Raw genomic sequence first — 72,089 nt, 5'->3', positions numbered from 1 at the left:
TCTCATGAGTCTGGGTCTAGAGGTACCTTAACATGGATGGATTTTGACAAACTTTATCTTGTTGGATAGCGGATGAATAGGCCAACATGCTGACAAATCGGCAAGGCGTCAGACTTGAAACTTTTGGAGTGAGCCCCAGATGTAGGTACATGATGCCCCCAGTTTCGTTTTTGTGCAGTAAGTCCCATAGCAAGGGCTGTCAGCGCCAGCCGACATGGCTCTCATGAGTCTGGGTCTAGAGGTACCTTAACATGGATGGATTTTGACAAACTTTATCTTGTTGGATAGCGGATGAATAGGCCAACATGCTGACAAATCGGCAAGGCGTCAGACTTGAAACTTTTGGAGTGAGCCCCAGATGTAGGTACATGATGCCCCCAGTTTCGTTTTTGTGCAGTAAGTCCCATAGCAAGGGCTGTCAGCGCCAGCCGACATGGCTCTCATGAGTCTGGGTCTAGAGGTACCTTAACATGGATGGATTTTGACAAACTTTATCTTGTTGGATAGCGGATGAATAGGCCAACATGCTGACAAATCGGCAAGGCGTCAGACTTGAAACTTTTGGAGTGAGCCCCAGATGTAGGTACATGATGCCCCCAGTTTCGTTTTTGTGCAGTAAGTCCCATAGCAAGGGCTGTCAGCGCCAGCCGACATGGCTCTCATGAGTCTGGGTCTAGAGGTACCTTAACATGGATGGATTTTGACAAACTTTATCTTGTTGGATAGCGGATGAATAGGCCAACATGCTGACAAATCGGCAAGGCGTCAGACTTGAAACTTTTGGAGTGAGCCCCAGATGTAGGTACATGATGCCCCCAGTTTCGTTTTTGTGCAGTAAGTCCCATAGCAAGGGCTGTCAGCGCCAGCCGACATGGCTCTCATGAGTCTGGGTCTAGAGGTACCTTAACATGGATGGATTTTGACAAACTTTATCTTGTTGGATAGCGGATGAATAGGCCAACATGCTGACAAATCGGCAAGGCGTCAGACTTGAAACTTTTGGAGTGAGCCCCAGATGTAGGTACATGATGCCCCCAGTTTCGTTTTTGTGCAGTAAGTCCCATAGCAAGGGCTGTCAGCGCCAGCCGACATGGCTCTCATGAGTCTGGGTCTAGAGGTACCTTAACATGGATGGATTTTGACAAACTTTATCTTGTTGGATAGCGGATGAATAGGCCAACATGCTGACAAATCGGCAAGGCGTCAGACTTGAAACTTTTGGAGTGAGCCCCAGATGTAGGTACATGATGCCCCCAGTTTCGTTTTTGTGCAGTAAGTCCCATAGCAAGGGCTGTCAGCGCCAGCCGACATGGCTCTCATGAGTCTGGGTCTAGAGGTACCTTAACATGGATGGATTTTGACAAACTTTATCTTGTTGGATAGCGGATGAATAGGCCAACATGCTGACAAATCGGCAAGGCGTCAGACTTGAAACTTTTGGAGTGAGCCCCAGATGTAGGTACATGATGCCCCCAGTTTCGTTTTTGTGCAGTAAGTCCCATAGCAAGGGCTGTCAGCGCCAGCCGACATGGCTCTCATGAGTCTGGGTCTAGAGGTACCTTAACATGGATGGATTTTGACAAACTTTATCTTGTTGGATAGCGGATGAATAGGCCAACATGCTGACAAATCGGCAAGGCGTCAGACTTGAAACTTTTGGAGTGAGCCCCAGATGTAGGTACATGATGCCCCCAGTTTCGTTTTTGTGCAGTAAGTCCCATAGCAAGGGCTGTCAGCGCCAGCCGACATGGCTCTCATGAGTCTGGGTCTAGAGGTACCTTAACATGGATGGATTTTGACAAACTTTATCTTGTTGGATAGCGGATGAATAGGCCAACATGCTGACAAATCGGCAAGGCGTCAGACTTGAAACTTTTGGAGTGAGCCCCAGATGTAGGTACATGATGCCCCCAGTTTCGTTTTTGTGCAGTAAGTCCCATAGCAAGGGCTGTCAGCGCCAGCCGACATGGCTCTCATGAGTCTGGGTCTAGAGGTACCTTAACATGGATGGATTTTGACAAACTTTATCTTGTTGGATAGCGGATGAATAGGCCAACATGCTGACAAATCGGCAAGGCGTCAGACTTGAAACTTTTGGAGTGAGCCCCAGATGTAGGTACATGATGCCCCCAGTTTCGTTTTTGTGCAGTAAGTCCCATAGCAAGGGCTGTCAGCGCCAGCCGACATGGCTCTCATGAGTCTGGGTCTAGAGGTACCTTAACATGGATGGATTTTGACAAACTTTATCTTGTTGGATAGCGGATGAATAGGCCAACATGCTGACAAATCGGCAAGGCGTCAGACTTGAAACTTTTGGAGTGAGCCCCAGATGTAGGTACATGATGCCCCCAGTTTCGTTTTTGTGCAGTAAGTCCCATAGCAAGGGCTGTCAGCGCCAGCCGACATGGCTCTCATGAGTCTGGGTCTAGAGGTACCTTAACATGGATGGATTTTGACAAACTTTATCTTGTTGGATAGCGGATGAATAGGCCAACATGCTGACAAATCGGCAAGGCGTCAGACTTGAAACTTTTGGAGTGAGCCCCAGATGTAGGTACATGATGCCCCCAGTTTCGTTTTTGTGCAGTAAGTCCCATAGCAAGGGCTGTCAGCGCCTGCCGACATGGCTCTCATGAGTCTGGGTCTAGAGGTACCTTAACATGGATGGATTTTGACAAACTTTATCTTGTTGGATAGCGGATGAATAGGCCAACATGCTGACAAATCGGCAAGGCGTCAGACTTGAAACTTTTGGAGTGAGCCCCAGATGTAGGTACATGATGCCCCCAGTTTCGTTTTTGTGCAGTAAGTCCCATAGCAAGGGCTGTCAGCGCCAGCCGACATGGCTCTCATGAGTCTGGGTCTAGAGGTACCTTAACATGGATGGATTTTGACAAACTTTATCTTGTTGGATAGCGGATGAATAGGCCAACATGCTGACAAATCGGCAAGGCGTCAGACTTGAAACTTTTGGAGTGAGCCCCAGATGTAGGTACATGATGCCCCCAGTTTCGTTTTTGTGCAGTAAGTCCCATAGCAAGGGCTGTCAGCGCCAGCCGACATGGCTCTCATGAGTCTGGGTCTAGAGGTACCTTAACATGGATGGATTTTGACAAACTTTATCTTGTTGGATAGCGGATGAATAGGCCAACATGCTGACAAATCGGCAAGGCGTCAGACTTGAAACTTTTGGAGTGAGCCCCAGATGTAGGTACATGATGCCCCCAGTTTCGTTTTTGTGCAGTAAGTCCCATAGCAAGGGCTGTCAGCGCCAGCCGACATGGCTCTCATGAGTCTGGGTCTAGAGGTACCTTAACATGGATGGATTTTGACAAACTTTATCTTGTTGGATAGCGGATGAATAGGCCAACATGCTGACAAATCGGCAAGGCGTCAGACTTGAAACTTTTGGAGTGAGCCCCAGATGTAGGTACATGATGCCCCCAGTTTCGTTTTTGTGCAGTAAGTCCCATAGCAAGGGCTGTCAGCGCCAGCCGACATGGCTCTCATGAGTCTGGGTCTAGAGGTACCTTAACATGGATGGATTTTGACAAACTTTATCTTGTTGGATAGCGGATGAATAGGCCAACATGCTGACAAATCGGCAAGGCGTCAGACTTGAAACTTTTGGAGTGAGCCCCAGATGTAGGTACATGATGCCCCCAGTTTCGTTTTTGTGCAGTAAGTCCCATAGCAAGGGCTGTCAGCGCCAGCCGACATGGCTCTCATGAGTCTGGGTCTAGAGGTACCTTAACATGGATGGATTTTGACAAACTTTATCTTGTTGGATAGCGGATGAATAGGCCAACATGCTGACAAATCGGCAAGGCGTCAGACTTGAAACTTTTGGAGTGAGCCCCAGATGTAGGTACATGATGCCCCCAGTTTCGTTTTTGTGCAGTAAGTCCCATAGCAAGGGCTGTCAGCGCCAGCCGACATGGCTCTCATGAGTCTGGGTCTAGAGGTACCTTAACATGGATGGATTTTGACAAACTTTATCTTGTTGGATAGCGGATGAATAGGCCAACATGCTGACAAATCGGCAAGGCGTCAGACTTGAAACTTTTGGAGTGAGCCCCAGATGTAGGTACATGATGCCCCCAGTTTCGTTTTTGTGCAGTAAGTCCCATAGCAAGGGCTGTCAGCGCCTGCCGACATGGCTCTCATGAGTCTGGGTCTAGAGGTACCTTAACATGGATGGATTTTGACAAACTTTATCTTGTTGGATAGCGGATGAATAGGCCAACATGCTGACAAATCGGCAAGGCGTCAGACTTGAAACTTTTGGAGTGAGCCCCAGATGTAGGTACATGATGCCCCCAGTTTCGTTTTTGTGCAGTAAGTCCCATAGCAAGGGCTGTCAGCGCCAGCCGACATGGCTCTCATGAGTCTGGGTCTAGAGGTACCTTAACATGGATGGATTTTGACAAACTTTATCTTGTTGGATAGCGGATGAATAGGCCAACATGCTGACAAATCGGCAAGGCGTCAGACTTGAAACTTTTGGAGTGAGCCCCAGATGTAGGTACATGATGCCCCCAGTTTCGTTTTTGTGCAGTAAGTCCCATAGCAAGGGCTGTCAGCGCCTGCCGACATGGCTCTCATGAGTCTGGGTCTAGAGGTACCTTAACATGGATGGATTTTGACAAACTTTATCTTGTTGGATAGCGGATGAATAGGCCAACATGCTGACAAATCGGCAAGGCGTCAGACTTGAAACTTTTGGAGTGAGCCCCAGATGTAGGTACATGATGCCCCCAGTTTCGTTTTTGTGCAGTAAGTCCCATAGCAAGGGCTGTCAGCGCCAGCCGACATGGCTCTCATGAGTCTGGGTCTAGAGGTACCTTAACATGGATGGATTTTGACAAACTTTATCTTGTTGGATAGCGGATGAATAGGCCAACATGCTGACAAATCGGCAAGGCGTCAGACTTGAAACTTTTGGAGTGAGCCCAGATGTAGGTACATGATGCCCCCAGTTTCGTTTTTGTGCAGTAAGTCCCATAGCAAGGGCTGTCAGCGCCAGCCGACATGGCTCTCATGAGTCTGGGTCTAGAGGTACCTTAACATGGATGGATTTTGACAAACTTATCTTGTTGGATAGCGGATGAATAGGCCAACATGCTGACAAATCGGCAAGGCGTCAGACTTGAAACTTTTGGAGTGAGCCCCAGATGTAGGTACATGATGCCCCCAGTTTCGTTTTTGTGCAGTAAGTCCCATAGCAAGGGCTGTCAGCGCCAGCCGACATGGCTCTCATGAGTCTGGGTCTAGAGGTACCTTAACATGGATGGATTTTGACAAACTTTATCTTGTTGGATAGCGGATGAATAGGCCAACATGCTACAAATCGGCAAGGCGTCAGACTTGAAACTTTTGGAGTGAGCCCCAGATGTAGGTACATGATGCCCCCAGTTTCGTTTTTGTGCAGTAAGTCCCATAGCAAGGGCTGTCAGCGCCAGCCGACATGGCTCTCATGAGTCTGGGTCTAGAGGTACCTTAACATGGATGGATTTTGACAAACTTTATCTTGTTGGATAGCGGATGAATAGGCCAACATGCTGACAAATCGGCAAGGCGTCAGACTTGAAACTTTTGGAGTGAGCCCCAGATGTAGGTACATGATGCCCCCAGTTTCGTTTTTGTGCAGTAAGTCCCATAGCAAGGGCTGTCAGCGCCAGCCGACATGGCTCTCATGAGTCTGGGTCTAGAGGTACCTTAACATGGATGGATTTTGACAAACTTATCTTGTTGGATAGCGGATGAATAGGCCAACATGCTGACAAATCGGCAAGGCGTCAGACTTGAAACTTTTGGAGTGAGCCCCAGATGTAGGTACATGATGCCCCCAGTTTCGTTTTTGTGCAGTAAGTCCCATAGCAAGGGCTGTCAGCGCCTGCCGACATGGCTCTCATGAGTCTGGGTCTAGAGGTACCTTAACATGGATGGATTTTGACAAACTTTATCTTGTTGGATAGCGGATGAATAGGCCAACATGCTGACAAATCGGCAAGGCGTCAGACTTGAAACTTTTGGAGTGAGCCCCAGATGTAGGTACATGATGCCCCCAGTTTCGTTTTTGTGCAGTAAGTCCCATAGCAAGGGCTGTCAGCGCCTGCCGACATGGCTCTCATGAGTCTGGGTCTAGAGGTACCTTAACATGGATGGATTTTGACAAACTTTATCTTGTTGGATAGCGGATGAATAGGCCAACATGCTGACAAATCGGCAAGGCGTCAGACTTGAAACTTTTGGAGTGAGCCCCAGATGTAGGTACATGATGCCCCCAGTTTCGTTTTTGTGCAGTAAGTCCCATAGCAAGGGCTGTCAGCGCCAGCCGACATGGCTCTCATGAGTCTGGGTCTAGAGGTACCTTAACATGGATGGATTTTGACAAACTTTATCTTGTTGGATAGCGGATGAATAGGCCAACATGCTGACAAATCGGCAAGGCGTCAGACTTGAAACTTTTGGAGTGAGCCCCAGATGTAGGTACATGATGCCCCCAGTTTCGTTTTTGTGCAGTAAGTCCCATAGCAAGGGCTGTCAGCGCCTGCCGACATGGCTCTCATGAGTCTGGGTCTAGAGGTACCTTAACATGGATGGATTTTGACAAACTTTATCTTGTTGGATAGCGGATGAATAGGCCAACATGCTGACAAATCGGCAAGGCGTCAGACTTGAAACTTTTGGAGTGAGCCCCAGATGTAGGTACATGATGCCCCCAGTTTCGTTTTTGTGCAGTAAGTCCCATAGCAAGGGCTGTCAGCGCCAGCCGACATGGCTCTCATGAGTCTGGGTCTAGAGGTACCTTAACATGGATGGATTTTGACAAACTTTATCTTGTTGGATAGCGGATGAATAGGCCAACATGCTGACAAATCGGCAAGGCGTCAGACTTGAAACTTTTGGAGTGAGCCCCAGATGTAGGTACATGATGCCCCCAGTTTCGTTTTTGTGCAGTAAGTCCCATAGCAAGGGCTGTCAGCGCCAGCCGACATGGCTCTCATGAGTCTGGGTCTAGAGGTACCTTAACATGGATGGATTTTGACAAACTTTATCTTGTTGGATAGCGGATGAATAGGCCAACATGCTGACAAATCGGCAAGGCGTCAGACTTGAAACTTTTGGAGTGAGCCCCAGATGTAGGTACATGATGCCCCCAGTTTCGTTTTTGTGCAGTAAGTCCCATAGCAAGGGCTGTCAGCGCCTGCCGACATGGCTCTCATGAGTCTGGGTCTAGAGGTACCTTAACATGGATGGATTTTGACAAACTTTATCTTGTTGGATAGCGGATGAATAGGCCAACATGCTGACAAATCGGCAAGGCGTCAGACTTGAAACTTTTGGAGTGAGCCCCAGATGTAGGTACATGATGCCCCCAGTTTCGTTTTTGTGCAGTAAGTCCCATAGCAAGGGCTGTCAGCGCCAGCCGACATGGCTCTCATGAGTCTGGGTCTAGAGGTACCTTAACATGGATGGATTTTGACAAACTTTATCTTGTTGGATAGCGGATGAATAGGCCAACATGCTAACAAATCGGCAAGGCGTCAGACTTGAAACTTTTGGAGTGAGCCCCAGATGTAGGTACATGATGCCCCCAGTTTCGTTTTTGTGCAGTAAGTCCCATAGCAAGGGCTGTCAGCGCCAGCCGACATGGCTCTCATGAGTCTGGGTCTAGAGGTACCTTAACATGGATGGATTTTGACAAACTTGATCTTGTTGGATAGCGGATGAATAGGCCAACATGCTGACAAATCGGCAAGGCGTCAGACTTGAAACTTTTGGAGTGAGCCCCAGATGTAGGTACATGATGCCCCCAGTTTCGTTTTTGTGCAGTAAGTCCCATAGCAAGGGCTGTCAGCGCCTGCCGACATGGCTCTCATGAGTCTGGGTCTAGAGGTACCTTAACATGGATGGATTTTGACAAACTTTATCTTGTTGGATAGCGGATGAATAGGCCAACATGCTGACAAATCGGCAAGGCGTCAGACTTGAAACTTTTGGAGTGAGCCCCAGATGTAGGTACATGATGCCCCCAGTTTCGTTTTTGTGCAGTAAGTCCCATAGCAAGGGCTGTCAGCGCCTGCCGACATGGCTCTCATGAGTCTGGGTCTAGAGGTACCTTAACATGGATGGATTTTGACAAACTTTATCTTGTTGGATAGCGGATGAATAGGCCAACATGCTGACAAATCGGCAAGGCGTCAGACTTGAAACTTTTGGAGTGAGCCCCAGATGTAGGTACATGATGCCCCCAGTTTCGTTTTTGTGCAGTAAGTCCCATAGCAAGGGCTGTCAGCGCCAGCCGACATGGCTCTCATGAGTCTGGGTCTAGAGGTACCTTAACATGGATGGATTTTGACAAACTTTATCTTGTTGGATAGCGGATGAATAGGCCAACATGCTGACAAATCGGCAAGGCGTCAGACTTGAAACTTTTGGAGTGAGCCCCAGATGTAGGTACATGATGCCCCCAGTTTCGTTTTTGTGCAGTAAGTCCCATAGCAAGGGCTGTCAGCGCCTGCCGACATGGCTCTCATGAGTCTGGGTCTAGAGGTACCTTAACATGGATGGATTTTGACAAACTTTATCTTGTTGGATAGCGGATGAATAGGCCAACATGCTGACAAATCGGCAAGGCGTCAGACTTGAAACTTTTGGAGTGAGCCCCAGATGTAGGTACATGATGCCCCCAGTTTCGTTTTTGTGCAGTAAGTCCCATAGCAAGGGCTGTCAGCGCCAGCCGACATGGCTCTCATGAGTCTGGGTCTAGAGGTACCTTAACATGGATGGATTTTGACAAACTTTATCTTGTTGGATAGCGGATGAATAGGCCAACATGCTGACAAATCGGCAAGGCGTCAGACTTGAAACTTTTGGAGTGAGCCCCAGATGTAGGTACATGATGCCCCAGTTTCGTTTTTGTGCAGTAAGTCCCATAGCAAGGGCTGTCAGCGCCAGCCGACATGGCTCTCATGAGTCTGGGTCTAGAGGTACCTTAACATGGATGGATTTTGACAAACTTGATCTTGTTGGATAGCGGATGAATAGGCCAACATGCTGACAAATCGGCAAGGCGTCAGACTTGAAACTTTTGGAGTGAGCCCCAGATGTAGGTACATGATGCCCCCAGTTTCGTTTTTGTGCAGTAAGTCCCATAGCAAGGGCTGTCAGCGCCTGCCGACATGGCTCTCATGAGTCTGGGTCTAGAGGTACCTTAACATGGATGGATTTTGACAAACTTTATCTTGTTGGATAGCGGATGAATAGGCCAACATGCTAACAAATCGGCAAGGCGTCAGACTTGAAACTTTTGGAGTGAGCCCCAGATGTAGGTACATGATGCCCCCAGTTTCGTTTTTGTGCAGTAAGTCCCATAGCAAGGGCTGTCAGCGCCAGCCGACATGGCTCTCATGAGTCTGGGTCTAGAGGTACCTTAACATGGATGGATTTTGACAAACTTTATCTTGTTGGATAGCGGATGAATAGGCCAACATGCTGACAAATCGGCAAGGCGTCAGACTTGAAACTTTTGGAGTGAGCCCCAGATGTAGGTACATGATGCCCCCAGTTTCGTTTTTGTGCAGTAAGTCCCATAGCAAGGGCTGTCAGCGCCAGCCGACATGGCTCTCATGAGTCTGGGTCTAGAGGTACCTTAACATGGATGGATTTTGACAAACTTATCTTGTTGGATAGCGGATGAATAGGCCAACATGCTGACAAATCGGCAAGGCGTCAGACTTGAAACTTTTGGAGTGAGCCCCAGATGTAGGTACATGATGCCCCCAGTTTCGTTTTTGTGCAGTAAGTCCCATAGCAAGGGCTGTCAGCGCCTGCCGACATGGCTCTCATGAGTCTGGGTCTAGAGGTACCTTAACATGGATGGATTTTGACAAACTTTATCTTGTTGGATAGCGGATGAATAGGCCAACATGCTGACAAATCGGCAAGGCGTCAGACTTGAAACTTTTGGAGTGAGCCCCAGATGTAGGTACATGATGCCCCCAGTTTCGTTTTTGTGCAGTAAGTCCCATAGCAAGGGCTGTCAGCGCCTGCCGACATGGCTCTCATGAGTCTGGGTCTAGAGGTACCTTAACATGGATGGATTTTGACAAACTTTATCTTGTTGGATAGCGGATGAATAGGCCAACATGCTGACAAATCGGCAAGGCGTCAGACTTGAAACTTTTGGAGTGAGCCCCAGATGTAGGTACATGATGCCCCCAGTTTCGTTTTTGTGCAGTAAGTCCCATAGCAAGGGCTGTCAGCGCCAGCCGACATGGCTCTCATGAGTCTGGGTCTAGAGGTACCTTAACATGGATGGATTTTGACAAACTTTATCTTGTTGGATAGCGGATGAATAGGCCAACATGCTGACAAATCGGCAAGGCGTCAGACTTGAAACTTTTGGAGTGAGCCCCAGATGTAGGTACATGATGCCCCCAGTTTCGTTTTTGTGCAGTAAGTCCCATAGCAAGGGCTGTCAGCGCCTGCCGACATGGCTCTCATGAGTCTGGGTCTAGAGGTACCTTAACATGGATGGATTTTGACAAACTTTATCTTGTTGGATAGCGGATGAATAGGCCAACATGCTGACAAATCGGCAAGGCGTCAGACTTGAAACTTTTGGAGTGAGCCCCAGATGTAGGTACATGATGCCCCCAGTTTCGTTTTTGTGCAGTAAGTCCCATAGCAAGGGCTGTCAGCGCCAGCCGACATGGCTCTCATGAGTCTGGGTCTAGAGGTACCTTAACATGGATGGATTTTGACAAACTTTATCTTGTTGGATAGCGGATGAATAGGCCAACATGCTGACAAATCGGCAAGGCGTCAGACTTGAAACTTTTGGAGTGAGCCCCAGATGTAGGTACATGATGCCCCCAGTTTCGTTTTTGTGCAGTAAGTCCCATAGCAAGGGCTGTCAGCGCCAGCCGACATGGCTCTCATGAGTCTGGGTCTAGAGGTACCTTAACATGGATGGATTTGACAAACTTTATCTTGTTGGATAGCGGATGAATAGGCCAACATGCTGACAAATCGGCAAGGCGTCAGACTTGAAACTTTTGGAGTGAGCCCCAGATGTAGGTACATGATGCCCCCAGTTACGTTTTTGTGCAGTAAGTCCCATAGCAAGGGCTGTCAGCGCCTGCCGACATGGCTCTCATGAGTCTGGGTCTAGAGGTACCTTAACATGGATGGATTTTGACAAACTTTATCTTGTTGGATAGCGGATGAATAGGCCAACATGCTGACAAATCGGCAAGGCGTCAGACTTGAAACTTTTGGAGTGAGCCCCAGATGTAGGTACATGATGCCCCCAGTTTCGTTTTTGTGCAGTAAGTCCCATAGCAAGGGCTGTCAGCGCCAGCCGACATGGCTCTCATGAGTCTGGGTCTAGAGGTACCTTAACATGGATGGATTTTGACAAACTTTATCTTGTTGGATAGCGGATGAATAGGCCAACATGCTAACAAATCGGCAAGGCGTCAGACTTGAAACTTTTGGAGTGAGCCCCAGATGTAGGTACATGATGCCCCCAGTTTCGTTTTTGTGCAGTAAGTCCCATAGCAAGGGCTGTCAGCGCCAGCCGACATGGCTCTCATGAGTCTGGGTCTAGAGGTACCTTAACATGGATGGATTTTGACAAACTTGATCTTGTTGGATAGCGGATGAATAGGCCAACATGCTGACAAATCGGCAAGGCGTCAGACTTGAAACTTTTGGAGTGAGCCCCAGATGTAGGTACATGATGCCCCCAGTTTCGTTTTTGTGCAGTAAGTCCCATAGCAAGGGCTGTCAGCGCCTGCCGACATGGCTCTCATGAGTATGGGTCTAGAGGTACCTTAACATGGATGGATTTTGACAAACTTTATCTTGTTGGATAGCGGATGAATAGGCCAACATGCTGACAAATCGGCAAGGCGTCAGACTTGAAACTTTTGGAGTGAGCCCCAGATGTAGGTACATGATGCCCCCAGTTTCGTTTTTGTGCAGTAAGTCCCATAGCAAGGGCTGTCAGCGCCTGCCGACATGGCTCTCATGAGTCTGGGTCTAGAGGTACCTTAACATGGATGGATTTTGACAAACTTGATCTTGTTGGATAGCGGATGAATAGGCCAACATGCTGACAAATCGGCAAGGCGTCAGACTTGAAACTTTTGGAGTGAGCCCCAGATGTAGGTACATGATGCCCCCAGTTTCGTTTTTGTGCAGTAAGTCCCATAGCAAGGGCTGTCAGCGCCTGCCGACATGGCTCTCATGAGTATGGGTCTAGAGGTACCTTAACATGGATGGATTTTGACAAACTTTATCTTGTTGGATAGCGGATGAATAGGCCAACATGCTGACAAATCGGCAAGGCGTCAGACTTGAAACTTTTGGAGTGAGCCCCAGATGTAGGTACATGATGCCCCCAGTTTCGTTTTTGTGCAGTAAGTCCCATAGCAAGGGCTGTCAGCGCCTGCCGACATGGCTCTCATGAGTCTGGGTCTAGAGGTACCTTAACATGGATGGATATTGACAAACTTGATCTTGTTGGATAGCGGATGAATAGGCCAACATGCTGACAAATCGGCAAGGCGTCAGACTTGAAACTTTTGGAGTGAGCCCCAGATGTAGGTACATGATGCCCCCAGTTACGTTTTTGTGCAGTAAGTCCCATAGCAAGGGCTGTCAGCGCCTGCCGACATGGCTCTCATGAGTCTGGGTCTAGAGGTACCTTAACATGGATGGATTTTGACAAACTTTATCTTGTTGGATAGCGGATGAATAGGCCAACATGCTAACAAATCGGCAAGGCGTCAGACTTGAAACTTTTGGAGTGAGCCCCAGATGTAGGTACATGATGCCCCCAGTTTCGTTTTTGTGCAGTAAGTCCCATAGCAAGGGCTGTCAGCGCCAGCCGACATGGCTCTCATGAGTCTGGGTCTAGAGGTACCTTAACATGGATGGATTTTGACAAACTTTATCTTGTTGGATAGCGGATGAATAGGCCAACATGCTAACAAATCGGCAAGGCGTCAGACTTGAAACTTTTGGAGTGAGCCCCAGATGTAGGTACATGATGCCCCCAGTTTCGTTTTTGTGCAGTAAGTCCCATAGCAAGGGCTGTCAGCGCCAGCCGACATGGCTCTCATGAGTCTGGGTCTAGAGGTACCTTAACATGGATGGATTTTGACAAACTTGATCTTGTTGGATAGCGGATGAATAGGCCAACATGCTGACAAATCGGCAAGGCGTCAGACTTGAAACTTTTGGAGTGAGCCCCAGATGTAGGTACATGATGCCCCCAGTTTCGTTTTTGTGCAGTAAGTCCCATAGCAAGGGCTGTCAGCGCCTGCCGACATGGCTCTCATGAGTATGGGTCTAGAGGTACCTTAACATGGATGGATTTTGACAAACTTTATCTTGTTGGATAGCGGATGAATAGGCCAACATGCTGACAAATCGGCAAGGCGTCAGACTTGAAACTTTTGGAGTGAGCCCCAGATGTAGGTACATGATGCCCCCAGTTTCGTTTTTGTGCAGTAAGTCCCATAGCAAGGGCTGTCAGCGCCTGCCGACATGGCTCTCATGAGTCTGGGTCTAGAGGTACCTTAACATGGATGGATTTTGACAAACTTTATCTTGTTGGATAGCGGATGAATAGGCCAACATGCTGACAAATCGGCAAGGCGTCAGACTTGAAACTTTTGGAGTGAGCCCCAGATGTAGGTACATGATGCCCCCAGTTTCGTTTTTGTGCAGTAAGTCCCATAGCAAGGGCTGTCAGCGCCAGCCGACATGGCTCTCATGAGTCTGGGTCTAGAGGTACCTTAACATGGATGGATTTTGACAAACTTTATCTTGTTGGATAGCGGATGAATAGGCCAACATGCTGACAAATCGGCAAGGCGTCAGACTTGAAACTTTTGGAGTGAGCCCCAGATGTAGGTACATGATGCCCCCAGTTTCGTTTTTGTGCAGTAAGTCCCATAGCAAGGGCTGTCAGCGCCTGCCGACATGGCTCTCATGAGTCTGGGTCTAGAGGTACCTTAACATGGATGGATTTTGACAAACTTTATCTTGTTGGATAGCGGATGAATAGGCCAACATGCTGACAAATCGGCAAGGCGTCAGACTTGAAACTTTTGGAGTGAGCCCCAGATGTAGGTACATGATGCCCCCAGTTTCGTTTTTGTGCAGTAAGTCCCATAGCAAGGGCTGTCAGCGCCAGCCGACATGGCTCTCATGAGTCTGGGTCTAGAGGTACCTTAACATGGATGGATTTTGACAAACTTTATCTTGTTGGATAGCGGATGAATAGGCCAACATGCTGACAAATCGGCAAGGCGTCAGACTTGAAACTTTTGGAGTGAGCCCCAGATGTAGGTACATGATGCCCCCAGTTTCGTTTTTGTGCAGTAAGTCCCATAGCAAGGGCTGTCAGCGCCAGCCGACATGGCTCTCATGAGTCTGGGTCTAGAGGTACCTTAACATGGATGGATATTGACAAACTTGATCTTGTTGGATAGCGGATGAATAGGCCAACATGCTGACAAATCGGCAAGGCGTCAGACTTGAAACTTTTGGAGTGAGCCCCAGATGTAGGTACATGATGCCCCCAGTTTCGTTTTTGTGCAGTAAGTCCCATAGCAAGGGCTGTCAGCGCCTGCCGACATGGCTCTCATGAGTCTGGGTCTAGAGGTACCTTAACATGGATGGATTTTGACAAACTTTATCTTGTTGGATAGCGGATGAATAGGCCAACATGCTGACAAATCGGCAAGGCGTCAGACTTGAAACTTTTGGAGTGAGCCCCAGATGTAGGTACATGATGCCCCCAGTTTCGTTTTTGTGCAGTAAGTCCCATAGCAAGGGCTGTCAGCGCCAGCCGACATGGCTCTCATGAGTCTGGGTCTAGAGGTACCTTAACATGGATGGATTTTGACAAACTTTATCTTGTTGGATAGCGGATGAATAGGCCAACATGCTGACAAATCGGCAAGGCGTCAGACTTGAAACTTTTGGAGTGAGCCCCAGATGTAGGTACATGATGCCCCCAGTTTCGTTTTTGTGCAGTAAGTCCCATAGCAAGGGCTGTCAGCGCCTGCCGACATGGCTCTCATGAGTCTGGGTCTAGAGGTACCTTAACATGGATGGATTTTGACAAACTTTATCTTGTTGGATAGCGGATGAATAGGCCAACATGCTGACAAATCGGCAAGGCGTCAGACTTGAAACTTTTGGAGTGAGCCCCAGATGTAGGTACATGATGCCCCCAGTTTCGTTTTTGTGCAGTAAGTCCCATAGCAAGGGCTGTCAGCGCCAGCCGACATGGCTCTCATGAGTCTGGGTCTAGAGGTACCTTAACATGGATGGATTTTGACAAACTTTATCTTGTTGGATAGCGGATGAATAGGCCAACATGCTGACAAATCGGCAAGGCGTCAGACTTGAAACTTTTGGAGTGAGCCCCAGATGTAGGTACATGATGCCCCCAGTTTCGTTTTTGTGCAGTAAGTCCCATAGCAAGGGCTGTCAGCGCCAGCCGACATGGCTCTCATGAGTCTGGGTCTAGAGGTACCTTAACATGGATGGATATTGACAAACTTGATCTTGTTGGATAGCGGATGAATAGGCCAACATGCTGACAAATCGGCAAGGCGTCAGACTTGAAACTTTTGGAGTGAGCCCCAGATGTAGGTACATGATGCCCCCAGTTACGTTTTTGTGCAGTAAGTCCCATAGCAAGGGCTGTCAGCGCCTGCCGACATGGCTCTCATGAGTCTGGGTCTAGAGGTACCTTAACATGGATGGATTTTGACAAACTTTATCTTGTTGGATAGCGGATGAATAGGCCAACATGCTAACAAATCGGCAAGGCGTCAGACTTGAAACTTTTGGAGTGAGCCCCAGATGTAGGTACATGATGCCCCCAGTTTCGTTTTTGTGCAGTAAGTCCCATAGCAAGGGCTGTCAGCGCCAGCCGACATGGCTCTCATGAGTCTGGGTCTAGAGGTACCTTAACATGGATGGATTTTGACAAACTTTATCTTGTTGGATAGCGGATGAATAGGCCAACATGCTAACAAATCGGCAAGGCGTCAGACTTGAAACTTTTGGAGTGAGCCCCAGATGTAGGTACATGATGCCCCCAGTTTCGTTTTTGTGCAGTAAGTCCCATAGCAAGGGCTGTCAGCGCCAGCCGACATGGCTCTCATGAGTCTGGGTCTAGAGGTACCTTAACATGGATGGATTTTGACAAACTTGATCTTGTTGGATAGCGGATGAATAGGCCAACATGCTGACAAATCGGCAAGGCGTCAGACTTGAAACTTTTGGAGTGAGCCCCAGATGTAGGTACATGATGCCCCCAGTTTCGTTTTTGTGCAGTAAGTCCCATAGCAAGGGCTGTCAGCGCCTGCCGACATGGCTCTCATGAGTATGGGTCTAGAGGTACCTTAACATGGATGGATTTTGACAAACTTTATCTTGTTGGATAGCGGATGAATAGGCCAACATGCTGACAAATCGGCAAGGCGTCAGACTTGAAACTTTTGGAGTGAGCCCCAGATGTAGGTACATGATGCCCCCAGTTTCGTTTTTGTGCAGTAAGTCCCATAGCAAGGGCTGTCAGCGCCTGCCGACATGGCTCTCATGAGTCTGGGTCTAGAGGTACCTTAACATGGATGGATTTTGACAAACTTTATCTTGTTGGATAGCGGATGAATAGGCCAACATGCTGACAAATCGGCAAGGCGTCAGACTTGAAACTTTTGGAGTGAGCCCCAGATGTAGGTACATGATGCCCCCAGTTTCGTTTTTGTGCAGTAAGTCCCATAGCAAGGGCTGTCAGCGCCAGCCGACATGGCTCTCATGAGTCTGGGTCTAGAGGTACCTTAACATGGGTGCGCTCAGCAGGTATTACTTTGTACACGAAGTTAGCGCTCTAGTAATTTAATATAGCTTCAATGTTTTTTTTATATGTCTATGATATGGAGATCAATGAGGTTTTATTGTGGACCTTTCTTTTGTCTTTTATCTGTAAACATTGGTGCCATTTTATATGGGCAGCCGCTAGCGCATAAATTGAAGCTGTTGTTGGCAATTTATTTTTCAAAAAATGTCCCCATCGTCCTCAATAATGCAAAGTAAAGAGGCATGTTGAGAATTTTGTTGTAACTTTGTTGACAAATGTTGTATTTCCAACCATCAAACAATATTTTGCTTATCTGTAATAGGTCTCCTCTTCGTTTTTGCGGTGTTGGACCTTCCATAGTTTTGCAACCCGTGGTTGGCAAAAATGCAGTTTGCCAAACGTCTATATATGGTAGCAGACCAGTAAATAAACTTCCATAGACCCCAATGGTAAATGCTCCCACTTCAAAAATTCGGGAAAAATACTCACAACTCTCCAAGGTGTTCGAGCCACACAACAAATTATAGCTTATTTCATCATCTTTCATTTTCTTTTCAATTTTCTGGGGGTCAACTCATGACTTTTAGGAGAAATGTCCATCTAAAGATGATCACCCCTCAAAATAGTCCTGAAGCCAATCGCCATTTTGAAAAACGATGCCTACACTCCATTGCAAAATAGAGCGCTTTTAGGGTCCAAATTACATCAAAATTACACAGAACTGCAAGTTCTCAGTTCTGTGCACGGCTTCCACCCATATTTTTTACAATCCCTTAAGTTCATGGCCCACAGCATGCTCAAATACCGAAGATTTTGAGGGCATGCAAATCGTGATTTGGCCGGCGCAGGCAATTTAGGACCGATTTACTGGTCTGCACCCATATGTGCACTGAAGTTGTTGGCCGGAGAAATAACATACCGCCCTCTGTTGAACATATTGTGTGCAATCACAAAAGTAGTTCCACACCTGGAGACGCGCAAACAATTCATATCTATCCACTATTTGCATAATTAATTGCAACGAAATTTAAATCAGATCCATATCTCCTCAATTTCATTAATTTCTATAACAAGTTTCAAATAAACACCAGTGAAATCTCTTAAATGACAAAAATGCTCAAATTTGTCGTACTTTTCTTAAAAATAGGATGTTTGGCAGCACTTTTTAACCATGTGGTGGATGCGCACACCTGTTTGTGTTGTCGTGAAGAGGCCTTGACTACGAGGATAATCGACCACCGAGCGTGGCTATTAATTGTTTAGGGCGAATCGTACTGCGTGTGCTAAGAAGTGGAACGGGCTTAGTCGTCTGCGGTTGGGTACCATAGAGATTTGTGCACACAGTCTTACTCGTGCACTTTAAGTCGGAAAAAGTTGATGCATTTTCAGCCTAATTTTAGACTGCAGAAGTGAATTAACCACCAGAATGTCTTCCCAGGACGTGATTAAGAGCACAGCCAAGAAATTGTAAGTGTTGCTTACTTTTTCACGATTCTTCATACTGTCATACACGTCATACGTTCATGTTCGTGTACTGTATTGTAACATGTGTAATGTTATTGTCAACAAATCCGAAGCAGGTCCCCAGCCAGCACACTGACGTCGGCCCGACGTCGTGTTCAGTCGGGGATCAGTCGGCAAAGTCGGTAAATGGTCGCGGTCGGCCAAAAGCAGTCGCACGGAAGTCGTACCAACGTCCCTGAAACGGACGTTGGGCTCTTACCGTCTTGCCGACGTTGGTGGGAATGCAGTTCATCGACATGCCAAAAAAAAAAAACGGTCAGCCGACGTCGGCTGTCGTTCTTCTGGCCGACGTCATATTATTCAGATTCCCGCCGACGTCGGCGGGATGATTTATAGCCAACACGTTCAATCAATTACGTCGGACTGTAGTCCCGGCACAGTCTAGGCTAGAGCCAACGTCGGGTTGTTACCGTTTTGCGTTTTGACGTTGGTGGGAAAACGGCTAACGAGTTGCAAATGCGACGGCTGTTTCCTGTACCATGCATTTATCGTCTGGGGGCCTATGAAACAGTAGTTATGCACACTAAAAATCAAGTCACGCAACCCAAGATTTATATCAACTTGTACATACAATGGACAAGATGGCAAACGGTCGAGTTGGCAAATGGTCGAGTTGACTCCAAAGAGAGGTTCAGTTGGTCAACGGACGAGTTGGTTCAACGGTCAGGTTGGTACGACGGTCGAGCTGTTTCGAGTCGAGTTGGCAAACGGTCAAGGTTGACTGTAATCCGTTTATTTTCAGTGAAAGAAATACTGTAAACATCCAAAATATTAAATTTTTATGCTGTAGCTGTTGTTAGTGTTATGTCAGTCGATAAAAGTCCAAAAATTTGAAATGTTTTTTATGCGGTTTTTTTTCTGGCAATGCTGCTACACTACAGTTGAAAATGGACCACTAAGCGCTGGTTCTAATTTTGCCGAAAATTTCGAAATTTTCAAAAGGCCAAATTTCCAGCCAAATTATGATATTCAGCCGAATGCCACTAATATTGACTCGCAAGAGTGATTTCTTGTCAAAACCTCATATATTTCAAAACTTCGTGGTGTGCACTGGAGCGTATAAATTGTACAACAATAGGCCGTGCACAACGTCCCACACAAGAGGTCCTACTAAAATGCGTCAACAACCGTCAACAAGCGTCAACAAATTTTGTATACAAAATGCACCAGGGATTAGATGTTACCCGGTGCCGTGCCAAAAACCGTCCGGTGCCAAATAGTGTCCGCTAATTAGCATAATGCGATCTGATTGGTCATGCGTCTATGACGTCACATTGTTTACTGACGCTTGCCAAATAGTGTCCGCGCTTAGCGTGCATCCTATTGCGTGCCTAGCTTAATTGTCGAGCTGTCAATACATCGTATAGAAAAGATCTCTTTTCACCTGAATTTGCTTTTTACAATCTGTTTTAACGTTGTCCTTGTTATCTGTGATTACTATTTGACTTGGTTTTTGTGCAAAATGTTTTTTTCCCCTTCTTTTTTCGCGTCAGTTCACCTGTTTGGTGTGCAGTACGTACGTACGTAGGCCTAACGCCGTGTGAAGTGTGCGTAGTAGTACATGTACATGTACATGTATGTGCTGTGTGTAGCATTATAACCAACGTTATATTTTACGGTTTCTCCCACCTAATACTGTCCGATTTTTCCTGCCAAAAATTGTCCGATTTTTTCCTGCCAAACTGTCCGATTCCTTCTGCCAAATATTGTCCGATTCCCCCCTGCCAAATACTGTCCAATTTTTCCTGCAAAATACTGTCCGATTTTTCCAGCTTAATACTGTCCGGCAGGACGTAACTGTGTGCGCCCTTGTTCTCGCTCGATCTAGGGCGCCCGGACACTTTTTGGCACCGGACACTATTTGGCATGTATTACATGCCAAATAGTGTCTGGCGCCTACTGCGCATGCTCAGCGGACACTATTTGGCACCGGACGGTTTTTGGCACGACACCGGAGGCAAGTTGAGGCCATCTTGTTGCTTAACCCGTCAGCCGTGCCTGTGCCTGTGCACAAAAAACAGCCAGTGCGTGCTATCACGGCCTCCGGCGCAAACTGGTTAACACTGACTGGCTTGACTTGAAATACAAAAACAACAAAACAAAATTCAGAGGGCCTAGCAGGATCTATCTGAAAGGGGAAATGACATTGAAGTGAATTAGGAGAAAAAAGTTTTCACGCCATCTGCAAGGTCTTAATTTGGCAGGGCAGTGTATTAGTTTTGACAGCTTTTCATAATTATTCTTCACGTACCTCAGTCCAGAGTTCCTGTTTTTATCCATTTTCATTGCTGCTTTTAGATGTCCACTATTGTCCACTTGCCCTTGACTTTTGTGAATCACAAACGATGTGTCGACAGGCAGCACTTTTCTTATGAATGATGTTGTCATGAAGGTGTTGTTTTATGCTGCAAAGAACATCTGTCCTGTCCTGCCTGGCCTTGCGGTGTTTTCCGATGGCGTTATATTTCTCATGTGCACAAGGTCAACCTCTTGTTTCCACAAATACTGGGCAAAAACTTGAGCAGAAGTTTCCACCTGAATGTCACTACTTGTAAACATGATGCGAAGAAATCTACCCCAAGTATTGGGTATATTGATGCCACAAAGTTTTGAACGTTTTAGTCATCACAAGTCCATCAAAAATCAATCACAACTCATCAAGTCCCAAGTGATCTGCATTTAGACCAAAAACAGTGATAATGTGTACAAAATTGTGCAATTTATGACAAATACTACTCAAAAAAAAGTTGCACTTTTGTATACGTGCAAGGTCATTGAAGGTGAGTGTCAACCACAACTTGCATGTATTCAAACGTGCAACTTTTTTCAGTATCATTTGTTATAAATTGCATAAATGTGTACACGTTATCACTGTATTTGGCCAAATAAAGAGTATAGCTGGATTGCTAAGGAATTTCTGTACTGATTAGTCTATATTTGAGCGAGAGGTGCTCCGTAGTTTTTGAGTTAGACAAAAAAGTATTGGAAGTGGGGAACTTTCTTTTTTGGTTGAGTGTATACACAATTTAAGAAGACAATAAATTGAAAAATGAATTTTAGAAACAGATATTGTTTTTATTCTTAAACCTTTGATGAATTCGGAAATATTTCACTTTTTTTTTCAAATGGATACATGTTTTGGAAACAATTATTTTAAAGGGAATATACAACATTTGCAAACATCGAAAAATAAAACTACCAAGTTTTTGCGAAATACCTTAATAGGACGTTGGTAAATGACAGTCTAAAGCATCCTGTAAAATTATGGCACCTGGTAGTGGTATACTGTCATTTTCAAGAAAAGTGGTATTTTTGTATCAATTTCCAACGCTGATCGGCCGATCAGCGTTGGAAACAACTGGCTTTTTTTCAAATACTGGCCCCAATTGACTATTGCACTTGTTTGCAATCGATTACAAACCTATGAACGGGTACGAGCCAGCTAGACTGGTTCCCTGACCTTACAATTCCCCAATGTATGTAAACTGCTCTGTTTCTTCTTATATGGAGTCAGGGAACCAGACTACAGGTAAATGATCGTTTTTCTTTGTTTTTATAGCATTTTCGAACCCAAAACCTCCAAAAAGTCAGTGTAACTATATTTGCTTTATATTTCCAATCCCCCAATTCCATCCATTTCTGAAAATTACAGCAAAAGCAAATGATGTATATTCCCTTTAAAATGCAAACTGAGAAATAAGTAAAATAATCTGCATCTCATCATATTTATGCAATAAATTCTGACCAGGGACGCAAATTGCGCCTGTGTTACTATAGAAACCCTTCCTTTTGAGTTAGTAGTGACATTTTCCCCGGTTCAGTTGTAATTGAAGCGTGCTTCACTACAACAGCATATCAATCAAAGTCGAGTTCCGACCAAACAAATTGAAAAGCCTGTATAAATTGCACTTGAACGTACTTCATGGCAATATGTTGTGCATGGAGAAAAGTGTCACATCTGCTTCATTTACATGCTGAAAGCTTCGGTCTATAGGTATTTTTTTATATGCCGTACTGAAAACAATATGTACCTATGATTTTCTAAAACGGAAGATTGTGTAGCCCCTTACTTGTATGTGTTTCAGTACTTTACATGCTAAAAGCACATTGCTTCAATCCCTCAGTATTTTTAAACACTGAGCTGGAAGAGTTAATTTCCAAAACATTTATCGGTTTGTAAAAAGTGCCTGGATTATTTTGCCGAAAATTTTGATTTTTGAAAAAGGCAAGATACTCGAGTATATCACCATTACTTTTTTATATGACCAAACGCCACAAATACTGATTCGCAAGAGTCATTTCAACAGTATTTGTATGATATTTGTTAATGCAAACTCATATTTTTCAACACTCCAGGGTGGGCCCTGGAGGCTATTTAACAACAAAATATACCCAAAAAAATACTCGAATGCCAAGAAAATCTTCAAATAAACTGTTGAACTCTTCAAAATATTTGTGGTATGACAATGTTTAAATGCAATGTTTTCAATGCAATATTAAAAACAATTTTTCTTACACAATACTGTTCAAACTGTGTACATGTACAGTATGTACATACTATTTTCCATATTGAGTTAAAAATAAATCATACAAATCTTTGGCTCGGCTTTGGAAAAAAAACTAAAACGGAATTTTTACCACTATTTAGTAGTATTTTTGTAATGAAAAACATATCTTTTTCAAATACAGTATTTGGTTTTGCCTTTCGCCAACATATTTGAACACTATGAACACTGTAAGTCTGTATACTCAGTGTTGTCCCAAGTGATTACGAAAAAAAAAAATTATAATTTACATCAGTGCAAATTAGATCTTACTTTTTCAAATACAAACTAAATTTTTCCATGGAAAATTGTAATGACGTAACTTTTCTGTCCTTGCCTACTTTTTCCAGGCATTTCTTGTTTTTGTAATTCTGTCTGTATTTTGTCTGTTGATGTCAAATAAGTAAAAAAATTCAATACGAAAACAGGTACTGATGGAAAGTATTAAATACGTACTGAATATTTTTGGATGCAGGAAATACTACATGGAGGTAAAACGAATGGAGGATGCGTTTGATTTGTCCGGACCCGATAAACCCCAACGGCACTATCCAACACTTAAACCGGTAAGTAGTACTTTGTCATAATTCATTAATGATGTGCATTTATCAGGAAGAACAAATTGTTTGGAGGCCGAATCTCTTTCAATTTTGAAGAACGCTTTCAGAGACTGATGCTTGGTTGCCACGGTAACTCTATCCACCTTTTTTTCTATAAAGATGTTTTGTCATGAAGCTTAACAGAAATGACAGCGTGGGTTTTTCCTTAATGCGATTTGGGTATTGTTCCTACTCCGCCCACATGCATTAATAGAGTTGTATATCATGTTGATTTTGGATCGTAGGCAAATTTAAATACTAAATTTTTCAGTGCAGCTATTGGCCTTGCAAAATTTTTGTCTGGATAAATTTTGACTGTTTTTCTGTGAAAAAGAAGATTTGCTAACCGTGGACAAATTGACAATGGTTTGCCCATTCACGTCAGTGTTTAATATTTGGAGTGCTGTGGTTTTTCCTTCATTTCTGGAGTATTTGCAACCGTGAGGGCAGAGAAGGTTGTTGTGTTTGGAACAGCGGTTTGCTCCCTAAATGGCAGCATTCTAAGTTGTATACTTCCGAGAGACTGATGTGGTCGAAGGAATATTTTATAGGCACGATGATGAGGGGTAACAATACTTCGAACATCAAAACAGCTTTGATCTTCTCTACAAATCACAGTATAAATACCCATAGTATAATCTTTCCTGAAGCTGAGATGGTTAAAAAATTATTTTATAGGCCCGATGATGTAAAGGGTTAACAATAATCTAAATCAATTTTGATCTTTGTTAACAAATGAATGCCATAATGCCTGTAGTTTATTAATATTTCCTGTTTCTATGGATTTTATCATCAACAGCGGCCAACCCTGTTGTATGACGGTCTTCACGACAGAGCGCTGAAGCACTATTTTCGAAACGCCGAGGTCAAAAAACACCTGGCGCAGATGAAGCCAAGGACAAGCCAGTCGGAACGGGAATCAAAAGTCAGGTGGGACTGCATTTTTATTTTTTTTTTATTTTTTTATCTTCTATTTATACAAATTGAATGAGTACAATTGAAGATCATAACCGAGCCTCGTATTGCATAAAGTCCCTCCCAGCTCACAACGAAGTAGCAACACTTAACTCTTTGAAGTTTGAAGTGAGTTTTCCGCTTAGATTGTCCAAATTTAGTGGTTTGGAGAGGTACATACCATTGGTTACGGTGTTCAACTCGTGTGGCGTGGAACATGGGTTCGAATCCTGACGGGGAACATGGTGCTTGTGCGCTTGGGCAAGGCTTTTAACTACGATTGCCTCTCTCCACCCAGGTGTAGTAAATGGGTACCTGGTAGGAAGAAATTCCTTCAATGCTTGAGCGCTGTAATGGCAGCCGTACTAAAGCCAGGGTAATATTGGAGCACCAGGAGCGTTACTTCGTGACAGACATGAGCATTTTACATAGCTAGAGGGGTGTTTAAAAAAAGCATGGAGTAAACCTGTTGAACAAAATCGTTGGAAATTTATATTTTTCACTTGTTTTGACTTTTATTACAAATTTTATTATGAATGGGAATAAGTAAGTGCTTGGCTTATATTAAGCAAGTACGTTTAAAACTGGCTAGGGCCTGGGAAAACGTCTTGCTTAACAAAATCAGGTTACCGGTCAAAACTCCATGCGATTGTTATGCTAAGTAAACAACAGCTAAATACCAGTCACAAGCAATGTACTTTACATAGAGTTTTGGCCGGTAACCTAAGTTTACTAAGCAATGTTTTTTCGTGCTTAAGCAAATTTTCTGCTTAAGCAGCTCTATGAAATTGGGCCCTGGGCTGAACATAATCCGTATCCAGGTCCCAAGCCGGTTTTAAATGTACTTGTTTAAAATCGGCTAAGCATAAAATATTTCACTGAGCAGAGATCCCTGTTGCTCAAATGTCATTTGAGTATTGGTCATACAATTTGTAATTTAATTTCACTAGTTTCTAATATGATTCTAAAATTTAAAAAAATTGATTTTTTTTTCTGTAGGAGAGATGTCGACCGCTACATGGATAAATCCCATTTCACAGTGAGTTAAAAAAAAAATCCAATTGCTTAAGCTTTTTAAAACATTCTCAAATAAAAAGTACAAACTTTATTAAACAATGTTAAAAAGAGAAAGATTTGTTCAGCAATAGTTTGTGTTAACTCAAACAGACTTAGTTTCATCAAGTGTTTATTGTGGTTTTATTTTTTGCTTGCTTGCAGAGCCCTTACACCAATCTTGTCAGAGCAACGCCACCACCAAAGAAAAGGTAACATTTTGCTGGGGTTTTTGTTTTTGGTTGTTTACAAATATTTCATTTCTTGAAAACAAACCCCAGGATTAAAGCTTATTTTGTGGCGACAGGTCACATATTTAGGAAGTTGACCAGGATTAAAGGTAATATACAAAACTCACTTTTTCTGTAGTATTCAAAAATGGATGGATTTGGAGGTTAGTATTTTATATTGTAACACTGACCTGTTTAAAGTTTTGTGTTATAACATGATGGAAAAACCAAGTAAAAAATGCTCTTGTGGTTTTGTTCCCTGACCTTACTTCAGACGAAAACAGAACAATTTATAAAATTGTCAGGTCATGTGAGGTCAGGGAATCAGACTAGCTCGCTTGCACCCATTCACGGATGCATAACCAGTTGCAAACAAACTGTGAACTAACCGAATTTGGTAAATTGGGGGCAAATAACCAAATTGGGGGCAGTAAAAAAAAAAAAAATTCGAAAAAAAAGTTAGAAATTGCTACAAAAAATCCACTTTTCTTGAAAATGACAGCACACCAGTCGCCATGATTTCACAGGATGCTTGAGACTATTATTAACTTACAGTCAAGTAAGGCATTTCATAATAATTTTTTTTTTTTTTACTGTTCGTCATTGTCTTCACAGGAGGAGTAATTTCCGAGGAGGCCCTCTATTGCTGAGATCTCGCCATGGTCCGCAGCTGTCCAGAGGAGAGACGGAGAGATTGGTCAACGCGGCTACCAAACTTTTAGTTGCTACGGTAAGTTATAGACCTTATGCATAGCGACCATTTTAGAGGGCATCTTTTGTTATTTCAATTCAGTTACAATGAATGCACAAACGATTCATTCATGCATACCCCAGCATAACAAGGGCATTGCCCTCAAAGATGGCTGCTATGATCTATTGTAGTACTACCAATGTCAAGGCCGTAAACATTGTGGGCTCTGCTCATAAGCATGCGTATGAAAAGTTGATAGAAATCCTCAACATATTCAGAAAGTCACAGTCTATTCTAATGATACATCCTCTCCTATGAACACAACATCAAATTAATGTACAACATAGGCCAAGTTCGGGCAAGGACCATTAGTCGACTAGTGGTTGATTTGTGACGTACCTTACGCCTGCGCACTGATAGCAACGTGCGAACGTCTCTAGCCAAACGCTGGTCAAAATGTTATCGCAAAACTTCTGGATCCTGGCTCTCTGCTAGCGTTATGAATGCGCGCAGCTATTGGTTACCAGCGAAGCAACCAATCCCAGTAGGCTGGTTCCAAAAAGTCGACTAGCGTAGTCAACCACCGTCGACTAGACAGAGTTCGGGCAAACGTTAGTTAACCATTGGTCAACTATAGTCCTTGCGCGAACTTGGCCATACATTACCATATAGGGTACGGCTTGCCAAGGGGCAGTCAACCAGTTGGTGCCGGCTTTTTAATTGTTTAATTACAAACAATAATTATACAGATATTCAATGTAATTTGTTTCTTTAAACACCGTATCAAACTCCCGAAGAAACCCACTGGATTAAAAACCAGAGATATAACTCCATGAGCAAAAACTCTGAAAAACCTTGTGGTTGCCAGCAAAACAAAACAAAACAAAACATTTTGAACGTTTACACAAAACTATTTTTGAAGCTGATCCATTGTCAGTTTGTCCTTAACTGAACTGAAGTCACAAGCTAGAATGATCCCACCACACCTTTGCCTCGTGCGTTCTATGCACGTTCTTTCCTATGCAAATTTGACACAACCTTTCTACCCTTACGTAACACCGCCTCGCAGAATTCATTCCTCAACCGATTAGACACATTTTGCCTGCTAAACAACCGTAACGCAGGCAAATATAACTTGTCATGTGTGACTGTAGCTGGTGAGAAGGAATACACAAAAACAAAACAAAAGTCACGTCATCTTGCCCTTTCTACAAAAATTCAAATATTTACCAAAAAAAGTCCTAGGTCACTCTCTGTTTGAAAGAGAAAACCTTTCAGATTCAGACAACATTCGTTGCTTTTCTTAAATCTTCTGCTTGATTTCGTTTGTGTTTAGGAAACTATTCCAATTGACCAGCAGAGGAATGGACGGTGGCATTCAGGAAAGGTATGGTTAGAATTGCAGACGTTTATATTAAACATAAAAATTGCAATAGCTTTACAGGCCCAGCTAACTATACCGTAAAATTCCAGTTAACGATTTCAGCTGATAGCAAGGATTTTCAGCTTGTGCGCACCCATTAACTGTAAAGATTCTTTGTTGTGGCATGGGTGGCACAGTGTGTAAAACACTCGCCTCTCAACGCTGTGGCCCAGGTTTCATTTCCCGGCTTGGGTCATAATTATTTGAGTAGAGTTGTTGTTGATTCTTTCCTGTGCTACAAGGGTTTTTCTCGGGGTACCCCGGTTTTTCTCCCTTCTCAAAAATCCACACTTCAGATTTGGCTGTGCTCTGTGGGAAGGCATGGATCATATGGCAGCAGCCTAAAGGCGCCTATACATGCCCTTGGCTTGACCACGTTGTAGCTGCGTCCTTTGCAATTCAGTTTCTTCTGCGAGTAAGGACGATATCCGCCCCCCCCCCCCCCCCAGATTGTTTTTGTTTGTTTATTTAATGTCCATCCCTTGTGATTTTGATTTGGACTTATAAATTGACTTATGATCTTGTGACTGGACTCGTGATCCATCCCAAGCCATTGCGATCAGTCACAAGTTATCATCAATGAAACCTATGTGACTGACTTAGAGTCTATTGACTAAGTTTGTACATTTTTCTCCCAGAATTTCAGAGTGGACAGTGGAGTAGGGTCCAGCCTCCCCATGATCGACAACGGCTACGAGGATTACGGCCACCGGCCGTCGCGGCCCGAGAGGCCCAAGTCTACCTACGGCCATCGCCCGACCCGCCCAAAGTCATCATACGGAGAACGCCCTCGGCCCAAATCGGCGATGGAGGCACGGCCCAAATCGGCTGCAAAGAGTTCTCCCAGCACGGCGCGCTACGGTTACGACTCGATGGGCCGGAAAATTAAACTTCATTTAGAGGTAAAGGTGCAACTCAAAAGTTTGCGAAGATTTCCTGAAATTGTAAATGTAAATCGTTGGCTTGTTCTTTGTTAATTTGGTCATCATTCATTTAGCAATCTCTAGTTAACTGTTCACTGTCCTAAATTCACCTGGTTAGAGCTCCAAGGGTGGATTCATGCAACGGCAGTAGAACATTTGTAACAATGTGGTGATTGATTTCTTCATAGCAACCGAGACATTACGAGGCCTCGGAGTCAGACCAAGACCCGGACGACTACGATGACGATGAGTTTGAGGATTCCATGGACAACAGCATGAACATCCTGGTTCCCGTCAAGGGCTCGGGCAAGAACCAATCTCCGGAATGGCTCAAGTAAGGAATCATATTCATATCCAATCAATTACTACTTTCATTTCACTTGCCAATAGAATTTATGAGCAGCCTCTTGTTGCTCATCTGTTTCATAGCTCATAATTCAAGTTATCTTGTGTCCTTGGGCAAGCCACTTTACCCGCACTGGATCTCTTTGTTACCATTCTTGTGGTCTTGACTACAACACTGAGGAAGAATACATGTACATCACGCAAGCCATCACTAGGTGTCAGGTCTGTTATTCTGATAGTTAAACTGCAGACCTTGATGAAGGATCTGACTCTTCATTTCATTTTGTAAACATTAACCCTAACCCACCTCACTCCTCCAAAATCCTCCTGGCGGTTTTGGAGGATTCTAGAGGATTGAGGATGAATGGTGATTGAATCAAATGAGGATTCTGGAGGATTGAGGATGAATGGTGATTGAAGCACATGAGGATTTTGGAGGATTGAGGATGAATGGTGATTGAAGCACAAGAGGATTTTGGAGGATTGAGGATGAATGCGTTTTGAGGCAGGACTGTCTGATGATTTTGAAGGATTTGGCGTTGGTTATCCTTCATTTAAACACGAGTGCAAAGTTTTGGGATGAGGATTTTGGAGGATTGAGGATGAATGCATTTTGAGGCAGGACTGTCTGACAATTTTGAAAAATTGAGGCGGAGTTGCAAAATTTTGGAGGATTGAGGATGGTTGTAAGCAACAAGGGCCTAGGGGGTTAGGGTTAAGCAAATATCTTAAGAAATTAAAACAAAAGTATTTGATTGCAGCATTCAGATGTCCAAGGTGGACATGAACAACCACAATGACTACGAAGTCGACGATGAAGAAGAAGAAGAAGAGGAGGACGAGCGAGGTGATACCCTCAGCCAGGGGGACGACATCCTGCACAGCATCGACAACACCACCCAGACGGGCAGAGAGATGAGCTGTCAAACGGTGGAGGACAAAGACAACACAAAGGACACGCAGACGCGCAGAGCCAACACGGAGGAGAGCATGACCGACCCTTACCAGGTATGGATGGGGGTTCTCATGCATGTACAATTTTATTGGGAAGTATTCATGCAAGTTTATATTATGAACAGCACCACATAGTTTCAATTGTGTCCAGAACCTTCCGTGTAGTTGCCCTTTGCGTGTGGTATAGTAACCCTCCTTTTGTTTGATCAGTCACAGACTTTCAAAAATTCAATCCTGTTCCCCTGCCATTTCTTTTACACAGGCTAGTCACCAAGAACCAGATTTTCTTGTAGGCACTGTGACAGTCAATTCCATCAACAGACAAATGCAGGTGACTGGTAGGCACAGCTGGCTTATCAATCCCCTATAGTCAAAGCATAGCTATATCAGGTTTCACAAATATCACAGCCAGTCAATTCTGCTTTATGACAGCAGGGAGCACTCAACTGTTAAAAACAGACCCTACATTTATTTTGACCGCTGGGCTGAACTTGTTGAAATTTACAGATAAGGACCATTAGAAATGAATGGCGTATGAGGTACTCTTTCATTGTAGCACCATGAGTACCTATCTTTAGGTGTATATGCACTTTACAGAAATACTCATTATTATATTTAAACACTTGGAAAAAAAAAATCAAAATTCATACATTTTCCCGAAGGTTTAAAAATGAGCCCTCCGTATGAATATTCATTTAATCTGCCTCCCAGTGCTGAAATCAAAAATATCATCAAACCTAAAAAAACCTACTTTAAATACTAAATGGTAAACCTTAATCGGGCCTGGAAGTTACACTAAACATTCAACCAATTACAGCGGTATTTTTTCGTCCCTACTTACCAGGCCGACATGGCAATCCAGACAGCCCCGCCCCCCATCACATTAGGCACCCAGACCGTGGTCCCCCCGCCAGAGGTCTCCACCCAGACGGTCCCTGCCCAGCCCACTATCAGCACCCAGACCTACCCGGAGGTGTACTGCCAGACCACGCCCATCATGAACATGGAGACGCAGACGGAGGTCCATCAGCCGGAGGTGGCTTGCCAGGTGGAACCGCCAAATGAGATGGGTGTACAGGTATGTTAATTCCTCCCTCACAAAAATGTCAACGTGGTAAATCTTCTCCTCGCCAATGGAACTTTGTTGTCAAGAAATCTTCAGGATTCCCACATTCATGGAATATTTAGAAAATCCTGCAATTCAAAGCTATATCATGGAAAGCAATTGAAAAATCATGGAATTTCATTATTTTACGAGGATTCATGAAAAGCTGATATTCCAAGAAGAAAAAAATCATGGAAAAAGTAATGGAATCCTGCTCTGTGCTTGGTGCATGTTCAATGCATTTGTCGTGCTCAGTGATCTTGTGTCAAACTGGAATGCTTGAAGGGAGTGTTGTCCCTTATTGCCTCAGTGTGATGACTTTCCTGCAGTGTGTTGTAAATAGGCTCCTATTGAAGTAATTGGCAATTGAAGTAAAGTGTCTTGCCCAAGAACACAAGCACCATGTTCCCTGTCAGGGTTCCACCTGAGTCGGATATTAAGTAACCTTTGGATTGTGGGGCTCCATAAATCAAATCAAATGTGATTTTATACCATCTTTGGGTTTTTTTCCTAATCTAGGTCGACCCTCCACCCCCACCCCCGTCCCCGCCCCCTCCTCCGGAGCCCGAACCCGAACCAGAGGAAGACTACGAGTTCCTGAAGCACGGTCCCCGACTCAAGTCCGGCAAGCGGACCATCTACGAGCTGTCCATCCACACGGGGAACCGGCTGGGGGCGAGTACCAGGGCCGACGTCCACGTAACGCTCTACGGAGAGAAAGGCAACACGGGGAAGATCAAGCTCAAGCAGTCTAAGGACACTAAGGATGGCAAAAAGGTCAAGTTCCAGAAGGGTCAGGTGAGGTCAATGGTCAACTTTTATTTGTTTTTTTTTTAACTTGGGGTGATTTTTTTTAACATACCAGCCTTCAGCAACATCATTTTTGATAAGCTTCTTTTTACACAGTTTTCAGAGCTTGCATGAACAAAAACGTGTGATTTTCCTGTGACTTTTTTCATTCAAGCTTTCAGACACCAATGGGTTCTTATAAAAAAAAGAAAAATCCAATAAATCAAATTTTCATTTTCATTTTAAGTTTTGCCCTTCACCAATGAATATTGTGCTTAATACATTGATTAAAATTTATTCAAAACTTGCTGTCAGAAATGTGTTGTGAAGGAAACATTTTTTACCCAGAGGAGTAAAACCAGACATTTTTAAAACTTTTGCAGGCCAACTTCAACCTCTATGAGCTAAGGACTACATACCATTAAAAAAATAATAATTACTGATTACCTTAATATTTGAATTAAGATTTTTTTTTCTCCTAAAATAAAAATGCATGGGTCACTAGCCCTGATATTGTGGTAAATTTGTTAGGTGGTTTTTTTTTATGAAATGTGTATTTTTTCCCTATAATTTATGACTACAGATTGATGTTTTCAAAGTGGAGTCTTACTACGTCGGCAAAATAGAGTGCATGTGCATTGGCCATGACAAAACAGAACTTGGTAAGTTTTTGGTAATAATTATATTTTCAGGAAACCTACTCCTAAATAAAAAAAAGATACAATGTACACAGATTGTCAGTAATAAATAAGCTTAAATGTTACATCTCTTAAATGTCATATAGCACCATTGTTCCTTCCACCAAACCCTCAACTACTGTCGTTCTTGCTCTTTCAGGTTGCGGCTGGTTTCTCGACAAAGTCTTGATCCGTGAGTACGGCGATGACGTCACCTACGAGTTTCTGTGCGAACGGTGGCTGTCGGCCCAGGATGAGGATGGACAGACAGTCAGGACGATGCCAGTGACCAATATCATCATGGGTGAGTAGAGCCGTCAGCAGATTTCGTACTTTTTGGCCCTATAATGACCAAACTTGTAATCGTTCATGAAATGTTCATGTCAGCAAGCATCTAGATTTGGCAGCTCTCTCAAGCCATGCAAGACGGGATGATAACGTCTCTGCTCTCCTAAAAAGATTTCCATCACTTTTCGATTGGATTTTTTTTATTTACTCCATGAAAAGTTATAATAATAAAAAAATATTTCCAAAAAAGTAAATATCTTGGACCACACTTTGAATGACTCTGAGCTTTTCAAATTTCAAAGTGTTTAAAAATAGTAAGTTGGGAGGCTAATCATCCCTACTCGCAGCTGAGAAGCTGAATTGCGAAGGACGTGGCTACAATCATTGGTCGAGCCGCTTGCATGTAAAGGTGCCTCTGGCAGCTGGCCACATCGACCAATATGACCACGGAGCACAACCTAAGATAAAAAGTGTTTGATTTTTCCCGAGGGAGGAAAACCGGAAGGCCCGGAAAAAAAACCTTGTGGCACAGAAGAGAACCAACACACAACTCTACTTGCGTATGGTCCGAACCAGGGCCACAGTGGTGAGAGGCGAGCGCTTTACGCACAAGCCTCCCATGCCACCCTTAATAAGCTAAAACTTTCTTCTTCTTTTTTTTAACCAGATGTGTCTTCCAGTTCCCAGTCGGAAGCCGACCACAGCGACTATGCAGAGAAGAGCCCCGACAGCAGCACCTACACGGACACCGACCTGCGCCTGCACCAGGTGACGGCCTCAGACGGTCACTTCGTCCCTACCGGTCCCCAACCCCGGAGACCCCCTAGCCGTCACACTGACCGCACCGATCACTCGGACGCCAGTTCCCGTGTCGGGAGAAAGCACAAGCGAAAGAAGAGCAGCAAGAAGGGGAAAGGCAAAGGGAAGTCCCGTAGGAAACCCCGCACACCGGTGACAACAACGGGTACCGACGACACAGACTCTGACACGGAATCGGATTCCGAGCGGTCTTCCCGGAGTGATTCCGATAGTGGCGATGACGACGATGGCAGCGATAGCGGAAGTGGCTCCAGTGGATCAGGAAGCTCTTCCGGAAGTGGAAGTGGATCCGGAAGCAGCTCGGGAAGCGACAGCTCGTCCAACGATCGCAAGGCCGACGGGGAGAGCAAAAGCGGCTCCATCGGAAGCGGGCGGTACAGGGATCGTAGCGGCAAAGCGCCAAAGGAGGAAAACACTGTGCATTTCCCGAATGAGGACACTGATGCTGCGCCATCTGAAAAGGATAACAGAACAGCACGTGATGTTGACAGTAGCCATGAAGAAGATGATGACGATAGATCATCGCGCGGAAGTGTCTCCCAATCAGACAGTGTATCCAAGAAATCTGTGACAAGTGAAAAGACTGAAACAAAAGATGTGCCAAAACCAAAGGGACCGAGTGACGAGGGTTCAACCAAACCAAAAGACAAGGATAATTCAGATTACATGACTGGCTTCAAGGTAATGTTTCATTGTAGTGTTCACTGAACATTTTTCACATCGTAAAATTTCTAAACATGCAAACACAAGACAAGGAGTTGTGTCCGAAAATTGTACTGTAAGTTTATTGATGTACATACATGTACATCATGCGCGCTGCCCAGATTGTGAACACAAATTTTTTCGGCCTATTTTCAAATTTTTTTTTTTCGTAGGCCAGTTTCATCTCTGCTTTGATAATCACAAGCTTTTTCCTATCTAACCCTGACACTTTTCCCCATCTCATCAGGCTGCGCTGAAGATGAAAGAGCATCAGCATGAGCAAGAGGAGGCGGCCAGGCTAGCTGACGAGGAGAAGCAGAGACAGGAGGAGGAATCGTTACTGAACGGACCGTCCGTCCACCAGAGCTGCAAGAAGGGGGATCTCGACAGGGTCAGAAAGCTGGTACAGCACAATGCTGAACTCATCAAGTAAGTCCTTGTCAATGTGAACTCTAACATTGGGCCAGCAGCTAATTTCACGAAACAGTGCGTATCTTACGCCATACGTAGGACTTGCGCAACAAATTTGTGTGCAGCTGCACGATAAACTTGCGGTCGATTTCACGAAACTTAATTAGCGTAGCTGCGCAATGATTTGAATTAATCTAAACATCTTGGACAAGGATAATAACAGCATTTTCGACGGCTGTTTGTGTATGATTTTTTCTTTTGGTCACAAAACAGTCGTTGAATTACCGTGGCCTGCCATTTTGAAAACAGTTTTGTCTGACTTTCTTCGGAATCATGCGGCAACAGTTAAAATTCTGTGACGAGTAAAATAGCCATTCCTTTTACCTCAAACACAAAGCTGTGAGTGTCTTGTATCAACCTTGATATTAGTTGTGCAGTGACAGACTCCACGGTGATCATGACTTACTTGTCAAATAGTTCATGTTCAGTCGCTACGCCACATCTTACGCCACCTAAAACGATTGCGCAAGTTACGTCATAACTTGTTGTGCAAGTCGCACACTTAGGCTTACGCCGTAAAAAAACTTTCCTGAAATGTGTCCTAACTGCAATGTTGCACGGCATGAAATGTTGCGCAACTTACGCAACAAATTTTGGCTCAAGTGGATTGAGGTACGCCGTTGCGTAAAGTTCCTTGAAATTGGCTGCAGTACCCCCTCAATGAGTACAGTTAGAAAGTTTGGAGGGGCAACTGGCAAGGACTAGGCTGGTGTGGTATTGGATTGTGAGAGTCGACGGTTTACCACGGGGAAGTCATAGTTTTCAACAATAAAAGTGGGGATGGGATTTTTCCCCTGCCTGTCCCCATAACTTCTTGTTTTGCCACATTTAATTGTAGTGTCCGTAAACCCTACCATTCAGTGATTTTTTTTTTCAAAATAAACAAAAGTCAAACTGATAATGTTTATAGCAATCCGATAAAACAGCTTGGGGAAGCAAATGTTAGTGTTTTTTAATTTGCACTTGTTTACTTCATTCAGAACTATTAATACTCTAACTTATAGGTTCCAGATTCAAGGAGTTAATTTTTCAATTCCCCACCTCCCCCTCCTCCCACAGCACACCGGACGAGAGAGGCTGGACACCCCTCCACATCGCCTCGGCCAACGGCCGGCTAGCCCTCGTCAAATACCTGGCAGCCAATGACGTCAACATCAACGACCTAACGCCGACCGGCTACACAGCAATGCACATGGCTGCGATGAACGGACACGTGGCCGTGGTCAAGGTGCTAACCGCTATGGGGATGACTGTAGACTGCCGCACAGTGGACGAGCAGACGCCGCTACACATGGCTGCTATGAGGTAGGTTTGGGGAGTTTCGAAACCTTCCCAGGTAATTAGCAAGCAGACCTTTGGCCCAGGTCTGGTCTAAGATGTCTAAGAGTTGGCAAAAACAGACTGCGCCAGGGCTGGCATGCCAAAGCTAGCTAATGCTATTCCAAAGCTAGCTCGCCCAAGTCCAGCTTTTACCTGCCCTTGACCAGGCCAATTATCCTGGGGCCAATTTCATAGAGCTGCTTACACACAAAATTTGCTTAAGCACAAAAAAGTCTTGCTGAATAAAATCAGGTTACCGGCCAAAACTCCACTCGATTATTATGTTAAGTAAACAACAGCTATATACCAGTCACAAGCAATGCACCTTACATGGAGTTTTGGCCGGTAACCTAATTTTACTAAGAAATCCTTTTTTGTGCTTAAGCAAATTTTGTGTGTAAGCAGCTCTATGAAATTGGGCCCTGGTCTGGGGTCGAGCCAGAGCTGGCAAACACGTGGTTGCAAAATATGTTAAGTATGATTTTTTAAAAACTTGGGTTTGAAATTTCTTAAAAAATAGCGGTAGATTTCGGGATTGTTGGCACATTTTGCTGCCACCAGAATTGCACAGCATGATTTTCCTGAACAACTTCTGCTGAGCGTGTGATCTTGATGGTTGGTTTAACACAGCTGTCTATCCGTAGACAGTAAATTCATTTGTGCTGACGTGTGGCATGCGGTCTACCGTTTGGCTCCAAGTCAAAAGTAATCATTGAATCAGGTGTCAAATTCCTCACCTGTTTCAAAATGACATTCGTTGTCAAGTGCGGATCCAGAACACAATTTTGGTCCCACAAAAAAGTTTTTTGGATTCTAGATGCTCTGTGGTGCGATCTGAGGCAATTTTTGAGCACTTTAATCAATGTTTTTTTGAGGAAAAGATGGTGGTGTACTCATTGCCTGCCTTTATTGCGATGTCACATAAAAAAAAAAAAATTGGTTTCATTTTGGGGGGGGGGCATGGCCCCCTTTGGCCCCCCCCCCCCTGGATCCGCCCTTGTTTGTTGTACCCCATTTACACGAGTCTTTCCAACTTTGAAATTTAGAGTAGTGCCAGCATTGGCACAGCATTAAGAGCTGGCTACAGCTAGCTTGAGATACCCACTTTTAGTGGATGGGGCGGCTGACGTTAGGTTTTCTCAACTTCGATATTAAACAGGTGATGATGATGTGGAAATTTATGGCACGTACACATTTAGTTATAGTGATCACTAAAGTGTAATTGTTTGCTTGATTTGTCTTATTCCAGTGGTCATCTTGAATGCACCAAGTGGTTGGTGGCCAACAACGCACCCCTGGACGTCATCGACAACATGGGGCGCACGGCGTACGACCTGGCGGAGGAGTACCAGCACAACGAGGTCGTTACCTTCCTGACATCGTGTCAACGGGAACTGAAGAGTCAGGACAGCTCCCTGGCCATGCTAAGAAGCAGGTGAGTGCGTTGCAAACTTGCGATAAATTCTCAATTTTTTTAAAGGCCTGGTTAAAGGCATGGGATTATTTGCATTTATCCCTAAAGTAACCTAGCGAATTATTTTCAAAAAGCTTACTTGGATTAAAGAGCGTACTGGTACTAAACACCCCGTGAAATTATTCCGTCTGGCTTGCTGTCATTTAGAAGAAATCAAGAAATGTAGGTGACTTCCAACAGTCTGTCAGTTGACTGACTTTTGGAATAAAAAGTTGTAATTAACAGAATAGTGTTTTGAGATCAAAAGGTTGTGCATGTGTTTTCACTGTTTTCTCGAAAAAGTGTAGTATCCACTGAGCTAAAAGTTCAACAGATAACGTTTTGAACTTTTTTTATTCTTTGGATTTTGAGTGGTGTTATTTATTGGAAACAAACAAAATGCATGAACAGCAAATGATCCTATGTGCTGTTAACTTGAGTCAAATGATAATGATGCTGTAAAACACCTTCGAAGAGTTTCTATGCTTCTTTCAAACTTGTATCAATGGCGACGGAACATCTTGTGAAAGTGGTGGATAAGCAAAGGGGAAAAAGGGGAGGGGGAAGATGTCCCCTTGAAACCCCCCCCCCCCCCCTTCCCCCTCACTTGCACTGATTATAAACTTGTTAAAAATAAGCTTAATAATTGCCCCTGAAAGTAGTTTGAATGAAAGTGTGGCAGGTTTTTATATCTTTTTGCAGCCATTAGCTAAAATTGCCTTAAAAAGAACTCCAGCTTCAAGCCATTTCAAGCATGTTGATAATTTTTCAAATACCAAATATCATAACAAAATTATCAACCAATTTGCCTAGGGCCCAAACCTGACACAAAGCCAAACAAACAAAAATTAATAAATTAATAAATAAGAAAAATAAGATACATTTTGGAAAAGTCCTTTAAAGATATAGACAAACCAACCTCCCAAAAAAAAAAACTCCTCTAATTTGTGGTGTCCACAGATCCCCCAGCATGGGTTCTCAGAATCGGCGTTCCCTCTCGGCCTCAGATAGCGAGAAAGACACGGACAAGGTACGCCTACACCTTGTTGAATTCAAAGGGTGAAGTTAGACTCCCAAAAAGCCCGGAAGTAGTTCTCCTTTTTCTGAGACTGTGCTGACTGAGTATTGAGTAGGGCTGTGAGTGTTCTAACACTGTACTGACAAAATGTTAATGTGCATACACCTTCAAAAAAAGACTCCCTAGCATGATTTACTAGGAACCATACCTATCCTGGCAAATTCCAGTACCACGTGGGAAACTGCACACACAAATTTCTGACTGAGTTTCTGGAGGTGTGCCAACCCAATGTAAAAGACAGTCAGTTTAGGGGTACTGTACCCATCCTGACAGATTCCACCAAAAGATGTCGTTGAGGTTTGATGGGTTGAGTTCTGTTAGGGTTAATGTTGTCCAAGTCTGTTTGTGTTCGCATTCTTGGACATTTTCAGAACTCTTTCTGTCAAATGCTCAATTTTCTACCCTAATTTTACCATTAGCTGTCGCGTTCCTTCAGGTTAAATTTCTTCTTTATAGTTCAGTATTCAGCATGGACTCAGAAAAAGATTCAACTACAATACCAGAAATTAAAAACAAAGAAAAATGCCTAAACAAAATCGATTGTGAGCCATAACATGGAAAACTTCAAATTCCTGCACTGTCTCAGAATTCAGTAATGGAACAAAATATATAGCTGAGTTTTGTTTTTTGAACAAAAATGGTCGGAGAGTGTTAGATGTCCGGCCATAATTTCACCCTTTGAGAACCCACTAACAGGCGTCCAACTACATATACCATCCTTTCATTAGTAAGCTACTAGCTTTTTCCCTCCCTAATTCATTTATCCACCTTTAGTTTCCGTTCGTTCATTCCATTGTAGTGCAGAAATGTGAATCTTTAGTTTTTAGGCTTGCTTGAAGTGCATGTTACAAAACTTCTGACTGCTTCTTTTCTACAGCGGAAGTTGTAATTTCTGTTGTAATGGTGTGGTTCAACATAATTTGCTTGCTAACAATAAAAAAAAAAAGATCTCCACAGCGTATCAAATAACTTGTCGTGACACAACACGTTATTGTGTGCGATTGATGTGAAAAATATCATTGCTCTATGCACAAAAATGTCCAAGCTAAAAAATTATAATTCGCCACAACAAAAGGAGTCTTTTAAGAGCTCCTTCAAGAAGACAGTTCCCCTTAAAAATACATCACATTAGAAATAAACATGTTGTCAACATTTCACTCGCATAATGGCCGTATTGTATCAAACCAGTACCGCACACAGCATCTAGAATTTAACAGGTTCACAAACGGTATCATTAGGCCCAAAAAAAAGTCTCCGGTTTCTGGTATGCGTGCGCGTCGCCGTAGCCATGCGCGTCGACAAAATGAAAAAGTTTTTTTTTCAATGAAAGATGATGTCTCAAAACCGCCAAACTCACTGGTTTGACTGGAATCCTGCTGCTGCACAATTTTAACGTGTTTTTAGATTGGGTTATGGTCGAGAATAAGCCTTATGTGGCCTCTCTGGACTCCCATATATTTGCACTAAGTTTAGTCGGGCACCATTTGCAGTCATCAGCCGACATTTGAAGCAAAAAAATCAGGTAAAAAAAAAAAGCTGCGTCGCCGCACCACTTTTGGGGCAAGCTCCATACCAAAAACCGGAGACTTTTTTTTTTTGGCGTTCCATTTGTTTTTTTTATTATTATTAAAAGTAAAGTGAGTTGGTTCTGAAATGTATCATGCATGCGTGTTTCATGGTCGGCAACTTGTGATTCTTTGAATTCTGCATTATCATTGATGTGTTTTTTGTTTTCCATTTGTGTATGGTCCATGATATCATGTCCACGGAATTCATTGTTTTGAAGAGTTCAAAGTTTACAGTCAATTTAGATTAAAAAACACACCCATTTCCACTTAAAACTTCTTATTTTTGGATCTTTATTTTCTTTTATTAAAAGCCTAAAAAAATGTGTGTTTATGGTAACTCAATCCAACTGGCTTTTTTTAGGCTAAGTTGCCAACCTTAAACTTTTCATTGCCACATTTGGCAAACAACTTTAAAATACAGTATGTTTTGAAAATATAAAAAGTCTTCCCTAGATCCATTCTTGTGTGTGTTTTATTGGTTGATTATGCAGTTAAACAAGTTAATTCAACAGAATGCTAATTAATAAAGGAAGCATAAAAGACTAACAGAGAAACATAAAAAAAAATTATATTTTCCTTCCTACCTACCTGAATAAATTCTAGGGCATTTTACCGTAAACATCCAACTTTTTTGGCCTAATCTTTAAACTCAATATTGCACATGCTAATGTTCTGCTAAGTATTATTTAAACATTCTAGATTTAAGGCGATATATCTAATTCTAATAACTTCATAACATGCACCCTTTCATGTAGAAGCATAACATTCTAAAACACACATTGTTTGGACATTTTTCAATTGCCACAGCATACTCATCCTAGGGAAACATTATTGTTTTTAAGGCTCCATGATATGTTTATATGTGGATGGCTTTTTGGGGGATATAAGAATATATTGCACGAGCTGTAACAATATTTTTCGATATCGTTTCGGTTTGCGGTAACACCATGTGGTAATAACTACTGCTTAGAAGATATTAGTTCTGAAAAGAACTTGTCCTGCTTATTATCAACTTTCCTAAGTAGTTTTTTGTTCTGTTAAGAACAGTCCTGCTGTAAGTTCTAAACGAACTTGTCTTTGGTCTCAACGTTTCGACTAGCCTGCTCTAGTCATCGTCAGTAGGTTAAATTTTTCGACTCGTGCAATATTGTTATAGCAAGTGCAACATATTCTTGTATCCCCCGAAAAAAAAGCCATCCAATGTTGTTATTATTTTTACATCAGGCTGACTTGATCCGCAAGAAATAAATTTCAGGGCACTAAAATGATAAGGCATTCTTTCCATATGTATTTTATCTTCCAGGACGGCCAACAATCATCTGATGAAGAAGACAAGCCAGACAGTGTTGCAGCAAAACAAAAAGAAGAACAGAAACATGCAGTCCTGGTGAGTAAACTTCTTTTTGTATTGCTTTACGCTCATGATGGCCCCCAGTAATGGCAGACACATATATGTATTCGCTCCATGGCGGTTTTACTTCCGCCATTACTGGCCATTTTTGTAATGCAAATGTTCAATAAAAGTATGAAACTGAATGTAACGGTTGGCATTGCTTTTTCATTAGAGGCTAATATGGAAACCAATTTTTTTTTATTAAAACATATAAAAGAATAAAAACCAGTAAATTACAGGGCTGAAATTTGTCAGAAATATTCCTGATTTCAGGATTTTGTTTCAGGATTTTTGTTTTTTACAAGATTTCAGGATTTCTCAAAAAATCCCTCTTGAAATATGGAATTCCAACAGGTTTTACAATAAAAAGGTGCTTTTACCAATACAAGTTTTATAGAACCAAAAAAAAAAAAGTTTTAAAAAGGGGTTCATGAATTTAGTCAAATTGTAGACCCTATTTTGCTCTGGGCCCTTAGACTATTTCGTGGATTTTTGCATTTTCACTAATCTCACCAGCGACTTTTGAATCTATTTGAAACCTTAGAGGAATCTTGTCCCTTAAAATAAACACAGATAACTTCACTTTCAGGGTTGGCTCATCATAGAGCAAATTCAATCATTAATTTCTGTCTTTTTTTGACAATTTTCAGGAGAGGAAGAAATCCTTCAAGGACCAACAGGAGCGCATGAGCAGCTCTGGGAAGAGTTTCCTGGACAGCATCCGGGCCGAGTATTCGGATGACGAAGCGCAGCAATAGGGCTGATTAAACCAGCTCCCCCCCAAAAAAATCCAGATTTTATTCGAACTTCCAAGAGGCTGAAAAAAGGGTATTAAGTAAATTTAATCGCTTAAGCCTATTTTGTTTTAAATAAATAAATGTTTAATTTACTTTTCATCAATCAGGTTCATTGTTATTGACTGTAAATGTTCTCAGTTTATTTGTTTCTATGTATCTTTACTTCCTTGGTTCATATTGTACAGATAAGGCCTTTTTTATCATAGTTTCGAAAATCTACAAATTTTCATTGTAGAATTCAGCAGTTTTGTATGAAATAGGTAAAACAAAACTGCTTTTCTGTCTGAAATACTTTTCTCTGTCAAAAGACATTCCACAAAATCTGGTTTTAAGTAAATGTCATCTTTTCTTTTTTTTCTAAAGGCTCAAATTTGGTTTATTTTAGAATAAATATAATTTTAATACTTGAGATAGCAAGAAAAGTGAAACGATTTCTATGCATTGCACAAAATCATAGTGTGATCTTAGCTTAAAGGACTGAAAACATCATGGGAATTGTTTTTTTATTGTAGTTGAATATCGGAAGTTGAAGTAGAATATTTTGGATATAATAAAGGATGTTAATTCCAGAAGTAAGGTGATTTTTATTTTAAGATTTTAAAATACGCCATCATACAAGATATGAACTGCATCTTTGCAAGATTTTACTCAAGATAAAGTCAACTTGATCATGCTATAGGACCTAGCTGTGTTAATTTAGTGGTACTTTTTTAGAATTGCAACTTGTTTAGACATTAAATTTTTAGTGATATTCTGTGTAATGAGAATAGCTGCATTCAAATCCATTATGTCTTTTAATCACAACTGTTTCATGTATGAGTTTGATTGAAACATGCAACAGCTACATATAGTTTATGTATATTTGTGGATAGATATTCATTTTTGACTCCGTCCAAATTTAGGCACGTGTAGTTGGTATTTAAAGTATGGTTAGCACAAATTTGTTGTGAAACGCAGTATTTTCCCATTTTGTAATTTTGAAAGTATCAGTTATTTCAAATTAAAAAAAAAATCCTATGCATTGATTTAGTTGTTCAGCTAATTAAGGTTGTACATGTATATATTTGTGTGTGTTCAGAAAAGAAAGCATTTGATTTAACTCAGTCCTCCAAACTTTGATGTATATTTCTTGAATGTAACATACTCCATAGTCTTTCGCTGTGTGTGAATTTTCTAATAAAGAAAAAATATTGATGCTAAAACCCTGTTTACATTCGACTGAAGCTTAATTTTCTGTGTACAATGTATGTGGTTTACATAGGAAATTATTTGTTGCATAGTTCACGTAGCTGGGGGTATCATATCAATTGCCCCCCCCCCCCCCCAACACTTTTTCTGTCCCCAAATAAGAATTGGCCTGTATTTGGTGGATTCATTTACCGTTACTGCAGAGCATAAAAAAAATAATTGACTACATTTTTGTAAGCATTTCCTTTTAGCTCGTGCCGAAAACTTACCTATCCACTTTTGACAAAGCATGGAAGAATTATAGAAGACGAAAGAGATATTCCAACAATATTTAAACTACGTCCTACATGCCCAATTTCTTCTCTCCAAAAGAAGGGATGGGAAGGAAAATACATGGTTCCCAATCTATATTATGAAACTTTGAAGAGAGAAAGATTATTACCTTTGCCAGGAGGTTATGTTTTCATTGGATTTGGTGGTTGGTTGGTTGGTTGTCTGTTAACACAAAAACTCAAAAAGTACTATGAACGGATTTGCATGAATTTTTTTGGAGGGGTGGTCTAAATTTGCTACAAGTGTACAAATTGATTTGATTTCAGAAGTGATCCGGATATGGGTCTGGATCCAGGATTTTGTTTAAGGATTCTTCACCATTTATGCGAGTATTTCTTTTGGGTGTACTGACAATATGCCGGGAATTGGTTAGCCTTGGCGGAGGTTTGCACGGCTTTCTAGTTTGAAAACAAATTAAATTTGGAAAGCTCTCTCGTTTTTTAAGTATATATCAACAAGTTAAACTTTACTTTGATCAGAAAGTTATTTCCAAACAAGCAAGAAAATTTTTAGACTGTGAAATTACGAGTAGAGTGTTAAGCAATTTATAAGCAACCCCACCCCCTTTCTGTCCACCCACGCACGCCCCCTTTTGACACTAAGTGCACGTTGAAAAAGAAAAATCTATACAAACAACAATGGATGCCTACGTAAATGCCCGTACGTGTTTCATAGGAGACCGTGTGTACGTGTGTGGTGAATGCGTACGCACCACTACGCGTTAAATTTGTTGCACATTGAATGACGATTCCGAATGGCGATAACATCCCGTCAGAACAGGCTTCGTCGTCCAACCCTCTTTATCCGTGTTTACCGACTGATTTTGCGGGCTAAAGGTGATGGACATAAGGTCTATGTTCGGGGGCCGTTCGACCGAAGGCTACACGGGTGGCCATGTGCACGGTAAGTCCCGAAAAAAATAGAGAGGAAAAAGAAAAACCGGTCCCGAAAAGAGAGGAGGGACTTACATTAAAAATGTCGCCTCCTCCAGCTGTCGTCATGGTCGTCGACTACGACTCCACGAGATTGACGCATGCGAAGATGCAAACAATGACTTGCTGTTGTTTTCTCCTATTGCATTTGCATTGTTTTGCTGTCAGGCTGTATCTAGAGTGACAATGCGTCTGGGAAAGAATGTTGCAACCTGACGCCACTTTTTTCTTCAGATTATCAATCATCTCAATGAACTTGAAGGTCAGTTATCATGGTCATTGCGAAAAAGATGATACGACATGAGTATGGGACTGAGAAACATTTTCAATTTGTTAGGAAACACTTAGAGAGGGTGCATGCTCTCTCGCTCAGTTTCCTACTTAAGCTTGTTCAGGCATTGCTATTTTCTATGGAGTGGCGTATCTATAAAGTATAATCTACAAAAATAATTGTAGGTTTAAAAAAGTTAAAGAACTTTAATTAAAAATAAACGGACTAAATTTGTTTTGAGTATCCCCAATCTATGGCCTGGACTAAACTATGGGGCTCTTGTTAGTATATCGACTAGAGCCCCATAGTTCTAGGGGTAGACTAAACTCTGTTGTTACTGATTTTTTTTTTTTTTTTTTTTGCTTTTTTTCCATCGCAATTGTTCAGCTAGCATGGCTAGTCTGAGTATCACCCGTTGTCCACAGATCCTTATCTTCCATCCAACATCTGATCTAAGAATGCAAATTTATGCGACCCTGCAAGTCGGAGTCGACTTTGCTAAATCGTGACGTCATTTCATTCCCAGATTTGGTCGAAGATTGTGATTGGTCGATTCGGGTCAGTGTTTTTAAAATACAACAAAGGCCGGGCGTGCATGATACTGATAGATCTACAATACCTAGAGTACTAGATGACCATGATTGGCCAGTTCTAATATAGCTTGGCGTATCACGTTACATGTCGTTACAGAGTGTGTGACCACAGACTTTTTTGCTCAATTCACAGCATAAAAAGAATAATAGATGCCATGTCTAGGTTTTATTTATAGATATCCATGACTGAATGGTCAGAATGTCAAGGTCAAGACACAGTTTTTTTTGCATAATTATTTGCCAAATCAGGTCACATAATATATACCTAATGTGACCTGATACTCCGCATATGATCGAATATTACTCAAGCAGTCACTTTTTTCACAAAAACTACAGAAATTACAAATTTGCCTCTTTTGAATTTTGTAATTTTCATCCCGAATTGTACCGTAGAATTGAAATTTTAAGAGGACGTAAATTTCCTCAAAAAGAGAAATGGGGGAGTTGTATTTTTGTGTGAAAGAAACAAAGGTTGCTTGGGTATTAATTAAAGTTAACCAGTTTGCAAAACAGCAGGCCGAATGATTCTGATAAAGAAACATGTGTCCGTGTCTGATTTTAATTTGTCTATAAAATTTTTATAAAATGTAAGTTCAAGAGTGAAGCTTAGCGGATATATTGTACTCTCCCTCCATGGAGAAATAAATTCAAATTAAAACAATCAAAATAAATGCTACGCTGAAATTTCCATCAAAATAATTGCTTGAGTTTGATGGATAAAAGGCCATGCACTTAGGTGAATTCAAACATCTGTTACTAGTATAAAGGTTTATAGCCTACTATCAATTTCCCAATGTGGCATTTTTAATACCGCAATCTTTTCAGTTTACCTTTGTAATATGGCATTGTGCTTCATATTATCGCAAATTCTGTGTATTTGCTGACCCATCCTAGTATAATGAGACTGATTCTGCCTTGCCCACTGGGCCAACCACTCATCACCCAGCAACCACTGGGGATTATGGATTCATTGACCCCTCAGGCAACCATTAACCCTATTAACCGTGGTCCTGAATTCTTCACAGGACACAAGCCCCCAATGTACAATCGCAATTTATACAGACATGTTGTGTACATGTAGTAAACATTAAATGTACAAAAAATGTACATATGCCGGTACTGTTGTACATGAACATGTAGGAGGAGTATAACATGTCATGCACACATGTACAATGCTATTATAGTAAAGGTACATCTTACTATAATTCAAGGAATCTCTGTCTGTCTGTCTGTCCGTCAATTATCTCCAGAACCGGGCACCGTATGCGGTTGAAAATCGGTGGGTATATTTTTCGGGACAACAGAATGTGCAGTGCAAAGTTTGAAGTGGTTTGGACCAGCGGTTCTCGAAAAAGCTGCAAAAAGCAGTATTTTCTGAGGCAATCGGGGCAGTATATAGCTTAGAACATAACATTCGCACGTACACACTGCCGTTCTTTTCAATTGTTTACATCATGTTTAAGCTAAAGCGCGCGTGCTCAATATGACGCAAACAATGCAAAAAGGACGGGCACGCGCACGTGCATTGCAGGGCGATACATTGTCCAGTACGGGTGAATACTAATGGCAATGGGTGAATAGCACTGCATACCGTGTTTTCGTATGTACACGGGCACATTATTTTTGCGGTCGACTGAGCGACCATTGTAAGTGGTCGAAACTTGGCAAAAACTTTGACGCAAAAGTGAATGAGAAAATATTCAAACAATTCAACACCATTGAATCGCGTGCGTTGTTTGCACGAGCAGTTCTCCAAAACTCTGCAAGTATGCAACCTATACCAGCGGCAAAGCAATTTGCGTTTCCCGAACATGCACATTTTAGACGGGCACTGCACTAGTACATTAAAATCCCCATGTTCATGATGTTTTGCACTTGTTTTTGCAGTACTTTTGAGTAAAACAATATCAATAATCATGTACACGTGTGCTTGAAGATTCTAGCACAAAACCCAGTCTCAAACTTGGATTTAAGATCGTTTTGAATTGTTTTTGCAGTATTTTTGAGTAAACAATATCGATAATCGTGTACATGTGTGCTTGAAGATTCTAGCACAAAACCCAGTCTCAAACTTGGATTTAAGATCGTTTTGAATTGTTTAAGTGAAAGAAAACTCCATAAATAATATGGCTAGCTACCGGTATACTGATAGTTCTAACTTTTGAAGAAAAAAACCAAGGTTTTTGGTCACGCAACCACAATGAATTGAATACAGCTAAAGGAGTAACAAACAGGTTCATTTTGTGAGAAAGAATAGCTGCACGGATTGTGGGCAAAGACCTGTTTTGTAGAGAACAGGATAAGGGGCAAGAGTACCTTCAAATCAGAAATAATAGTTCCTTTGAGTAAAGTGTATTTCATTGACCAAACCAAAGAATAATCCCCAGGTTAGAGACTAGGAATGCATTGAGCAGATTCAGCAGATTGAAACGTGTTTCATTCATAAGAGTATAAAAGGGTAGTTTTATAACTTAGCGCTATTCCAGGGCATTAGATGCACGTTAAAGAACCCAGTAACACTTGTCGCTAAGAGAAGGGGTTCGCCCCGGTGTTTCTGGCAGTGGCTGCAGCACCTTGTAAACCCTGGCGCCACACCTCCAGTTTAAATTCCCCAGATGGAATATTTCGGAGGACCACCAACCAAGTACACATACCAAGTACATGTAGCTCTCTGTGGTTTATACAGAGTTAAAGGGTCCATGAAATGATTTTTTCCTTAGGAATGCATTTTGTGCAACTTTGTACTCCTCTTAAAATGCATGAAAACTATTTCACATTCCTTTTCAGTTAATTTTATTGAAAAGTGCACTTCTTTAAACATTGCTTTTCCGGACAACTGCGGGTGCTGTTGCCGTGATGTCATTTCAGGAAGACACTGTTCAGCTTGGGGGTTTCTGTTCAAATTGTGAACCCTAAACTTTGCTCACTGAAAACATTTGTGAGAAAACGTTGCTCATTGGCCTACTGGACATGTGCTGAAATGACAGCAAATAACCAAAGAAAAGATAATTTACGACAACAAAATATCAAAAATTGTGGGTACTGAATTAGCTGTAACATTGAGGTTTCTGCCTGACATAACAATACAGTTTGCTGAACGAATATGAAAATGTTCATTAGAATATAAACCCCAAAGGCACCAAAATGCCCTTTAAAAAATGGTAAAATAAAAATTGAAAATAAGGAAAATCTGTGGCAGATTTTGGAGGATGCAGTGTGTCAAGGGCGTGCATAAATTTAGGCCTACATGTACTTTTCATGTACATGTAGTGTATACTTGAATCCTCCGCACTGCTCCAGGGTGTCGCTGGCTCTGCCTCAACATATTGACAGTGATTGCTGGAGGATTTTGCAGGATTGAGGCAGTGGTCACCCCTCCAAGGACCACATTCGAGGAAAAAACGGATGATTTTGCAGGATTGAGGCTGTATGCAATTTTTACATGGAGGCAGTTTGAGGATTTTACAGAGCTGAGGTTGCATCCTACCAAAAATGCATATAGGGAGTTAGGGTAAATGGTATTCTGCTAAATAATGATCCTGTTTAATTGATTAATTTATTAAGCAATAACACCCACAAAAAATACTTGCATCAAAGGGAAGACTCTTTTAATTTTAAAATTTAAATTTATTTTTAAAATTTTGGCGAAATGTGGCAATACCATTTTTGAGGTCGGCCATTTGACCTCAAAAACTATCCAGGCAGGTTGGATTACTGTAGACACACAATAGAAAAAAAATTGACCTTATGATGAAAAATGCAGAGTCCAACATGTTATGTACATGTACAGTAGAAATAGATACATGTGTAAGTGTGCCTCTTCAATCCCTGTCAAGTACTCAAGTCTTGTCACTTGCAGTTTGTTCAATAATGCTATGCTGCCGTGTTGGCATTTACAATCGTACGGTTAACACGATTTGATGATACATTGTACGTTTTTATTATTTTATTTTTTTACATCTCATTCCATTTCCACATATAAGTTCCTCCTTCTGTCTGAATGTACATGTACACTGTATTTTGAAATTGATTTACTACACATTAATTAAAAACAAGAGTGAGATAAAAAAAAATTACAAAAACAAAATGCTTCGTCAGTTGTGTCATGTATACATTGTGAACAATCATTTTTATCGTTGACATAAGAAGCTATACACCACACTATAACAATAAAAACAGATCTTTTATTTTTAGCCATATATGCTAAATTAAAAACAACCCTACTGTATATCCATCTTGTCCCCATACCAGTACATATATCACAGTTTAATAATAACACACGTTATGTCCACTAGGATTGAATTCTAATTTGTCTGAGAAGAAGACAGTAATAATAAGGACAACGACACGAGGCTTAACGCACAAATACGTATGCGTCGCCTCCGCATGACGTCAACACCACAGACCACTGTCTCTGTTTTCAGGAAACCCCTTCTCGTCTTTGAACGCTGTGCTGGCGTTGTACATTGCATTGCTCAGGCCGTGGATATTAAAAAGCTATTTTGACTGCTGAACATATGGAGCCGTTTGTTGAGTACAGTGTTATGTGCACTGCAGTATGAAACAGACTTCATGAAAAAAACCTCTGTACATTGTTAGCAAGATTGTTCTTTGAATTTTTTAAAATTTGTCTTTAAATTTCGAAGTACAAAACCAATTTTGATTGATAGAAAAATCTCTTGAAACTAAATTCGTTTCTTGTCTTACATGTAACTCTTTTTTTTTTTTTAGTTGAACAGTTGACTAGAGCAGGGATAAAACCTACATGTACATATCTTCCAGATTGTCACGCCATCATTTGTAATTTGTGCATTTTGTTCGTTTGAAGCAACAAAAGTGTTCAAAATCTTATGAAGGATACTGAACAACTAACCTGATGAAGTTTCAGCTCAGCTTCAGCTGTATATTCCGAGAAAAACAGCATTCTAGGATCTCAATTTCAAATCAAAAGTTGCTAAATCATGTTTTGAATTGTTCTGAATTGCAGCTATACGCGATGTCACGCACTGATCCGACGAATTATAGCAACCGCGTGCGCCTGTGCGTCGTGCCAATGCTTAAGCGCGCTGCGCCGAATAACAAAACGAACTACTAATTTAAATTTTCCTACGGTGCGTTGGAAAGGCCTTCTTTCATTGATTACTTCAAAATGATAGCTTGCCAGAAAGATTAATTTCACAGGGAATTTAGTCCACTTACTATCTTTCAACCAAGTATGTTTTTCAACAATAATATGCCAGTTACTTTTTCGGATGGCTGCAAATGATGGACTACAACTTTAAATGCATGTAGGCGGTTGCCCCTTGTGGATTAATTGAAAATTCAATCGTTTTGGAATATACAATTTACATTGAATGAAACAGAGAAATTTATTGAGTATAGGAGAAGACTAATATTAATTCACTTGTACTTTGTCCTTACCTTCCTACCAGCACATTTTACCGAAATGAAAATTTCCAATGAAACACGTGTTTCAGGAAGGTCAGCTGACAGTGATGTAGTGCCTTGATGCTGGGCCTTGGCCTTAAGGCTGGACTTTCGGGCCTTGGCCTCGAGGCTTGAGGGCAAAAGCCTTGGCCTTGAGGGAACAGTGCCTTGCAATTTTGAGTCAAGGCTCTTCAAGGCCCATAGACTTTTGCATTTTCCAGATAAATCTGTTTTAAATTTTGCTGTTACCTTTTTTTCTAACTGATGATCAATCTGGTTGGTTGTGTATGTCTCCCTGATAAGTGCTAAAGATTTGCATGTATCTGTTTTAGGTAATGCTAATATTTCTGACCGTGTTGGCCCAGCAAATAAAAATTCCCCAAATCACTTTCTTGGATCCCCCTTTTGTTACACTCGGGAGAATTGTGCGTCAATATAGAAGTACATCATTATTTTGTTTTAGTTAAACCATATTCGTGAAGACCTGAACTTATACTTTAATAGATACAATGCAGTCATAAAACATTGTATGTGAGCATTTTGATTGCAATTAAAGCCAACTGTTGTTCGATTCCGATGCACATAACGGTTCCGATGCACATAACCCTAATTCTACATGTACCCGGATAGAGCTTCTAAACCAGGGTTGGATTTTACCTGTGTATGACGACGGACCCGTGTAGGAACCATTGTTAGATTCTTGCTATAGTGTGAAAGAGGTTCCAGACATTTGTGTTTGACCTGGTTCCAACACAGGAATATTGAATTTAGCCAGATCGGTATTCCAACTGTGCATACATGTGTAGATCAAGATTTGAAGATTTTTCTTTCGGGATAAACATTTCATCGTATGCGTGCAAAAGCATAGCAGGGTACCAGCAAAGTAAAGAGATCATCTTATTTTGAAGTAACATTTTTTTGCACAAAAAAAACAGTTAGTTAAGGGTTTTTAGGTGTACATGTATGGTGTGTTCAATCTTTTGTGGGAACAAAAGTTTCCATCTCTTTTCGATTGCGCAAAAAATAATACAAAATTCAGTTACCACGTCCCCCATAGCCTTGTGTGCATTTTTCTGCCGCGTTCATCCCAAAAAAAATCGTCGAATCTTGTTGTGCACCAGTTGTTTTTTTGAAATACCGAACTATAGCTTATTGTGTGAAAGGCCCTAGATACCGGTACATGTTCATGTACGGAACACGTGTAACGCAGATGTTCATCCCGAAAAAAAATTGTTGAATCTTGTTGTACACCAGACTATTTTGAAATACCGAACTAGCTTAATGTGTGAGAGGCCCTACATGTAGATACCGGAACATGTTCATGTACACGTGTAAGGCAGGTGTACGCATGTACATGTACCGTACATTTACATGCATGCCTTATGTACATGTACATGCATGCCTTATGAACATGTACCTGTAGATACTTGTTACATGTAGGTGAGTGACATGACCCACTTCTGAAACTTTTTGATGGTTAGCCACGCAGAACAATCTTTTTTTTTTTTTGCCAGATGGAATGCAGTTGGTACTGAACTAAAATGCAGTGAGGTGTAATATGTGCACTGATATTCAAATATCGTGGGGTCTGTCATGTATTTATTTGGGGTAGGTTGCTCCGAGCACAATGTACACGTGTATGTGTAATGCACAAAGAAAAGAATAGATAGAAAAACCTGACCTACATGTACACTATGAAAGCTGTTGAAACCTGCGAATTATGGAAGCCATGCATGATGCAGGCACACTTATAAGCTGTCGGCTATATTTTTTTTTTTAACAAAATTGGAGGGTCTTCCATTGAATCTGCACTGTATTTTCCCAAATTTCAACGACAAACTAGAGTAAAAAGAGTTCTCTGTTTCGTGCCTGGTGTTCGGCCATTTCACGCAGCCAAAATGGTTTTTCTGCCTTCTAAATGCCTGCCTTGTTGTAAGTACAATATCACTCATTGAGCCATGTTTTGTTATGAAAAGGGGATTTCGGTTGCAGAGGTTTATATTTATACAAGTGAAATCTGGCTGAATTCTCTCAGATCCAGTTTTTGTTGAAAAGAACAGTGTGGGCTCTGCACACAAGTAGGCCTACCCCTTCAACGGCCAGAAAAGGAGAGTTCGGGGAGACCTAGACTGGTTCCCAATCCATTCTCTGCGTATTTCGAATGATCCAAAGTTATTGGGGGCGGGGATTAGTCTGGGAGACCAATCAGACCATCGCAAGTTAAATTCGAACGTATTCGCGCGCCGATGACGCCTGACGCTCATGCGAAGACGCTGTGGCTAATAGCTTTGGCACATTCAGGAAGTACAGTACATGCAGTACGCACACGCTGTGTGCCCCGACCACTGGACTTTCAAAAGTGGTAAAAACGTGCCTCTTTTGTTGGCGCACGGAGCCCAAAGAAGACGTCTTTTTGTCGTACTCTGTTTTGTTTTCACGGGCAGTTTATCTTTAAAATGCATTGCAAAAGTTGGTCGGGTCAATATGTAGTTTAGTGACACACTGACGTGGCAGCTTCCGGCCGTGTTGACTAGGAGGAGAAATCGACCGGCAGGCTCTTCACACATCTGATCATATTTGCCCTCGTAAAAAAAAAAAAACCCTTCACCAATAAGTGATCCGTGATAAAAATCTACACATTTACGGTGGCCAGCCTAACCTCGGGCAACGAGCTCGATGAGCTGCATGCATGCATATATTCAGGTTGAGCTTTATTTAAATTACATTTTACAGGGTATGCCACATGTAGACTTTAGAGGCTCCAATAGTCTTGGAATAATTTCACTTATTCCATCCAGTTATTTGTTTGTTTGAGATCAACTTTAGGACCTAATTTCACGGAGCTACTAACCAGAAAATATTGCTGCAAAATTTTGGAAATGTTAATTGCCTTAAAATTCTAGCTTTATCTAACATCTTTCATATTAGTCAAAATTAGCCTTTTCGCACTTGTAACTACATTGGTGAAGGTTATTTAGAAATTTTTGGAAAATAACTAAAATTCACTATACACTAATATTGAATTGACATAGGACCGACAATGGCATAAGATCGCATCATGGTGAAATGTAATGGTGCACACAGCTTTTTGAAATGCCATCTTGGAAAACATCACAAGCTTGTAAAAATCACACGAAAGGTCGTTTCACACTATAAAAAATATCTGCGTTTGACCTGGGATGTACCTCAGAATCTCCGGAATCCCCTTCGCACTTAACAAGAATCCAAATGGCTTTTACACAAGTCCAGTGCTCTATGTATACAGTAAAATTTAGCCCTGATTGAGACCAGGGTTTAGAGGCTCTCCCCGGGGAAAAAGTCCAAATATCTATGGCTGACCCATGTTCAAGCCCCTGACTTTTCACACCAGACCAATCTCAGGGTAGACGCAGGGTTAAAAACATGCGGCCTTTCACACTTGAAGGTTTTCAACCCCTCGCCGACCCTGGGTCAACGCTGACATTGATTTCGCCCCGGGTTGAACTCAGCCCTGCTCCAGTCCAGGGTGTCAAGATTTTTCACCCAGGTTGAAACTCTCGCCAGGGTTCAAAACAGTAGTAACCGAGTGAAATAAGCTCGGTTTCCACGAAACAAGAACATGAAACGTGAAATGGCACGGGGGGTGAAACGCAGGGTTGAACAATAAAAAACTCAACCTGGGGCTGCACTGGGTTTGCCCAGGGTTGAGTTCAACCCAGGCTGAGAGGCTGTAGTGTGAAACGGCTACGTAATGTGCCTTTTACGTTCGATCAGACCCAGTTCCACAGACGATAGACCCATGTTGATTTGAGCAGGGGTAGGCGAACTGAAAATACCTTAACATTGTGAATTCCTCATACAAGTTTGTAAAAATCAATACTTTTGTTTTTCTTTACAGCTGAGACCCTATCTGAAGACGAGGATGACGAGATGTGTTCACGTTTGAGTCGTCAGCGACGGGGGTCAGGGGGCTTTACCCCCACCCCAGGGGGACCCTTCTCTGCCCTCTGCCCCTCCATGTGGCCGCAGGACATACTGGCAAATCTTGCCCAGGTCAGACCAGAAATTTCTTAGAAACAAACGTAGTGTATAAAACCTCCGAAGCACACATGCATTCCCTTATATTACAGATTCATAGTCTTCAGTCATATGCAATAATACCATTTGAAATTTTGCACCAAAAACTATGCAATTAGATTTTTTTTAAAATGAGTATTTTTTGGCTGTTTTTCCCCCAGACTGAAGATTCCGGAGCCCAGATGGATTTTCGATATGATGAGTTTGGTTTCAGAGTGGATGAAGAAGGTAACATACCTGTGAAATCCAAATATTTAAAAGTATTTTTAAGTTGTTTTGAAAGAATTGGAGACAGATTATGTGGTCAGGGTGATACAAGCGCATCATGTGATTTTTAAAAAACTTTTACATGACTTTTGATTTTCCACTGATTTAAATCATGGTTTCAATCAATGATTTCAATCAAATAATTTGAATCAAACAACTCTGACTCAAATTATAATAGATGCAAAGTTCAATGGTAAAAAAAAACCCACAAATAAAACACATTTTACATGTGGGTCATTCTATAAATCTGGGTCCACTTTTTTTCCCGTCCCTGTTACATCTGACATAGATCTATGATTTCATAATTCTGATGCACTCTTTAATGCAGTCATCCTCCAAGAGTGATTATGAATAGCAAACTAAACAATACCCAACAAATAAACAATTGTTTGAAGTCATTCTTAATGAAACTTGAATGGCAAATTACAAAAGTACCAAGGTAACAGGGACAGGAAAATGTCACACTTTGGACCCTAGAATTTTTTATAATTTATAGAATTGCTGCGTCAGAGAGAAAAGGTGATGGTTTAAGGATTAAAATGCAACCCCTTTTACAAGTGTCCGTTTATGAATACCACTCCAGAACTACAGTTGCATGTGACTGCATTTCTCTGCTTATTTTGTTTTTATTTAGACGGAGCAGAGCCCAACTCAAGTAAGCTACTGAGTCAACCCTTCATTGAGGACCCTCAGCACCGATTGAAGTGGACGGCCTACTTTGAATTTGCCCACAATCAGGACGTAGGCAATCTCACATGGGATAAGGTACGTGTACAACCAATTTATCAGGGATTTGTAAGTACCTGCGATAGTTTACCAATTCCTATTGGTTGAGAGCCCGTCACGTTGATGGTTTTAAAACTCTGGTAAAACACCGCTGCGTTCTGCGCCACATCGCACAGTATGCACCCCATCGCACAGTATGCACCCCGATTGCGCCAATTTCCATACGAGGAGACTTTTGCGCACGAGGCACATACCACAGACATGGCCAGAGAGGTGCTTCACAAGACATCAAGTGAAATTGTTAAATAAAATTGTTGGAAATTTGTGAAATTTTGACTTGTTTTGACCTTATGACCGGAAGGTATTGATGAATGGGAATATTTAGTTTTTCAATGTTGTTTTCCACTTAATGATGTTTCTCCCAACAATTTAAGAGAAAAGTAACAGCATGCAGCTTTCATCTTGCTTCAGATATCTAACAGTCTAATGTCCCACTTTTGGTTGCCAGTATTGTGTCCTTACACACATGTACACTGGCAGTTGCAGTACGACAAATTGTTTTTTACCGGTAGGTCGCAATGTGTTGCTGGCAATCAGGGCTTTGATCTTTGCCATTTGACGTAGTTGGTCGGCCAGCACGATTATTTTTTTGTTCATTCTTGCCGTGCAACGATAAGCAGTAAATCCTTTCAAAGGGCTCGTTGTTGGGGATGAACGCCGTCATTCTGTTTGACGTCAAAAGGGCCTTCCTGTGTACAGAAAGGATTGTCAAATACATTGGGGTTATTTGCATACAAGTATACAGTTACTGATAACAGAGCTTAAATGGTCTGAGTATTTATGGAATGGTTGAATATATGACAACAGTTGATAAGGCATGAAAATCGTCTACGATTTTATCTGAGAATCAATTTGTATAAAATAATCCAGTGCATTCAATTTCACGATGCTGTTCATCATCAGGAAGTAGAAGATGAATTGAAGTCATGATATTAGTTTTTTTTTCTGCTGTAGTATTTTAATCAAATTTTAAAGCATTTACATACATGTACATGTATGTTTCTTTCTTTCTCAAGCTAATATCATTTTCAGTCATACTCATAGAGCTACATTAAATTACTAGAGCGCTGACTCCTCATTCTTACGTGCAGAGATACTTTGGATCCTTCCTGAGCGCAGACATTTTGAATTCATGTGCGTGTTTGTAAAAGATAATGAAATTAGATGGAGTGAATTTTGAAAGTGTACCTAAAATGCAACGCGCAAGTATATGCAAACAACTGAAGCGTGTCATGACAGTTAAAAAACGTCATGGCAAAAATCATCTGCAGCGGATATGCGCATGTGTTTGCATTGTTCGCGCAGAGCAAAATGAAACGCTCATTTTCTGATTGTGCATTTCAGTTTTGGGCGAATTGGCTTCGATAACGCACCTGTATGGAATACAAACGCAGATATACAAATAGCTGTACAAAATGCGTACCAAATTTCGAGTATTCCATAGGATTGAGTACAAACATGGTTGGGCCCAGTACATCGAGTCAGCGCTCTAGTAATTTAATATACAGGTAGCTCTATGGTCATTCTTCATCATCCTTCATGGGCAACTTTATTTTTTTACTAATTTTTCCTGCAATTTTTATTTTTTTTTATTTATTATAGTTCTGAACCGTATTTCAGTGGTATAAATTACAGATAGCTGTGTATTGGGCAAAATCCATCATTTAAAAAAAAAAAAAAATTTATTTGACATTTAAATGCTGTGATTATGCACAAATTGACTCAGTCGTAACTGTGAGCTTTGCTCCCTTAATCCACCATGCACAATAACTGATAACCAACACACACATATTTCATTCTGATGGGTTTTAAGCGTCCTTTAAAACAACAGCTGTTTCCTGTGTTATTTGCATTTGTGTTGAAAGAATCCTGACTTTTCAGTGTAGCCCACGTTAACACAGTAATCTATTGACAAATTGCTGCATAAAAGTCATCTTTGTTGCAAAGCTAATACATCTCTATCCGGGTGCAGTTTTAAACCAAAACCAAAACCAAAATTCCAGACTAAATATTTGAGAGTGGGAGCATGTACAGTGAAGTAAAACCATTTATTATGACTATGAGCCTAATTAAATTTTAACCTGATTTTTTCTTATGCAAAAATATTTTAAATAATTTTAATTTCATTTCATTAATTAATTTATTGAGTTGTTTGTTGATTTAATTTCATTTATTTATTTATAAGTTTAAAGCTATAGTCCATCATTTTTAATTAGTGCATTTTGTTCGTTTGAAGCAACAAAAGTGTTCAAAATCTAATGAAGGATACTGAACAACTTACTTGATGAAGTTTCAGCTCAGCTTCAGCTGTAGGCCTATATTCCGAGAAAAATAGCATTCTAGGATCTCAATTTCAAATCAAAAGTTGCTAAATCATGTTTTTGAATTGTTTTGAATTGCAGCTTTACGCGATGTCGCGCTCTGATCCGACGAATTATAGCAACCGCGCGCGCCTGTGCGTCGTTCCAATGCTTGTGCGCGCTGCGCCAAATAACAAAACAAACTACTAATTTAAATTTTCCTACGGTGCTTCTTAAGACGCACCGTTGGAAATGCCTTCTTTCGTTGATTTCTTCAAAATGAGAGCTTGCCAGAAAGGATAATTTCACAGGGAGTTTAGTCCCCTTACTATCTTTCAACCAGTATGTTTTTCAACAATAATTACGCCAGTTACTTTTTTGGATAGCTGCAAATGATGGACTCGGGCTTTAATGCACATATATGCAAACGGCTGTCAAATGCAAATGGCTGTCACAGTTTCATGCATGCCTACATAAAGATTTAAGGCTGTGCATATATTCAATGTGTACCAAATATATGATTACTTGATCATCAACCGAATATCCTAAAAGCAATTTTTTTTTCAAATTCAAATACTCCAGGAGATGATGAAAAAGGTCTGTGATGTAATTTTAAGGCCCCCCCCCCAAAAAAAAGTAGTTCTGCTTCCGATTACATGGCATTTGAAAATAGGGTAGGTACCGTAGGTATGGAATTTTTTTTTTTTTTTTTTTGAAGTTTTTATTGTGTACGATCATATGGAGGTGTCTGCATGTAGTCTAGGGTAAAAGGTAGAAATTGATGGTTTTGGGTATTTTTTTCTCATTTTTCCAATAAAACAATTAGGGTAGGGGCTGTCAGAAAAGGGTAGGTAGGGAAACCGGAAGCAGAACTATTTTTTTTGGGCCTAATCGTATATTGCATGGTTTTACTGTTTCTCAAATTCAACACGTCTGTCAAACGCAATGATTTCAGAGCTTCCATAAGGAATATCAGCTCAAATTTCTTTAAAATATCAGTTGAATATCATCAATTCCGCTATCTCTTCTTTATTGTTGTTACAGTAACCTCTTCATTAATTTTTCACGCACAAATCTTGATCAAATATTTGAATACTCGATCAAGTCCAACTGTCCAAGTTGGAATAATCAAATACAAAATTATTACGAAAAAGCACAGCCCGGATCTGCCTGTGCCAAACATTTGACATTTCACATCGTTAAAATTCATGCTCACACATCTCGACATCAGCAAGTGCATACGATGATTTTTACTGGTACATATCTGAAGGGTTTTTTTTTTTCTTCAGAGATTGTGTGATTGTGGGTTGTGTCTTGCCCTCAGCTGTTTGTCTAGTCTTCTGTCTTCTTTTCCCAATCAATAATCTCTCTCACTGTCGAGCACCTGTTTTCATCCAATCCTGCCTCAAAGCCATAATCGGCACACTTACTGGTGCTTGTGGTGTTTAATTTTGGGGTCTGTGGGAGTGATAAACAGCAAAGTCATTCGGTGATGAATTTGACGACAAGTGCATACATGTAGTTGACAGTATTCATGCGTAGAATTTCAGTGTTTTTGTCAATGTCGTTGTTTAGTTAATGGTTTTATTAATTGAAAGTTTTGGAATGCACTAGTTGTTATACAATGTAGTTATAATTTTATATCTCACTTAAACCATAAATTGCAGGATTTTTTATCAATAAATGTTACTTAAATTCAATTGAATTTAATCTTAAATTTATACGACCTGATTCCTTTAACATGTGCATAGTGTTGAGTGAAAAAAAAATCCAATGACTTTTTCCCCTTCAAAATTGCATACAATTATTTTTTTCATTGAATAAGTGCCAGTTCCCAGGCTAACAGCCAAAAAAAAAAAAGGGAAACAAGTATTTATTTTATTTATTGATAGTTGTATTTAGACAGGGTAGCCTCATCAGTTAAAAACTGCTATTACTGAGGGCCCTGTATAAAATGATATGATATGATATGATATTAAGTACCTTACATGTACATGTAAGAGGCATTTCTAGCATTGTAATTGTAACAAGTATCCTGTTCATTTCTTTATGCAGCCAAGTCTCAAATCGTAATTGCTGGAATAACCTTAGCCTGTGCAATTTGTGAAAATTAATTGAACTGTTCACCTTGTTAAAGGCACGTACATGTAGAAAGCTTTGTAATTACCTGAAAACGTACATAACGAGAAAATTCTTGCTGGAAGTGAAGATACGACTGGTACATGTACCAAATACCCTGTGAAACTATTTTGTCTAAAATGGTATCATTTGGAAGAAAACAATAATTGAAGGTGGTTTAAGAAGTGTGTCAGCTGGCACAGTTTTGCATGTGCGTAAGCAGCAGAATCCTGTTACATGTACCAGACCCCTAACATTGTGCATACATTTTCTCAAAAATGTACCTTATCCACTGAACTGAAACTTCAACAAGTTAGTTGTTATGCACCCTTCTTAAGATTTTGACCAAATTTGTTGCTTCAAAGGAAAAAATGAAAGAAAATACTGAAAAAGAAAATATTAAATCCTATACCTGTATATACCTTCAAGTCTCATAGAAAAGAAATGCATCAAACAGCATTGCAGTTTGAATTACTCGCATCTCAAAAAGAATCTAATTTTTATACCATTTGTACATATCACTCCCAGTACATCTAATTTGTGATGAGAAAACAATACTGAATCAACATTTTTTGAAAATGGGTTTTGTTTGTCTTTCTTGCAGCTTGAAAGCAGACTACCCCACACAGAGAAGTTGCGTCACCTGGTGCGCGAGGGGATCCCCCACAGTATGCGCCCCAACCTGTGGATGAGACTGTCTGGGGCCCAGCAGAAGAAGGAGAACAGCGAAACGTCTTACAAGGTGACACGTCTACACCATGTTTTGGATTTAAGATTTAAGCTTTAGAAGTGACAAAATGTCCAGGCCATAAAAATCGTATACAAAAGTCTATGGGATTTTGGTTAGAACAAAAACTACCTGAAACAGCTAATAACTAATTATGTAGGTATGTAGGCACATGTAACTAGAAATTTGAAATATGTTATGTACATTAACTCCAACTTTTAACTTCACTTTTTGCTAGGATGCAACCTCAATCCTGCAAAATCCTCCAACCGCCTCCATAAGCATAAGCATGCATACAGACTCGATCCTCCAAAATCATCCGTTGTTTCTTGTATGTGGTCCTTGGACATGTTGGAGGGGTGACCACTGCCTCAATCCTGCAAAATCCTCAGCAATCACTGTCAATATGTTGAGGCAGAGCCAGCGACATCCTGGAGCAGTGCGGAGGATTTCAAGTATAAGAATATATGCTGTGACTTGTCAAATTGCTGTGTGTAGTTAAACATGCTTTCATTTGTTTCTGTTGCGCAGGAAATTATCAAAGCCAGCACAAATGATCACTCGCTGACGGCCAAACAGATTGAAAAGGTAAGGACATTAAAGTTACTCCCTGTTTCTGACCACTAAAGGGCCCTATTTCCCTTGACCTTTGGCCTTGGAGAAATAGGGCCCTCTAGTGGTCACTCAGCGCATAGACGTGCACTAGTGCCCTCATTGCCAGTCGATAGGTGTATATGTTCGTGTTAGATTACCTCCCCGCGCTTACTCGTGCAAGCGAAACTGCGTTCAATTTATCTCTCACATGACTTCTCACGCTTACTCAAGCCTGGCCGTAGTAACCGATCTGCTGAGTCGGTTACTTAATTGGGTCGGTATCCCACAATACAATGCGAAAACATGGCAGCTAAGTCTAACCCAACGGCGGGGGATTCAAAAGTGTCTCAGCTTCACTTCACACCATTCCTAGACCACGGGAGAAAAGTTAAGTTAATTTTAAACATATACCCGGCATTTCTTGTTCTCTTTGGAAGAGCACGTACAGTGGCCACTTGACCCGGTCCGGTTGCTATGTCTCGACCTCAAGTGGCCAAAGATCTTTGGTTTATTGCTACAGATTGCACATGTGCATTTATACACAAGACGAAAGTGTGGGTAAGGCGAGGGAAGTAATCGAACTCGGTGGTTATGCCTTTCTTTTCTATTATCTCCCTCAGGATCTTCTGCGCACTATGCCCAGCAATGCCTGTTTCTCCTCCAGTAAGAGCACCGGTGTGTCCCGTCTGCGGCGCGTTCTCCGAGGCATAGCCTGGCTCTACCCTGACATTGGCTATTGCCAAGGAACAGGAGTTGTAAGATTTTAATTTTTTTTAAATTTTTTCCAAGTTGGCAGTAATAATGTGATGCTTATATAGGGCTCGCTCAATGACGGCCATCTCTGTAGGAGAACTGCAGCAGCATATTTTACGCAATCAAGCATGCATTGCGCACTGTTGAGAATGTTCCAAACACGCGTGCTTGTTGCTCGAAATGTGTTCGAAATACGACGCAGCCGATGCGCATTATGCAAGGTGACGCTCAAAATGCCGATGCACGTGGATGGTCTGTAGGAAATGACGTCATTTGAACAAGACCTATAGCGCTTTTATTCCAAAGTCTCGAGACGGTTATTTGCTGTTAATCATGCCATGAGACCAGTTTCTTCCGCAGCTCAAGATTAGTGCAATCTGGCCTCTAACCCTCACAGGTACTTATTTGTACTCCTGGGTGGAGAGAGGTAATTGTAGTAAAGCATCTTGCCCAAGAACACATTGCCCAGGGCCCCCAGGGAGAACAGTTCATTGACAAATGATGGGGCTACCCTGGTAAAATAACACAAAATAAAATAAAATAAACGCAAGTTCCCTGTCGGGGTTCAAATCCATGTAAAATGAATCAATACGGTAACACGGCCCATATAACTGTCAGGTTTTCCCATTATTCTTTTATACATTTTGTCGTATTTTTTTTTCAGATCGTAGCATCCTTGCTACTTTTTATGGAGGAGGAAGAGGCATTCTGGATCATGTGCGCAATCATTGAGGATCTGGTGCCGGCCTCTTACTACTCCAGCACACTGCTCGGTGTACAGGTAAACCATATCTCAAACCAATACTAAATTGGTATCAATCACAAATTTCTTTTTTGAGTTTTCGAAATGTATGTGTGGTATTTCACATAAACAGTGAAGGACGATAAACTTTTCGAGTGTACGCGGAGGATGTTGATTGTATATATGTATGGCCTTTCAAGGCAGACACTTTTGGGGCCCTGCATTGTGAATGACTCCTATTGTCTTGTTTTTTTTTGTAGGCTGACCAGAGAGTGTTGCGTCAGCTGATGGTCAGTTTCCTTCCAGAGTTAGATCAGCAGCTGAAGAGCCATGATATAGGTAAGTTACACAACATTGGTTCCATTTCGCACACCTCTAGAATCATGAGAATGCCTGTTTGTGTCGTTATAAAGGAAGTAACAAATAGTTCAAAATCTGTGGTTGCAGATATATCGTATATCTCCGTATGATATTGCCTTTATAGTCTCCCAATTCACAGTGCAGGTCATTGAGAACTACTTTTTTGCTAGTCGCCAACATCTTTAAAGGCAATATAAAACATTTGCAAACATCGAAAAATACAACTACCAAGTTTTTACGAAATACCTAACTAGGATGTTGGTAAATGACAGTCTAAAGCATCCTGTAAAATTATGGCACCTGGTGTCAAGTCATTTTCAAGAAAATTGTATTTTTGTATACATTTCCAACGGTAGTCGGCCGACCACCGTTGGAAAAACCTAACTATTTTTCAACTACTGCTCCAAATTTGAATTTTTTTTTTTCAGTCCAAATTTTGTTTGCTATTGGTTACATGTTCATGAACGGGTGCAGGCCAGCTAGACTGGTTCCCTTACCTTACAATTTTCCGACAACTATAAATTGATCCATTTTATCTTTAGTGGAGTCAGGGAACCAGACTACTTAAACATTTTTTGTTTTCTTGGTTTTTCAAGCATTTTCGAAACACAAAACTTCAATCATGTCAGTTAAACAATATTTGATCTATTATACTAACCCCTCAAATAGTTCATTTCTGAAAATTACAGCAAAAGCCAATGATGTACATTCCCTTCAAAAGAAATAACAATATTTCTACCTTCAATTTGTTTACCAAGTTTAATTTCATAAGGTTTCACATAAATATTTTGTTTCCTTTGAACTTACTAGTGTTACAGTAGTAGGTTTTTTCCCCTCATAACTTTTTTATATTGTGTCAGGGCCAAGTTTTATAAGTTAGGAAGCTCCACGCTTAAAAAAAAATTAACAGTCATTTGATTGAAGCAATTGTAATTTTTTTTTGTACTCACCACGTCTTTTTTAATAATTCGTTAACTATAGAGCTATCCCTGATCACCCTTCACTGGTTCCTGACGGTGTTCGCCAGCGTGGTTCACATCAGGGTGCTGCTGCGGATCTGGGACATGTTCTTCTACGAGGGCTCCATCATTCTCTTCCAAGTCACCCTGGCCATGTTTAAACTCAAGGTCCGTTATCAGATCGTTTTAATATCGCTATCCCCCAAATCCAAACAGAAAAAGCAGGAAGAAAGTTTGTAAGAAACCAGTAACAGCTTTTACCAAACCCTTAAGTTGACATACAATACGTTGGTCTGATAAAGAGATGCTGGGCAACACTATCTAAAGAGAATTTTCTCATTTATATGTATTTAAAAAACAGGGATTACCGTTTAATTTTTCAAAGCTTGCATGACCTCATTTGAATGCTATCTTGGACATACTTCCCCAGCACAATTTGGAAGTCGCAGCAAAAATGCGAGGCATTCTGGCAAAATGAGACAGAACTGGGCAGAGTTGGAAATGGGGTGTGCGGGTATTAGGAAAGAGACTATAATTGTCCTTACAATACTGTTTGTTGCACTTCAATTGGACACACCGTTGAAAAGTTATGGCTGTTTAAAGTTTGCATTTATCGACACGTCAACAAAAGTTATATACAGAGAAAAAGACCTTTAAAGTTTTGAGTTTTGTGTTCATGAAAATGAAAGATGCCAATTGTTTTTCCTTAAAAACACTATCATTTCACAATTTTTGTACTATTTCATTAAAATATGTGTAGTAGACATATCATAGATTACATATATCAATAAATCTGAAATTTGAATACAAATTCACCCCGTTGGGTTTTGTGCATACTTCTCCACTACGGCCTGTGCCCAGATCTGTCTCATTTTGCCAAGAACGCCTCACAAATTTGTTTTTCAAATTCACAGAGCATGAACACATTTCGACTTAAGCCAATTTAACCACTAACCACTAAAGCTTCTTGAAGTCAAATTTGCTTTGCATAAATTTGCATTTATTTTAAAGCAGCTTAATTGTTATTTTTGTAATCAACTTTCTCAGGACGAGGACCTTCTCAAGCTGGAGAACTCCGCCCAGATTTTCAACGCTCTCTCAGACCTACCTGGAGAAATGGAAGACGTGGACAAGCTGATAGAGGTTTGTGACTCTTCTTTGCGGTTTTTCTAACTTCATACAACTCCTTGAGAGTTATATATTTTTTGATAATTTTGAACCAATTATTTCATTCCTTACGGCTCCAGCAAGCAATATAGTGTTAATGAATATTCATGTACCGGTATATTAGCAATATATATTTTATTTTATTAGAATTATCCTGTAATGATCTTTTATTATTACCGTAACAGGCGGAATCACTTGAAATGGTGTAAGCTTACCTCTACCCTAACCTAACTCTCTCAGCATTTTTAGTCAAGAATCTTCCTGAATCCTGCAAAATCCTCTACTTTGTAGGAAATCTATGACGTATTCTTTTCTACCCTAACTTGTGGTGGCTTTTGAAGGTTCTGGAAGGGTATTTTTTGGATTCTTTTCACTTTAAAAAAGAAATTGACAGCGGAGTTTTCACATACAAAAGTAAAGTTACTAATTGAAAAGGGGACTGTTATTGTTGGGTTTCTTAAGTGGTGGTGGTAAGATAATGCTTTCGTGGTGGGCAAAATTTTCTTCACCTCAATTCCATTTTTGTGTTACAGGCGTGCCTATATGTAATGTATTTTCAGTTCAGTATTTCATCATTTAGGAAAATGATGTGCACAGACTAAAAGTTTCTTCATGCCCTCAAAAGCTGTGTGCCAAGAACTGAACTTCAATATTAGGTTTTGTCCTTCACCGTCGTATTACATGGAGTATGCAGACTTTTTGTACTGGTTATATCTGGCGTGGCTCAGATAGCATATTAAAAAGGAAAAAAAGTTGAGCTAGTGCAGTGCATATTACCGGTAATTGTTTTATCAGAGTATTTTATGTTTTTAAAGTCTTTAAAGGGAATATACATCATTTGCTTTTGCTGTATTTTTCAGAAATGGATGGAATTGGGGGGTTGGAAATATATATAGCAAATATAGTTACACTGACTTTTTTTAGGTTTTGGGTTCGAAAATGCTATAAAAACCAAGAAAAACAATCATTTTCCTGTAATCTGGTTCCCTTACTCCATATAAGAAGAAACAGAGCAGTTTACATACATTGGGGAATTGTAAGGTCAGGGAACCAGTCTAGCTGGCTTGTACCCGTTCATACATTGTAGGTGTGTAATCGATTGCAAACAAGTGCGATGGTCAACTGGGGCCAGTATTTGAAAAAAAGCCAGTTTTTTCCAACGCTGATCGGCCGATCAGCGTTGGAAATTGATACAAAAATACCACTTTTCTTGAAAATGACAGTATACCAGGTGCCATGATTTTACAGGATGCTTTACGCTGTCATTCACTAACAGTCCAGCAAGGTATTTAAAAATGATTTGGTAGTTTTATTTTTTGATGTTTGCAAATGTGGTATTTTCCCTTTAATAGTGAAAAGAAAATCTTTCATAACTGCTGACTGTTCGACTGTCATTGAACAATAGAGGGCTCTCTTCACTTCAAGTGCGAGCAAAAGCTGTTATCAGTACAGAAACATGTATATCTGTGTGGAACGGCGACACCTGTTGAGTTGTATTACAATCGATGATGTCACAGCTTGATTTGCTTGTCTGCCTCGCATAATTAAGCAAACAGATGGTTCCATGGATTATGCAAATTAGGCTCATCCCATTCTCAATGAGGGGGACACAAATATTTCTAGAAAATATTAACTCTTGTACACAAGACACCCACATATGAATTAAATTTTATGTTCAAAATAAACATCACCTCATTATCATTATGATTCATTGTTGGCTAGCCCGCAAATGCAACATACTGCACACCTATACATTTCAGAATAGTCCCAGAATATGCTAATTTATTGTCCCACTGGCCACGTGGACAACAATAGCATATTGAATAATCGTACATGTATATCATCCAGTGCTGTTGTTTTTAATAGCTGGTAGAATTGGACTGTATTGCTATATGTGGGACGTCGTACAAGGGAATGTATTTTGTATGGCCTCCATACAGACTAGGATGGTACACAAGAAGCAGGCACTAGTTCCAGTTTGTTACCAGCAGGTATTTGTACACAAATGCTTAGGAGTGCACTAACCAATATTAAGTTAAACTATACCACATCTAATAATAATGTGTGGTGCTTATATAGCGCATATATTATGCTTATGTAGGTCTGAAAGCACTTCACATATTTACTGCTGTTCATCAGGCCACGAGACCATTTTTCCTGCAGGCAGCTTGAGATCAGAGCAATTTGGTCTCTACCCTCACTGCTACCCATTCATACTCCTGGGTGGAGAGAGGCGATTGTAGTAAAGGGTCTTGCCCAAGGACACAATCACTAAGTTCCCCGTCAGAGTTTGAACCCACGTACCATGGCACATGCGTCGAACACCGTAACCATCAGACCACAGCACTCTATGTTTAATATACTATAGGGTTTTCATTATGTAAGAAGTAATTGTGGGTAGGCATACACCGCATTATGGGGAAGTTTTTTATTGTTAGGCAAATTAGGACCGAGTAATGGGGACTTTCTGCTGTCCCCATAGCATTTTCGGTCCCCACAAATATCTTGCACAGACGAGTGTAAGTCCCCATAATTACGGAACAAGAATGGGTGTACTGACTGTGTATGGGTTATGTGTGTGTGTGTTTGTCACTACAGTAAGAACCAAGGGCTAATTTTTTAGGCCGTATATCCGCTACCCCATGCTGAACAATTGCACAGTTCTGCAACCATAAAACCTGTAAATGCTTATATTTTTGGCACTTGGTAAAAAAACTTTAAAAAAGTATATTTTGATTTTCAAAACCTATTTAAAAACCTTCATTAATGAGGAGGGGCACTGTGAGGCCTGTGATATTTAATATCATAAGTTCATGTATTTATAACCTTCTTGTTGTCAATGTTTATATGAAGTGACAAATCTCGCTTCACCAACATGTACCACACTCAATTCGTCACTTTGACATTTTTGCGTGTGACTGTACAACCTTAAAAGTGGTAATGCATGCACACTTGAGTTCCCCGTAAAAAATATGTAACACTGACGATTGTTGTGAGATGTCGTAAGCAAAGAAAACTAAGTCTTAACGTATTGTTAGATTTGGAAAGAATGTTGTATCCAGACGCCACTTTGGTTGTGTACACAAATCTGTGGAGAGTCAAAGTATTTTCTAACAAAATTGGAAATGTTTCTCAGTCCCAGGTAATTCATGTCTTTTCTTCATTTTTGCAATGACTGACTGATGTATGGTGGCGTCAGGATGCAAGGTTTTTTCCTTAGATTTGTTTGTTTGTACATGTAGCAATATGGTTAACCCATTAGAACATTGTAGTTGATTGTACATGTATTTCTTTACTTCTTAAGGAATCCATAGAAACCATAGAGAACTGGGGTATAGTTTGGGATGGTACAGGGAGTGACAGGCAGGGTAGTTTGTGGGGGGGGGGGGGGGCTGTTCTACAGGAAGTAACAGGAAGGATGGTTTTTGGACGTTATAGGAACTACTATGAAATCAGAAGTTGTAATGCCATCGTAACACAATGTCCTATCTATGGCCCAGCAGCTAGCGGAAGCCATATCCATAGCCATACCCTGGTGTATGCACACAGCTTGCCTGCTGTGTGGGGTAAGTCACATTAAGCCTCATTTCACAGAGCCACTAAACAGAAAACAATTGCTTAGTAAGTTGCTAAGCGAAAATCAGGCTGCTAAGTGAAAATCAGGTTGGAACCAGCTAAAAGCAGTGTATAGCACATGACATTTTGGCTGGTAACCTGCTATTGCTATGCAAATTTCTATACTGAACGAAAATCAGGTGGGAACCAGTTAGAAGTAATGTACACTGCATTGTATTGTGGCTGGTGACCCACTTTTACTAAGCACACATTTTCTGCGCTGGGCAAAATTTCTGTGCTAAGCAAAACTCGGGTTGAAACCAGTTAGAAATAGTGTACATCACATGACATTTTGGCTGGTAACACGCTTTTGCTAAGCGAATATTTTCTGTGCTAAGCAAAATATCTGTACTAAGCGAAAATCAGGTGGGAACCAGTTAGAAGTAGCGTATATCGAATGACATTTTGGCTGGTAATCCGCTTTTGCTAAGCAAATATTTTCTGTGCCTTAGCAGTTCTGTGAAATTGGCCCCAGATTTACTACTAAAGCCCTACCATCACCGGTCGTCTTATTGTGTCTGTCCTCATTGGGGTTAAAGGTTAAAGCATCAAGGGTCAAGTTGAAAAAAATGGCTTAAACCACTTTGGCAAGCGAGGGAATGCTAAACGACACGCACCATTTCATTTGTATATTTTTGATTAATATCAAAGTTTTTTTGTTGTTGTTAATACATCATGTGCACGTGAACAAAATATGTTAGAATTTTTTTGATTTTGAGTTTTTAACGAAGCTTTGGCATTCAATGCGAGGCGCGATTCTGCATGTATGGGTTGCCTGAAAATCTCATGAAATGTGGGCTTTGCTGATTTCTGTTGGCTTTTGCGTCCATATTGAAATGAATAACATGTTTATATTTGCCATCTCTAAATTTGGGAGGAAAATTGTTTGCATTGATTGCACGTACATGTACTTCACAACTTTTTATGAAAGGAGATTCATCTTTAACTTTTTGTTGGTTCATATGTTGATTCATGTGTTGCTTTCAGCAGCTTTTCAAATTTAGTTTCGAGCAAATTGTTTTACTCAATTCAATTTTAACAGCTAACAAAATACACCAATTTCTGGTATTAACAAAATTTGATGCTGTGTTCTTTATCTCGGAGAGAAGAAAAAACAAAAGCGAAATCAAATTCTAATAAAGAAACATCATTGTGAAAGAAATTCTATAAGCCAGAATAATTGATTTGAAGAAGTTGCCTCGCGCATCTGCTCTGTGTAATAGCGCCCTCGCTTGTCAAAAAGGTTTACGGTGGAGAGTGAGTGGTAGTAGAACTGTTTAGTGAGGGTATCGGGCACACAGTAGTAGTCTGGTGGACGGTCCAACAGTTTTCTTTGTCCTGAAGGACCAGTAAAAACATCCAAATAACAGCTATTTTCTTTGCAGGATACTTGCATCACAGTAGCTTTATATGGCTTGGTGGTTGAGTGGTTAAGACATCTGCACTAGTAAACAAAAGGTTGTGGGTTCGAGTCCCACAAAGCAAGCTTGTGATTTTTTTTCACAGAAGCTCATTTTTATCATAAGGAGAGCTCTGTATGACTTGGTGGTTTAGTGATAAGGACATCTGCACTAGTAAACAAAAGTTTTCGGGTTCATGTCCCAACCAAGGCAAGCTTGTTTCAAACAAGCTCTAACAAACAGTAGAATATGCGTTCATATTTCATTATACGGAGAGCTGTGTATAGCTTGGTGGTTGAGTGATTAGGACATCTGCTCTAGTAAACCAAAGGTTGTGGGTTTGAGTCTCACCAAGGGAAGCTAGTGAACTGTTTCACAGAAGCTCTAAAACAGCAGAATACTTTCATATTTTATCATAAGGAGAGCTTTGTATGGCTTGGTAGTTGAGTGATTAGGACATCTGCACTAGTAAACCAAAGGTTAGAGTTCGAATCCCACCAAGGCAAGCTTGTGAATTGTTTAAAACAAGCTCTAAAACAGCAGAATACCTCCATGTTTTATCATAAGGAGAGCTTTGTATGGCTTGGTGGTTGAGTGATTAGGACATCTGCACTAGTAAACCAAAGGTTGGGGGTTCGAATCCCAGCAAGGCAAGCTTGTGAATTGTTTGAAACAAGCTCCAAAACAGCAGAATACTTCCATATTTTATCATAAGGAGAGCTGTATATGGCTTGGTGGTTGAGTGATTAGGACATCTGCACCAGTAAAGTAAAGGTTGTGGGTTTGAGTCTCACCAAGGGAAGCTAGTGAACTGTTTCACAGAAGCTCTAAAACAGCAGAATACTTCCATATTTTATCTTAAGAGCTCTGTATGGCTTGGTGGTTAAGTGATTCAGAC

At 41.4% G+C, this 72,089-nt stretch overlaps 2 protein-coding genes across 4 annotated transcripts; both read left to right on the top strand.

The window, feature by feature from the left end:
- Positions 1–18,143: 18,143 nt before the first annotated feature.
- On the top strand, positions 18,144–42,587 carry LOC119734792. 2 transcript variants are annotated; one of them, XM_038208350.1, is made up of 21 exons: positions 18,144–18,370; positions 23,447–23,537; positions 24,370–24,500; positions 25,524–25,563; positions 25,743–25,789; positions 26,423–26,537; positions 27,835–27,885; positions 28,560–28,823; positions 29,033–29,178; positions 29,951–30,197; positions 30,988–31,221; positions 31,768–32,046; positions 32,621–32,699; positions 32,875–33,018; positions 33,670–34,502; positions 34,771–34,952; positions 36,054–36,299; positions 37,564–37,749; positions 38,728–38,797; positions 41,717–41,800; positions 42,457–42,587. In XM_038208350.1, exons 1-21 carry the CDS (start codon positions 18,330–18,332, stop codon positions 42,562–42,564), a joined length of 3,618 nt encoding a protein of 1,205 aa, XP_038064278.1. In that variant the 5' UTR covers positions 18,144–18,329; the 3' UTR covers positions 42,565–42,587. The 2 variants fall into 2 exon arrangements, with proteins under 2 accessions (XP_038064278.1, XP_038064279.1); XM_038208351.1 differs by lacking the exon at positions 38,728–38,797.
- A 2,207-nt stretch (positions 42,588–44,794) lies between these two features.
- On the top strand, positions 44,795–69,930 carry LOC119734966 (small G protein signaling modulator 3 homolog). 2 transcript variants are annotated; one of them, XM_038208627.1, is made up of 12 exons: positions 44,795–45,027; positions 55,225–55,379; positions 55,565–55,631; positions 56,305–56,435; positions 61,479–61,616; positions 62,133–62,189; positions 62,816–62,950; positions 63,613–63,729; positions 63,951–64,029; positions 65,032–65,177; positions 66,057–66,152; positions 69,680–69,856. In XM_038208627.1, the coding sequence occupies exons 1-12, from the start codon at positions 44,964–44,966 to the stop codon at positions 69,830–69,832; spliced, it is 1,338 nt and encodes a 445-aa protein (XP_038064555.1). In that variant the 5' UTR covers positions 44,795–44,963; the 3' UTR covers positions 69,833–69,856. The 2 variants fall into 2 exon arrangements, with proteins under 2 accessions (XP_038064555.1, XP_038064556.1); XM_038208628.1 differs by lacking the exon at positions 44,795–45,027 and adding an exon at positions 45,165–45,318 and having other exon boundaries at positions 69,680–69,930.
- The last annotated feature ends 2,159 nt before the right edge of the window (positions 69,931–72,089 follow it).

This window comes from Patiria miniata, unplaced genomic scaffold (genome assembly GCF_015706575.1).
Source record: "Patiria miniata isolate m_02_andy unplaced genomic scaffold, ASM1570657v1 HiC_scaffold_28, whole genome shotgun sequence".
Lineage (NCBI taxonomy): Eukaryota > Metazoa > Echinodermata > Asteroidea > Valvatida > Asterinidae > Patiria > Patiria miniata.
Note: the sequence above shows the minus strand (reverse complement) of the source record. Positions and strands in the feature narration are given on the sequence as shown.

Bases quoted from the DNA above. Each gene is read 5' to 3' on its own strand.
- LOC119734792 (XM_038208350.1), top strand. From the start codon at position 18,330: ATGTCTTCCCAGGACGTGATTAAGAGCACAGCCAAGAAATT. The intron at 18,371-23,446 runs GTAAGTGTTGCT...TTTTGGATGCAG, and splicing joins AAGAGCACAGCCAAGAAATT to GAAATACTACATGGAGGTAA. The intron at 33,019-33,669 runs GTGAGTAGAGCC...TTTTTTAACCAG, and splicing joins AGTGACCAATATCATCATGG to ATGTGTCTTCCAGTTCCCAG.
- LOC119734966 (XM_038208627.1), top strand. From the start codon at position 44,964: ATGGACATAAGGTCTATGTTCGGGGGCCGTTCGACCGAAGGCTACACG. The intron at 56,436-61,478 runs GTACGTGTACAA...TCTTTCTTGCAG, and splicing joins GCAATCTCACATGGGATAAG to CTTGAAAGCAGACTACCCCA. The intron at 63,730-63,950 runs GTAAACCATATC...TTTTTTTTGTAG, and splicing joins GCACACTGCTCGGTGTACAG to GCTGACCAGAGAGTGTTGCG.